The 72,089-nt window shown below is 42.1% G+C and overlaps 2 protein-coding genes across 4 annotated transcripts; both read left to right on the forward strand.

Annotated features, from left to right (window-relative positions):
- The first annotated feature begins 8,894 nt into the window (after positions 1–8,894).
- On the forward strand, positions 8,895–48,789 carry LOC148033235 (kinesin-like protein KIN-7K, chloroplastic). 2 transcript variants are annotated; one of them, XM_087681135.1, is made up of 27 exons: positions 8,895–10,164; positions 10,672–10,769; positions 11,022–11,111; positions 11,280–11,332; positions 11,490–11,555; positions 11,643–11,696; positions 11,816–11,875; positions 11,975–12,053; positions 12,225–12,292; positions 12,391–12,453; positions 12,564–12,668; positions 12,757–12,861; positions 12,961–13,068; positions 13,184–13,330; positions 13,995–14,177; positions 21,613–21,837; positions 22,002–22,142; positions 22,255–22,380; positions 22,525–22,575; positions 22,668–22,715; positions 22,798–22,870; positions 22,948–23,060; positions 23,141–23,932; positions 24,383–24,472; positions 47,989–48,118; positions 48,211–48,302; positions 48,398–48,789. In XM_087681135.1, the coding sequence occupies exons 1-26, from the start codon at positions 9,812–9,814 to the stop codon at positions 48,294–48,296; spliced, it is 3,507 nt and encodes a 1,168-aa protein (XP_087537261.1). In that variant the 5' UTR covers positions 8,895–9,811; the 3' UTR covers positions 48,297–48,302; positions 48,398–48,789. The 2 variants fall into 2 exon arrangements, with proteins under 2 accessions (XP_087537261.1, XP_087537260.1); XM_087681134.1 differs by having other exon boundaries at positions 8,896–10,164; positions 48,411–48,789.
- A 3,506-nt stretch (positions 48,790–52,295) lies between these two features.
- On the forward strand, positions 52,296–56,250 carry LOC148033236 (uncharacterized). Of its 2 annotated transcripts, none has more exons than XM_087682244.1 (4): positions 52,296–55,016; positions 55,111–55,283; positions 55,377–55,572; positions 55,655–56,250. In XM_087682244.1, the coding sequence occupies exons 2-4, from the start codon at positions 55,132–55,134 to the stop codon at positions 55,673–55,675; spliced, it is 369 nt and encodes a 122-aa protein (XP_087538370.1). In that variant the 5' UTR covers positions 52,296–55,016; positions 55,111–55,131; the 3' UTR covers positions 55,676–56,250. The 2 variants fall into 2 exon arrangements, with proteins under 2 accessions (XP_087538370.1, XP_087538371.1); XM_087682245.1 differs by having other exon boundaries at positions 52,296–55,006.
- Positions 56,251–72,089: the final 15,839 nt, after the last annotated feature.

A 72,089-nucleotide genomic window follows, 5' to 3' on the forward strand; every position in this document is an offset into this window, starting at 1 on the left:
TAGACAAAAAAGGGAAGAAGGTGTATAGAAAGGGGCTGCACCCTGTCTACACCATTAGTGTTGTTGGTCAAGGCTTCCTATGGTGGTAATGTGGATTGCATGCCCTTCACTTGGAGGTGGGGATGGTCACACGGCTTTTAAATGTGTGATGAGAGGAGGACTTGAGGAGCTTAGCGTGTCAGACCCAACTCTTCTCCCTGCACTTGACTATTATTACTTGTGTGTGTTGACATTGTTTATACCCGGTGACACAAAAATCAGTGTTTATTTATATACATATTTATGAATCCCTGTCACTTCACGAGGATAAGAACCAAGTGTAGAACTTGGGGTTGTACTGGAGCATGGCACACGCATCTAGTATTCGTGGCAGCTTACTCAATACTGATAGATATTTTTCCACATCGAGTAGCATGGAACCTTGTCCGAGTCTACTGGCTATGTGTAACTCCTCTTCAGTGAGAACCTTATCAAACAGAGAGTTTTCTTGGCTAGGTTCAGCCAAGTCCCTACCCCGAATGGCAGTCAGCACTCGTAGGGAAGTTGGTGCCATATAGGTTGGGTCCCTTTGGGATCGCCATTTGGCCAATCGCTCCTCAGAGACTGTCATGATCTGAGCCTCTAGTTCAGCCATTGCAACGCGGCGTTCACACCAACGCTGTTCAAATTGACTTCGGCCCTCTGTTAGTCGCTTTAGTTGCTCTATGTCTATGAGATTTGGTCGGTAGAGCACTTCATTGAACATGACGATTAAGCGTAGTTTGTTAGCCTCCTCGTCAGGGATGAGTTGCATGCGTTCATGTAAGAGCTGGTTATAGTGCTCGTCAAGATGTTCTTGCTCTTCCCAAGATAAGGGGAATGGCAAGTATTCTTCAAGCTGCTCCTTAGGGCATGCACCCATGTCCGCAAGGACGTAGATACGTGCGAACACTTTGAGCTTAGCATCCAACTCAGTTAAGCATTCCGCGACACTTCTATGTTCAGCGAGGGCTTGCTCGGTTGCCATCTCATGCAAGGTTCTAGGAGTTTGCCTGGGCTTTAGCATAGCTGGGGGCCCAGGCCTCGATGAGCAAGATTGGTCAACGTTGGAATTGCTCATGCCCCTAGGGTTTATGCATTTTTCCTGAGGTTTTGTCATGGTTCTCCTTGGATGTGGCTGGTATAGGTTTGTCACCCTGTTGTGACAGCGTTGTATCCACTCTTGATTGGTCGATGCGAGTTCTATTGTCGGTGGATTGAGTTTTGAAAGCAACTGTTGATGGCAACGACTGCTTTGATTTTTTAGAGCACACGGATGTGTCTGAGGTTTCACCGCTATCAAGAGAGACGTCAATGGGTTCATTGGTGGATGGACTTGATGCTTTATTCCCCCACTCTCCCTCGCTCTTGGTCTCAATGCTCTTGGGGTCCACAACCACCTGTAACTGCTGTTGTTGTCGATGTTTTCTCCTCTTTTTCTTGGTCAATACAGGTGCATCTAACGTCTCAGGACCCTGGGCTACATCGACCGTTGATGTGCTTGGTCGGGCCTCAGTATTTTCCTTCTCTAGAGGGTCCTTATGGGACCTAGTCGTGGCCTGCGGAGTGGCCTTGCTAGGTTGAGTGGTCAGATGTGCCATCTCCTTGGCCACATCTTTGGGAGGTCTCTCCTCAAGCCTAGGCTCTAGGCACTTTGGAAGTGCTGGAGTTGTCAAGGACACTGGTTGCGGCACCTCCTTCACAGGTGTACTACTAAGGACACGCTCCGCCAGGGGCGTAGTCATGGCCAAGGGCTGTGACTGCTGTGATCCCTGATTGGAAGTAGTAGCGGCTAGTCCAGTGGATTGGCTACCCTTGGTGGATTGCAGTGTCAAGTCCCTAGGGTGATCGGAAGTGGTCGTGTCTTTTGTTGCCCTTTGAGCACTCATCTGTGTAGATCGAGCATGAGTTGATCTAGTCACATTAGGTTGCACAGGCATATCCTTGGGCCGAGAGCTACAGATGCCGTCATGTCCCACCTCTTGGACATTTGGAAGCTTAGATGGAGATGGAGATTGGGATTGAGCAGCCGCCCTTGACGACTGCTGTTGTGCTTCCTGTGTCCGTTTGGCAAAAGAGGGTGTAGGAGATCTAGGACTCTTAGGTAGACTTGGCACTGGCTGAATGATTTGCTCAAGGCTATTAGACGATTGTGCCATTTGCTTTGTTGAGCGATCAGCCTTGCCTTGAGCAATGTTGTGCCTATGATGCTTGTTCTCCCCTTGGGAAATCAAAGGCTCTTTGGGCACTAATGATTTTTGTGCATTCTCAATGGCTACATATGACATCTGTCTATTTAGCATGCTAGGCTGAGGCTCTTTCCGTAACAATAATGTCTGGTTTCTTGCCTCGAGACCTAGATTTTCTCTTAGATTTCCTCCTGTGCTTCATTGCTTTTGATGCACTCTGGCCTTCAGCTGATAGAGGCAGTTTAGCAAGGGATTTTGGTACCCAAATCCATCGGTTACCTGCGTAGTACCCTTGAGCACGTAGCAACGCTTTGGATATCCATCATGGCGTTGTGCTGACCCTCCATCGATGCCTGCGTCTATAAGGCTTGGGCTTCTTTTGGGGTCTTCTACGATATTTGTAAGTCCAAAGCCCATCCTTGGCATTGTCTCTTGACCTTCTTTTTTCAGGCTTGGCCTCACTCACTAGTTCTTGTTGTTCGACCTGTGCTTGTATCAGTTTTTCCAACAAGTCCTTGCTCTCGTTAGTTGGCTTGACTATTACGTCAGCACCTTCCTTGCCTTTCCCTTGAGGTTTGATGAGGTCACCCTTGCTAAAGGTTGTGACTATCCTCACACTCAATAGTGTCAGTCGTATCCTCTGTGCCACATAGTCAGCCTCACACTTGGTCGCCCTTTTGAAGGGTCTTTCTAGGAGGGTTTCTTTCCCGTAGCTAGCACTATTTGGAGGAACATGAAATAAGATAGGCAAGCTTTCCGTTTCAATTGTCACAAGGATTTTGCACTTCCCTATGAGTGCTTGTGGGTGTCCCCCATAAAGGCTAAGAGTTGCACTAGTCACAGTGAGCTCTGGTTGGCCTAGTAGGGTCCATGATTCATAGGTCAAGATGTTAAAATCTGCTCCTTCATCAATCAGAGCATCAATAGTATGTTCTCTTTTCGCGGTGAGTTTGACCCTAAGATAAGCAAGTGGTACTATGTCTTCATCTTCCGGGTCTTGGCTCGTAAACTTAAGCCTTCTGACAGATGCCCTTGAGTCCCCACTTGCATGACCAGACATGGATTCTCCACCAATGTCTTGGGTTTTCTGTGCAGTGTTGCTCAAGGTACATCTCTCATCAAGAGTGTCATGTCTAGTCATCTTGACATTTGTAGCTTGCTGATGTTGCATTTCGCCCTGACTAGACGTGGTCTGAACACAATGTCTTTGTGTTTTCGTGGTGTGGCCTTTTTGCCCTTGATGGCTAGATTGGCCCATTGATGTTCTAGGGTCTCTGTTTCTCTCTGTTTGGGTATGGTCTTTTGGTTGCTCTTTTGCAAGGGAGAATCCATGCTCGTATACACTAGGGTCCAATTTGGAGGACTTGTCACGGCGCACGTTTTCTCTCCAACCTACTTAGGGGAGGTGCAGAGGGGGCAGAGCCCCCTCTGTGGGGGTCCGGGGGGGGCAGTCCCCCCCGGCCCGCAGGGCCGTTACGGTAGACGCCATATGCAATTTGGATGACCGTTTATAGCCAAATTTTGAACTACGTGTTCTAAATTTTAGCCTAGTGAGGATCTGTGATGTGCCTTTAGCTCTATGCGGCCTTTGGGGTCAATCTTGGGGTTTAGATGCGTCAGAATTCATGTTCTAGATACCTGTCTGATTTTGACAGTTTTCTGTCCGATTCTCAGATGTTCGATTTTCAGGAGTTTGATTATCAGAGTCGGACGTCCGATTTTGGGTTGGTCCGATCGGACTAGTGGTCCGATTCTGGCTGGTCCGATTTCGGACTGGTCCAAGTGCCCGAGTGTCCGAGTCGGACGGGTTGGTCCGAATCTGAGTGGTCCGAGTGCCACGTGGCACGTCCGATCGGGCTGGTCCGATTCTGGGAATCGAACCAGACTGGTCCGACTGCATCGGCGGTGGGCGCGATTCCCGCGCGTTTGAGCCGCGATTCCGGCGCGTTTGACCCCTCCTTACTGTCTGCTGCACACAATCACCACATACTTCCTAGATTTGATTGGAGCACTTATTGGAAAACACCAGACTCACCTGGAGTAGCACGAATCACTGGCGCCTAGAAATCGGGGTAGCGCTTCCTCGTCGTGTGAACCAGAAGCTCTCTCTCTCTCTCTCACACACACACACAAGGCCAACCAAGGAAATGAGGTCTGTCTTGCCCTCCCAGGCCTCTTAAGGTCATTTTCCAGCGCTGCAAAACCTTACAGCTAGTTTCCTGTCCCTGTCTCACCCAGAAACTTGAATCTGGTCCCCTGTTTCCCTGTTTTAGCCTGCTATATAGCAACAGAAAACCCTACTGTTTGCTTGTTTTTTCTTTGTTTTTTCCTATCCTAAATGCATCCAAATAACAAAATAAATACCTACACTACTCCATTCCACAACATAAATCTCAAGAAAGCAAAAAATCTACTTGCCAAGGAGATTGAATACCCTCTTCAACCCCCTCACTTCCTACCTATCTACCTCACCGGTTCGGGGAAAATCCTACTCCAATGCTCGATTCGAAGCGCGCAAGCGCTCAAGGCTTGAATCCGTTGGTCCCGGCAAAACCAAAATGTGGGTGCTTTTACTCAACCGCGGAGACCCTCGGACCGCTTATTGTTTCAAGCGTTCCAAGTCGAGCACTAATGGCTACCTCTCACATAGCCGATGCGGAATGCCTACCTTATGGGTGTAGTGAGCTTACCTTGATGCCGTTCGAGTTACCTCCTCTCCCACGCACTCCGGTAGCTCCACGATCCAAGTGCAAGCTTCAAGCAAGCTCCATCCTCAAGCTCCAAGCTCCACTGCCGCGAGCAAGACAAGAGAAGAGAAGAGAAGAGAAGAAGAGAGGAGAAGATTGAGAGCTTCTCCTCCTCGGTCCCTCACCCTCACACACTCACTCCCTCACACTCTCACACTCCCTCTCTCAAGCACAAGCTCAAGCAAGCAAGAAGAAGAAGAAGAAGAAGAATAAGAGGAGAGCTACTTTCGGCCACACACAAGAATGAGCTTCTCATTCACTTTTCAACTTTATATACAAAACCCTAAATCCCTTTTGGGTGGTCATCCCCTTTTCCCCTTTTTACATGGCCGGCCGTAGCCTAGGCCCTTTTTCCCATTGTCCTTCTATCTTCCTAGATTCCTTTCCACCGCCTGTTTACATTTACAAATTGCACGTGTGAGAACCCGGTGCTCTTTTACAAGATTTCAGGGTGCGCCTTTTCCATTTTAAAATGCGTATTTCCCCTTCGACATTTACCTTGGACTTTTGAGGTTGCCCTTGCGCTTTTGGTCTTTTTTCCTCTTCTTTCTTCAGTCGGGCTACCTTTTTTCCGCCTTTGCCCTGCATCTTTTCCGCTTTCTTTTGCCTTCTTCGTGTTGGGGTTAACAGATCTCACCAAAATACTAGGCAATGTGGGACCAGCAACAATAAATGTGAAAGGCATACAAAACCCTCAAACTCCAAGAAATGTGTCATAGCCATTGATGTGGAAGACGAGCCATGCATGGTGATAGAGGCAAGCACGTCGTGCCTACAAACCTTTCTATGGTAGCCTCTTTCCTGATCAAGCCATTAATGATGATAATACATGCTTTATCTTCAAAATTTCAACAATAAGGCTAGTATTAATCTAGTGAATTGTATAGAAATGGCACTAAAGTCCAATACAATAGTTGGATATACTTTGACCACATGCATAATACTAATGAGTGGACCACCATGGTAGCACATGTACCAAAGTATTACTCTTATTTTCTTCATATCACCATATGAATATAAAGATTATACTAATGATTAGAGTTCAATTTGTGGTTATCTCTTGCGATGCACAAGAGTTGATGACCATGGCTATATGTGAGATGAAGGAAGAAGATAGAGATGCATGAGTCTTGTGAAGTGATAAAGAAGTGTGGCCACCCCAAAGTAGATTGTCGAGGGTTCATGGCAGATGAGGTAGGTGCTGATTGACGGGCAATCTACATATTTTTCAATAATGGATTAGAGAATGGCATGCAAGGAAGGGAGAGATATTGTTTATTTCATTGGGAACAATACCTTCAAATACACAGTCCCAATGTGTGCATGGGTATTTTCGATATGAACATAAGCATTTGTGTCACATGTGGAGACACACATCAAAAGAAGACGATGAACGACCAACTCTAGTTTATTCAGGCCTAGTGATCTATAGAAAAGTTGCAGATTATAATATTCCTCTAATGGGTTATTGGCTTAGTTGATGGCATGTTCAATATCTACTAGAGAATACACTTTGCTAGGTTGAGTTCTATCCTTGAGACTAGGTAGTAATATGTGTTATACTCTTCTCACACCTTGTTATACATTTGTACTATTTTTGTATAGGTGGTATAAGACATTACTCATATGCCAACTTCAAACTTGGTAGAGCCAGTGCAAACAAGCTAGTTAGTGGGTGAGGGCTTCAAAGGACTATTAGATTGTATAATGCATGTATCAATGCTCTAGAAAATTCTTTATTACAAAGCACAAAATGACATCTATTCATCGGAGGGAAATCCCATGGTGCAGGGTGAAGTGTAGAGAAGCTTATAAGGCGATTGCAATAGGAGAGTAGCTTTGCACCAATGATGGTGAAGAAGGTGCACCGAGAATGGTATTAGGGATGGTGGTGAAGGTGATAGTTGGAACTAAAATGCATCAACAACCTAAATTTAGAGGTGAAAACATAATTTTGGGAGGAATGAAAGAGTGATGGGTAAGTGAGATAAGAGGAAATGAATGCCACTTATAGGCTACAGTGATATACTCAACATTATATTATAAGGAAATCAAATTTTGAGGGCCCACCACTGCCAATTCAACCAAGGCCAGTGTCTCCAAATTCATTAGAGAAAGTGGTGGTAGACATTAGCATGAATGACACCATACGGGACATAATAAGGGATTCTGGCTTGTAATCGTGTCCAATGCCAAGGTTGGTTGGGGACTTGGCACAAGGAAAGTGCAAGAAACCAATTAGAAATGTGGCACATGGGGCACCCACACACCATCATTTTAGAGGATGATTATTAAGTGCTCCAACTTATGAGGAGATACTAGGAGGAGATGTGGTGGAGGCGATCTCCAAATCAACCCACTCCTTCATCCCCTTTGTCTAGAACTACGTTGTAGGTAGTTCCAAAGTACCTTCTTTGCAATCCAAGTACTTTCCTTCTATATGAGTAAGTAGAATTTATATATGCTATATGAAAATAACTTTAATCTAATGTCCTAAACAAATCTCATTCAATGCAATATTTTAAATCAAGAAGAGCATTTGTCTTCACATGGCTTCGATGCAGATGATGTGTGTTGGGCAGGGAATGTTGCCCGTCCAAATTGATTTGCGGCCCTTAAAATTCAACCCTTAAAATGTAGCACTTGTATGCTACATGGGGGATGTTCCCCGTCCAAATATTTTAAATCAAGAAGAGCATTTGCCTTCACATGGCTTCAATGCAGATGATGCGTGTCGCGTAGGGAATGTTGCATGCCCAAATTGATTTGCGGCCCTTAAATTCAACCCTTAAAATATTCAGTGCAATATTTTAAATCAAGAAGAGCATTTGTCTTCACATGGCTTCGATTCAAATGATGCGTGTCGGTAGGGAATGTTGCCCGTCCAAATTGATTTGTGGCCCTTAAAATTCAACCCTTAAAATGTAGCACTTGTATGCTGCATGGGGGATGTTGCCCATCCAAATCATTTTGTAGCCCTTAAAACGCAACACCTATATACTTTTGGCACATGGCATTACATCTCTTTATTTTTTTAGGCAAGAAGGGGTTTCCTTTTGATATGTAACCCCCCTTTAGTCGGTTACACATTGCTTCGTACGATTGGGGCAATGTGCAATCTGTTAGGATATACCTTTACATGCCAAATTGTGTCGAGACTTAATAAAAGGCAATGGATGGCCCAATGGTTTAAAGTCTTTGATTTGTTGTTATTGGTAGAGGTTCTATTCCTGTTATGTGTTTAAATCTTTTTTTAGTGCAAACATGCTATCTTTTAGTAGGTTGGGCACGGATAGATTTTAGGACTAGGGAGATCCCTTGCCCAAAAATGTCCGATGGGCATGAAATGCACAACCTATACAAATGTGACAAATGGTTGTCAGACACCTTTCCTCCTCCTCCCGCCCTCCCCCTTAAAATTGTCTGTCCATGATGGTGTGTAACCAACCTTAATATGGCGTTCTTCTTTTGGTCTAACGATCGCTGCCCACCACAAGCCTGGTGTGTAACCAACCTTAATATGGCGTTCTTTTGGTGTAACGATTGCTGCTCACCACAAGCCCAATATTTTTGCACGGTGGGCTGGGGCCTGTCCAATATGAAAGCACCCTCTTCTCCAACCAACTTTAGTAGCCCAATATCAGCTTTATCACCTGCAAACTTGAGTGTAGTCTTGGGTCAAAGAAGCAAGCGTGGCCTCTAGACTATAGTCATAGTGGACACTGAATACTTTTCTGCAAAAAGAACATGCTTTGAACTGCTATCAGCAGTTCTTACAGCTCTTTCGTCCTCTCTCTCTAAGAAGCAAATTTAAAAACCAATCTCTCTCCTCCCCTCCCCCTCCTCCTCTACCCATGCACAAGCATAGCTTTTATCAATGCACACAAAGACAACACACACTCATCACACACTGTTTCTCATACATTTGATAGAACATCTACTATCTAGCCCATATACACACACACGCACACACTGTTTCTCCACACTTACAGACAGAGACAGCGCTCTCTCTTTCTCTCTTTCTGTGGCTGTCCACAAAAAACACACACACACACACACACTCTCTCTCTCTTTCTCTCTCTCTCTCTCTCTCTCTCTGTTACACACAGACAGCGCTGTCTCTCCATACAGACACAGACAGTGCGTCCTATCTCGGCTCGTCACACTCCCATGTTGAACTGAGCTTTCGCAGTAGTTGCCTCTCTTTTTGGCCTCCATTGCTCAGGGCTTTATTCATGCTACATTGCCTCCCAGAGAGCCTTTTCCTCTTTCCCCCCCGCCAATCAAGCTCCTGTGTGCAGACATTGATTGTCCCGCTTCATGTCCATTATCCCCCCCTTTTAGTACATTGGGTTAGTTGGGGGTGCTGTCTACTGACTGACCAGCTTTTAGGAGCTGTCAGCTGAGCTATACCTCTCTCCTAATCAAGAGATTCATATGATAGGTCGATCAGGCTCAGGGGCATGACAATGATAATGATGGCTTAAGCAACAGGGGATTCAATCAAAAGAATGTGATTAAGAAGCTCAATCAAAACAGAGGAGGAGGATGATGCTGATTGCAGGCAAGGCTTGCTAGTGCGGGGATCGACAAGGAGCAGGCAGTGTAAGCAAGCATTAGACAAAAGAGTGACAGTGATTAATAAGCCAATGTTGATGAAGAGTCATTAAGATGCTAATGATGGTGATGGAGATTCATTGAGATGCCAATGATAGTAGATGTGAGCTTCTGAAGCATATCATTAAGATGCTAATGATAGTGATGGGGATTCATTAAGATGCTAATGAGAGTAGACGTGAGCTACTGAAGCATATGCCAAAGGAATCCATCCAGTCATATTAAAAGGGCCTGCAGGACATGGCATACAGGCAGAGATCTTCTTCTCCATTCAGGGGCTTCCACAAGCCTGCATCCGTGGATGGGCAGCTGAACCATTATTTAGGGCAGGGGCCCAATTACACAGGGTCAGGGGCCTCCTTCTTCAACAACAACAACCACACAACAGCCGCCCCCAGGGGCAGATCCCTCACCCCAACCAGAGTGAGGGCCATGCCGCCTTCCACCTTCAAGTTCAAATTCGGGTCCCCCCCTATTCCTTCATCAGCTCGCCCCCCCAGCAGCATTGGCTTCTCCTCACCTGGCCTGCTTTCTTCATCCACAGAGGGGGAGAGAGAGAACGTTCTTGTGACTGTCCGATTCAGGCCTTTGAGGTATTGCCCTGACTTAGAGAGAGAGAGAGAGAGAGAGAGAGAGAGAGAGAGAGAGAGAGAGAGAGAGAGAGAGAGAGAGAGAGAGAGAGAGAGAGAGAGAGAGAGAGAGAGAGAGAGAGAGAGAGAGAGAGAGAGAGAGAGAGAGAGAGAGAGAGAGAGAGAGAGAGAGCTTAAGCTAGCTGCATTGCCCTGATAAGATGTACATAAGAACCCCCTCACTGCAACAAACTAGGTATTGGATGGCTCCTTTGTAACAGCTGTGAAGATCTATCTACACTCAAACAAGCTCTTCTCGGCTCATCTCTCTCTCTCTCTCTCTCTCTCTCTCTCTCTCTCTCTCTCTCTCCCCCTCTTCCCCATCCCCCCTCTGTCTGTCTGTGTTGTCACTGGAGCTTGAGAATCCAAGGACTGTGAGGAATTGATTGCTTTCTTTACGGGCGTGAAACTGAGAGAGAATCTTTTGTTTCCCTCTGTTCTCTCCCTCTTTTTGACTGTTTGTTTCATCAGTCTAAGAGAGGTTCATCGAGGCGATGAAGTGGCTTGGTATGCCGATGGGGATACAACAGTACGAAGCGAGTACAATCCTTCTACTGCATATGCATTCGGTAAGTTGGATCGGCCATTTCAGCTGGACAGCTTGTTATCTGTTCATTGATAGCTGTGCCTCTGTTGGGTTCTCTGCATGGTTTCTTCTTTTTTAGTACATTAAACTAGTCCTTTCCTAGTGTATTCAATTGAGCTGTATCAATATTATGGGACACGAACATTCATGTTGTATCCACTGCTGTACTCTGAAGATCAGGCTTCTCGTGTTCAACACAATTTTCTGCTGCTTAGCTTGTTTTCCACTCTTCCAGATCGAGTATTTGGACCAGCCACAACTACGAGAGCAGTATATGATGCAGCTGCTCGGTTGGTTGTCCGCGGTGCTATGGAAGGGGTTAATGGTATTCCCCATTTTACCATGCTTGTGCTGTATCCATTTCCAGAGAATGGAAGATCTGAGCGTTCTTTGCCAGAGCATGTTTGAAGCTGGACGCAAAACAATGTGGAGGGTATATGCTGGATCAGACGATTCTGGCCTAATCTTACAGATTTCTTACTGATCTTTGCAGGCACAGTTTTTGCATATGGAGTCACAAGCAGTGGGAAGACGCACACCATGCATGTGAGCAAAGTTTTTCCTCGAAGCTTTTTACAGCTTCCTTTTTTTTTTTTGGGTGTTTTTTGGAGGGAGGGGCGGGGGTCCATTTTGCCTTTGATGGCCCAGCTGTGCATGCTAAAATTTTTCTCAAGCAGAAGAAAATGTGCAATTTTGATGGCAGGGTGACCAGAAATCGCCAGGCATTATACCATTGGCAGTAAAAGATGTTTTCAACATAATTCAAGATGTAAACATAATCACTGCTCTCTGTTCTTACCCATATGATCCTATAACTTTCAAATTCAGGGCTCTAATAAACTTGCATTTTCTGCAGACACCAGGCCGAGAGTATCTTCTTAGAGTTTCTTATCTGGAGATATACAATGAGGTGGGTTATCTGCTGTGCAATTGGGTTACCTATGTCTCTCAGACTTGGGTGTCTTTTCAAGAAGAGAAAATATAGTTGCCTTATGTTCTCAGGCTATTAGCCGGGCTGGCCTCATGCAGGTTATTAATGACTTGTTAGATCCGACTGGTCAAAATTTACGAATAAGGGAAGATTCTCAGGTGATAAAGACAAAAAGTATGTAATATTGACATGATTTGGCTGATGGTTTTAGCCTTGCCGGAGAGAGAGTTGGCAACTTATTCGTCATCTGGCTGTAGGGAACATATGTTGAAGGTGTCAAGGAGGAAGTTGTGCTCTCTCCTGCCCATGCCTTGTCCTTGATTGCAGCAGGAGAAGGTACTGGTGGCCATGAAGACCATGTGTCATGGAGTTTGCTTGCATCACTAGATGCTCAAATGTCATATTTATTGTGGTCAAAGTGTTGTAAGCCCATTTGAGTGAATACCTTGTTAATTTCTTTGAATATACGTCTCTCACCTTAGACATTTCAAACAAAAAAATTTACAGAGCATCGCCATGTGGGTTCAAACAATTTTAACTTACTCAGCAGCCGAAGTCATACGATATTCACACTAGTAAGTGTGGCAGTGTTAGGTTTACGTCATGTTTTGTAGCTTACAGTTGTTTCTGTATGAGCTGATCTGTGAGACAAGGCGTATACACTTTTGTACAGACTATTGAGAGCAGCTCGAGAACAGGGGACTATTATGACGATGAGGTCATAGTATCCCAGCTGGTATACTTTGTCCAAGACCTCTCAGTTGGAAAGGATGTGAATCTTAGTTGGTATAGACAGGGGGATATGTGGTTTCTCTTTGGGCTGATATACCTTTTGCTTTTTTGCAGAATCTTATTGATCTTGCTGGGTCTGAGAGCTCTAAAACAGAAACCACTGGATTGAGGAGAAAAGAAGGTTCATACATAAATAAAAGCTTGCTGACCCTTGGCACAGTAAGCCGGTCCTCTGGATATTACACTTCTCATAACCAAAGCTGATCCATGCACTTCATAGTTAGTCATTCACTTACATAATACACAGGTGATAGGAAAGCTCAGTGATGGGAAAGCTTCACATGTGCCTTACCGTGACTCCAAGCTGACCCGCTTGCTGCAATCTTCTCTGAATGGCTTTGGACGTGTCTCGGTAATCCCATACAAGGGTTGTTAGTGTCTTTCTCAGCTTTGGTATCCTCCATGTTCGGTTGGGTTTGCATGGGAATCATACTGATACTCGTTTGAACAGCTGATTTGCACCCTTACTCCAGCTTCAAGCAACATTGAGGAGACACACAACACATTGAAATTTGCTCATAGAGCCAAACGTGTGGCCTTACATGCTACTCCTAATCGGGTTTGTAGAACTCTGTCCTTCAATCTTTGAATTTATGTCAGAAAGATCCATGTTTATGTGTGCATAAAGAGATCCATGTCTATGTATTTCTTATATCTTGTTTTCATTCTCAAAGATGATTGATGAAAAGTCTCTCATAAAGAAGTACCAGAAAGAGATATCCAGCTTGAGACAAGAGCTAGAGCACCTGAAGAGGGGCATATTTGACAAATCCTCAGTCTTTGGTTCCAACCAAGAAGATTTACTTACTCTTCGACAACAGGTGATTTATGAAAGCATCTTCTGTATTGATTATTTAATAGAGATGATATTCTGCCATTACTAAGTTGCTGTAGTTAAAGATCTTTTCATGACAACGGTGTTATTGCATTCTCATGGTGTTGTGCACATGAAAAGGTTGGAGCTTAGGAGCCCAAAAACCCTTCCAATCTTGCAAAAGAGGAGAATAAAAACCTTTAACTATGAGACGAGCTGTTAAAGAATGTGGACACTCAAGGTTAAAACAGGAGTATCAAGTGGACACGGATGTAATCTCCAGGCACTCAAGTCAATCAATTGTTGAAATCTTAACCGCTTCCTAAACCTCTCATGCTCTTAGGTAACTTGAAAAAGAAAAGTCAAATCTACATGCTGCGACACCCAGTTTCATTTGTGTGAGTACTTGGGAATGTCCACTGTGAAAGTGCGACACTACTAGGACTGATGAAGTTGAGGGCAATTTGACTGGCAAGTTGAACAGTCATGTAGAAATATATCAACCGTTAAATTGTGTTCCCTATTGATAATGTGTGTTTCAATAGTGAAAACCACAAATTTCATGTGTCAATATCTCTTTAGTTCTACAAGATCTTTCTTTGTTACTTGCATGCTTATGTTGAGTAGTGTTGCCCAAAACCTAACTTGAGAAATGCTTTTTCCGTATGCAGTTGGAAGCAGGACAAGTGAAGCTTCAGTCTAGGTTGGAAGAAGAAGAACAAGCAAAGGCTGCTCTTCTGGGTAGGATTCAAAGACTCACAAAACTTATCTTGGTCTCCACAAAAACCAGCACAACTTCACAAGAGCAAGGGGTTCAAGGTCATAGAAGGCGACACTCCTTTGGAGAAGAGAATGTAAGTGCCTTACTTCTGTTGAAGTGTGATGTTGTTGATTAAAATTCTGGATCAAATTTGTACCATCACTTTTTGAAATTATCAGATTAAATTTAGGACCTGCCTATGAGCTAAGGCTAGGTTTACTGATAAAAAGTGGTCTACAAGAGGATTCTGTTCAAACCATTCCCTTGAAAGGAGTAGTGGACGAGAAAAATATCTTTGAAAATTTTGACTCAAGCTGGAGCTTGTGGAATTATATGAGATTTACGAAAGAAAGGAAGATCATGTCCTAAAAAAGAGGTTAGCATCTACTTCTAAAGGTAAGGAGACACTGATATTTGCTAATGTGAATCCTAAAATGCTTCATTCTTGGGGATCACCTGCATGTCATGCATGGAGAGTGGCAATGTCACTGTGATAGAAACATGAAGTTAAAACCAGCTGTTGGTTTTAGAGCTTTACAAGTTAACAAACTCTGAAGTCAGTCTTTGAAATCAAGGATTGTGTAGTAGTGGAAGATGAAGTAAGAGAGTAAGTGTAGTAGAAGAAGAAAAAGGAAAGTCCTAAAGGTACTTAGCTCATTGTAAAGTAGCCTATGGGCCCAACTTGATTAGCCTAAAGACTCAAGAGCTATGAAAAAGACGCTAGACTAGCCTACTTGCCTAAGAAATCACTAGTCCAACATACCTTAAAGGACCTAGAGAGCTCTTGCCTAAGGGTAGCTATCATGCACATCCTTCGGCAAGTCTCTCTACCAAGGGGAATTATGATGAGAGGAAGAAGTTGTCCGGATGGTAGACACATCATGAGTTTTGAAGGGACGGCTAGAAAGCACCATGGGCTAAAGCTCAACGTGGATGGGCTGCATAGCCATACCTTCAATTGTCTTGAAAGGGGCTGACTAGGGGGGGTGTCATTAGCCACATTACTAGAAAGGGGCTGACTAGGAGGGCTGTCCATTAGCCACAATACTAGCAAGTTACCGTTGGGTCATTTGAGCATTAGGAGTAGGAAGAACAGGAGCAAGTGCTGGAGTAGGACCTCCTCTTGGCCATTTAGGGGGAGTATTGCTTGTGGGTGTGCTTGAGATCTGATGGACACAGGGGAAAGGTCTAGAAGGGTTACCTTGGGCCTTGGAATGACACGCATCCACATGACTTGGACACTGACAATGAGTGCAACATTTGTTCCTTTTGTGAATGTTTTGCCATATTGGTCTCCTATCTTTGGTCTTGTTTGAAGAAGGGATGTCATTGATTTTAGGACTTGCATTCTTGTCTTGAGAGTTCTTGCTGTCTTTAGATTTTCCCCTTCATAGAAGACGGGTAACGGAACACAAAAGCTGGCATTCAAACTCATAGAAGGTCAACAATTGAGGCAAGAATATAATTTGCTACCTACAATGATAGTACTCAAGTGGCTGCTTGTTTAGAAATAATGTGATTGATTGTCGTCTAACTTACGTGAGCGAGTTTTGGCAAACTAAGTGAGTGCATGCCTATATTTAATGACTTTCAGTCATCTTGACTTTACTTCAATGATCAAATGCTAGAGGTGAAGTGTTGTGATTGTGTGTGAAACTTAGCTAGTAACCCTTGCATTAACTCAACATTTGTCATGACATTACAAGCCTTCTGTTGAAGAGGGTGGGCAAGTCTAGGGTCAAGCATAGCCTCTAAACGAACAATTAGGTCCCAAAGACCTTGAGACTCATGCACTTGTTGCATAAGGTTGGGCCAAGTTGCAAGTTTGACTTGTTAAAAGGAGTCTTACTATTAAAAGCATTCTTGGTTGTAGCAATTGGAGTTTTAGTGCTTAGTGATGGGTAGGGGATAGGGACGAGGAATGGAGTATACTTAGCAACACAGTTGGTAATATACGTTTCATACTTTCACATGTATACGGAAGTATGATTTAGACCCCTAGGTTGAATCATATGTTGCCCTAAATATTTTCAAACAAAAACTTGACAAATATAAGAATGGTAAGTTGAACCTTGACATGAATCGTAAACATATCAAGAGAGCTTACACTTTGAAAAACAAGCTTAAAAGACATTGATATTTGACAAGGAGACTAGTGCTATGGGATGATAACCTATAGAGTGTAGACAAGTGTCATGAGACATGAGTCATAAATTATAATTGGCCCACTAACTAAGATCACAAAATGCCATGACTCAATACATCAGATAAAGACGAATCATCAAATTGCATATACTCTAGAGTCTAGCTCTAGACAACTCAAAAGACTCATGAGTCAAGGGTCAAAATCGTAGCGTTGTACTATGATTCATTTTCATCTTCGGGCTGAAGCTCATCATCCTCTTGTTCCTCTTTCTCATCCTCATCCTCCACCTCATCTTGCCCAGTAGAGGTACCAACAGTTGATGCACCTACTATATTCCATGAAAAAGTCAAGGGACAACAACCAATACCCATAACATATGTTCGATTTCAGGCATCTACAAATGTCTAGGATGGGGAATCATACATCTATGAATCCAACTATGCTTGGGGATTTCCCTGACGTGCTCATCATGTATCAATGGATCCAAGAATGGTAATGGGATGACTAGGCATAGGCATGGTTAGTGATTGAGTAGCCCAAGGATGATGGAGGGTAAGTGCACTATAAGTATGGGATGGATATCCTTGCATCAAAGTGGCATGGGGAGTGTGGGTAGGTGCACCATAAGCAGGAGATGAATATCCCTTTGTTTGAGCAGCCTGAGGTAAAGGTCCAAGGGGCGAGAGGGGGATACCAAATGCAACCTCACTAGGACTAACAAAGTGTGCTCACTTGTGGCTAGATGGGAGGTATGGTGTATGTGAGTGGCGTTCTCGGCAACAGAGCAACAGGGTGTAGAGCGATAGTCACCTACTACAGAATGCCTAATACCTAGAGAAGATGGATTTGAGGTAGCTTGGGGGAATGAAAAAGAATCTTGATGTGATCCTAAACCTACAGTGCTAGACAAAGAGGAAATATGACCTAAAGTGGAAGATGCAAGAGTAGAGTCTAATCCTAAGCTTCTGAAAGTATGAGAAAGAGAACCTAAATGCACATTTGATGAGGGTAGATAGGGAGATTTGAGAATGAGTAGCACCAAGAATAGCAATCCTCTCGATACAAAAAATAGTGTATCCATATAGCTTGATCAGGGTGATGAAACCATCCTTTGAGAGTGAAAGGAATTAGCTTTGATAGTGTGCCATTCTTGTGACATGTGGGAAAAGTGGTCTAATCCGAATCCTCTCTGTATTTAGTCTTAGTATGTTTGCTTTGATCACATGGCTGAGCTCTACTTTGATCACAATCACATGGTTGAGCTCTGACCAGCTAAGCTCGAGTGTAGGGCAATCCAAGCTGTAATCATAGGGGGGTCACCCTCCCATCTTTTCTTTGGTCCTTCTACCACATCTGCCCATGTATGCACATCCTTTTTCAATCCCTCCGTCTCTATTTTTAGCTCCGGCATGATTGCGATTTCCCTTGTGCTTTCATTCTTGTTTCTTGTGTACACTTAGTGCTTTTTTTAATTGGAAGGTTTTTGTCCTGCAAGCTCTATGGTCTTTTGCATTTCGGTTCTCATTCTGACCAATTTTGATGTTGCTTGCATTTGTATTTCCTTTTCCATTTCATTAATTTGTTCATGCATTGTTTTCCTCTCTTCTCATTTCTTGTTTCTTGTGTGCATTTAGCGCTTCTTTTAATTGGAAGGTTTTTGTCCTGCAAGCATCTATGGTCTTTTGCATTTCGGTTGTCATTTTGACCAATTTCGATGTTGCTTGCATTTGTATTTCCTTTTCCATAATTGCATTTATTTGTTCATGCATTGTTTTCATCTCTTCTTGCAATTTATCCTGGACCTTTTCACAAAATTCTTTCTCCATTTCTTGTTGTATGATTCGCAACTCCACACGAATCATGATTTATATCTCTATGTACATGGATTCATTAATGGTCATTGGGGTCTTCCCAAGCCTCCAAAGGAGATTCTTGGGCTTTGTGGCTGTAGGTTTTATACTGTGTGGCTTTGGGTGGAGTATGGAATACAGCCTCCATTGCTGGCTGTTTTATCTCATCCTCAGAGGCATCCCCCAGCCATAATTGGAGTGGTTACATCCTTTGGATCATTTGGCATGTTTGGAGTCTGCATTCACAGTACCCAGGTTCACAGTTGCATTAGTGTCAGAGCTTTGACTGTATTGTTGTCAAATAATTCAGCATTCACTGCATTACTGTTAGAGCATTCAATGCATTAATGTTCTCTGCAGTTTAGTGCAGACAGTATTTTGCCGATTACTGAGTCCTCAGATGACAGCATTTCTATTGAGCAGAAAATGCATGGTTTAATTTCAAGTGTGGAAGTATCACAACTGTATTATTAGAGGACAGAGCATCCAATCTGCAGAGTATCATGCCGTTTGGATTTAGAAGCAGCCTCCATTAAAGTCATGCCTGTGTTAGTGTGAAACCAGACAATTCACAACAGCTTGTGCAAGCAGAGCATCACTACCACTAAATTTCCAAGATTAAATGTGTGATTACTGCATTTACTGTGATCATGCTTTTTAATGGTTGTATCATGACAGCAGTAGCAGGTGTGCATTTAGTGCAAGGTCTCCTGCAGGTGTCCAGGTCTGGCATTCACGCGCAGTATCCAGCATTAACACTGCAGTCCTGCTTTCCAGCTCAGCAGTCATCTGCCATGGAAAAGGTTTGCAACAGCATTCATGGCAGTGGCATTCACAGTAGCATCTGTGACACCACTGTACGCAGCATTCACAGCGCCATTCATGACAGCATTCTGGGTAGTGACATTTGGAGTAGTGTCCATGATACCATTCTATGACTGTGTACAATGTCCATGTAGGGATACATAAAAAGGGGGGTGGGTGGGTAGATGGAGAACTAAATGACTAGCTATGTGATTTAGTGATGGATGTGAAGGATACATTGATACTACCATGTGGCGCAATGTTGAACTCCATCCAGTAAAGATTGGTGGGTATAATATGTCATACATCCCTATTGAGATGTTGTGCTAATAACATTTGGACTGGTCTCTCAGCTTTGCACACCACAGACTTGTGGGTATAGTATGTCATACATCCTTGGTGTAGAGATAACATCTCTCTCGTGTAGTCTTTGTGTTTGGAATCCTGGTGCCCTCTATTAGCGTGCAGCTTCGATCTCGGCTCTTTAGACTATCACTCCTCTTTGTGTAGGTGCAGTGTGTGGGGTCATTATTTGGAAAAAAATGGTGCCCGATTGGAGTACTGATATGCGGAGCATATGGATCTCAAGTAGGAACTAGCCCATATGTTACTGATTTGGTGATTCCATGACTGGTTTGAGGGAGGCATGCCCTTATCTCTCTCGGATTGTACTATAGGCCTTGCATCTGCATGTGAGGTGATGAATGAATCCATAATGTTGAACAAAGGTTAACACGTTTTTTAATGTAGGGCTTTTTTTGAAAGTTTTAGATAGGTGTTTCATATGTTTATGAAATGCTCTGGTATGAAACACATTTGCTAACCTTATGCAATGTGTTTCTTAGCAACCATGCACCTCACTCTCCACTTCCTCCTGGCTATAAAGAAACGGTAGGGTTTGGAGGGAGAAACACTGAGTGTATGACAAACAGTATGACAAAGAAACATAGAAACATTGAAAAAGAAGAAGAAGAGTGAAGAATGATGAAACATTGAATAATGCTGATACAATGGAGCAAAGCTCTAAGATGATTGCATTGTCCTAGTTGATCAAGTGACCACCTGTAGGGAATTTGCACTGTGAAGGGAGCGAAACACAATCCTTCAGGTAGTAGGATATCAAAGTACATGTTGTGGAAGGAAGGATAGCTAGGTGTAAAGGGAGTGAAATGCATTCCTCAAGGGCTGTTAAAGTTGAGAAGATGGGATGGATCAACATGATGCCATTCAAATGTAAGGTATTCATTTGGAGAATGTTGGTGGATGGTCTTCCCCATGCATTGGTTCTTCACTATAGGGGTATTTCCAATAGGAATTGTTTCTTTTGTACTACTACAATTGAGTCTTCCTGTCACAAATTCATCGTGTCCTTTTGCTCAGAAAATTTGGGCCCTCCTTTTTGACATTTGGCACATTGTGGTGGGGACTAGGATGCACCCTTTTGATTGGGTCTTTGGCAAGGCTAAATATTATGGTCTGCGCAAGCTCATACGAAGATTCTATTTCACTTTCTCAGATTCTTGAGTTGTTGTTATATTTGGGTCACTCGCAATGTGTTCGTTTTCGATGTTGCCTCAGGCATCCAGCGTCATGTTGCGAAGCTTAAGGGACTTCTTAAGTGGCAGCTTGATCTTATTCAGCATGCTGATATCTTGACCAAAGATGATTTAGTTTCTTGATATTAAGCAGTCTCTTCAGTGATCCTGCCCTGACTTTTGTACTTTTGTTCTGATTAATATACATACTCTTTACGAAAAAAAGAGAGAGAGATAGAGAGAGTGTGTGTTGTTTAGGGTTTTGCGAGGAACCTAGGGGCCGGGGATTTGGGTGGAAGGGAAGTGACTAGTGGCTCCAAATTGTTTTCTTGCATTACCTTGATGTCTTGGACGGCCACTATACATTTAATGGCCTAGTTATTTACATCCAAGGGTAACAATTATGATTGGTAACTATTATCTAATTACTTGGATGATGTGAGGCACTACCTCAGTCAGCTTGGTTTTTTGTATGTAGAAGCTTGGGGTTTTAAGTAGACTGTTTGAGATACACTCCATTTTAGGCTTGTACAGATAGTGAACTGAGGGTACTATGAACTGTCTAACCTTGTAAGCCTCAAGTCTGAACAGAGGGAACTTTGCCACTGTTGTGCAGTAACAGACTTCCTGACATAAAAATGTACTGTGCCAAACTGTAGCAAAAAGGTTTCTGAACAGGTGGTGATTCGAAATTCTGCAGAACTTTATACTGCCTAAACTGCTGATAGGTGTTCTGACCGGATGTTAACTGCTTGACCAATGCTTCCAATTTGTGTCTGTTCAGTCTGTTTGAATACTCGTTACAATGGAGATAGTAAGATGAGGATATTGTTTTTACTGGATGATATAAAAGACATCTGTTCTTTACCAGCTGTGGTCCTGTCTGTTTATATTACATCTCTCAGTATTTGCTTTATATCTGTCAATGCAGATCTTGCATGTTTGAGGTCAGCTCTGGTCCTCTATGTCTGTTTAGATTGTATCTCTCTCAACTTTTGCTTAATAGTTGTCATCACAGATTTTGAGAGTTTGATGTACTACTATGTTGCAGATGCAAGTTTCAAGCGTCTCAATGGGGATATAATAAGACCATTGAAAGAAAAATACAGAATTTGAAAATCATTGTATCAATGTGTAGTGTCACAACTTGTGATCAAGGAGGATTTTAAAACTTTGAATCTATGTGTGGTGCAGAACAATGGCAGCTTGGTTCCCTCATTGCGTCTAGATATAGAATCTTCTCCAAGTGCCTCTCCTGCTTCTGCTCTTTCTGATGTGCCAGTGACTGACCGAAGCATGCGTCGTAGGTCTTTAAGTCAGAGTAATGATGAAATGACACCTGTGGTTGAATCTTTCAAGCAATCCACCCAGGCTGGTGAACTGTTCAGCATTGCAATAAATGGCCGCAAGCCTCCACCTGTATGTTCAATATGCTTTGACTCAGATTGTACCATGCATGGTTTTCGTTTGAAAGTCAGTTGGGTGCATGAAAGTGATAACTTCATGTGCTTTATTCTAGGCATGGTCTACATTTTTGGAAAACTTCACATTTATTGATAACCTGACAACTCCACAATTTACAGACTGGAGAGACAATGACTGACCAAATGGATCTTCTTAGGGAGCAAGTAAAGATGCTTGCTGGAGAGGTGGCATTTTCTTCCAGCTCTTTAAAGAGAATGTCTGAACAGGCTGTCAACAGTCCTGATGATACTCAAATTCAAGTAGGAATTGGACATTGACAATTCGAATCTGCATAAAAATTAATCACTTGGCTTGGGCCATTGCATAAGCTACACTGTGAAACATCTGATTTGCAATTTTCCTTATATGAAGGCACACATGAAGAAAATCAAGGATGAGATTCAGGAAAAGAAGCGACAAATACGTATCCTTGAACAGCGGATTGTTGAAGCCGGACAAGCTGCATTGAATAAGGCTTCTCCTGTGGAAATGTCTGAGGTAAAACTAGTCAGAGAAGCAACCTTGCAAGGTTTGAAATGTCTCAATTTCAGTGACATAATTCCTGATTTTTGAAATGTGCTTATCATGTTGTGTGAAGAATGTATGTTTGGACTCAGTATTTTCTGTGGGGCATCATTCCAGACAATATCAAAGCTTATGGGACAATTGAATGAAAAGGACTTTGAACTGGAGGTAATTGAGGAGATTTATTGGCTTTCTTTGAAATAGTGACGCGATAACCTTGACTATCAGAGAGTCCCTGATGGTGAAATTGTTTTCTATAGATAAGAACTGCTGACAACAGAATTCTTCAAGAGCAATTGCAAACAAAGGTAGAGTTAGATTCACATTCAGTCTGGAAGCTTTAACTCTTTGAAGTTGCCATATGTTTGTAAAGTGTTTTGGTGGCTGTAGATATCTGAAGTAAAAAAGCTGCAAGAGGTAATTGCCTCAACGCAACAGAAACCAATGGAACAACACAGCAATGGTATGGAACTTGAGGTCTTTATCTGTCTGCAGTTCCTTGGCACAGTATTAACTGATTTAAGTCCAATAAATTGTCAGGTGAAGCACAGTTTCAGAAATCTGACAGCAGGGAGTTGTCTCTAGAAGATCTAGAAGAAAACCGTCAGACTGTTGTATCCATTAGCACCCTGCAAAATCAGTTGTTCATACAGGTCTCAGCTTATCCCTTGAGACTTTCTTTTTGAACTGAACAGATATCAGGATTGCTAATCATGGAATGGAAAATGGGCAGGCAGCAGAGGTAGAGAAGCTCAAGCAGGAGAAAGTTTATCTGACGGAAGAAAATGGAGGACTGAAAATACAATGCCAGAAGCTAGCAGAGGAGGCTTCCTATGCACAAGAATTAGCCTCAGCTGCTGCTGTTGAGTTAAAAAATCTAGCTGATGAGGTCACCAAGCTCTCACTTCAAAATTCAAAGCTCACAAGTGATCTAATCAAGGCACAAGAGGCTGCTCTGTATAGAATGTCTAGTAAACCCTCTCTTGACAATTCTTACTTTGATGATCATAAAAAATTAAGTGATCAAATGTTCACGATAGATCAAAAGGATGTTTCCCTGAGCAGTAGAAGCTTCAGCAGTGAAACTGAGGTATATGATGACATTGACTTGTGGAAGCTGGACCCTGAAGATGTGAAAAGGGAACTTCATGCGAGGAAGGAGAGAGAAGCAAGTCTGGAGGCTGCTCTTGCTGACAAGGAGCAGGTAGAAACAGATTTACGAAAGAAGCTGGAGGAAGCCAAACAGAGAGAAGCTGATTTGGAAAATGACTTAGCTGGGATGTGGGTTCTTGTGGCTAAGTTGAAAAACGAGAGGAGAGCATCAGATGGGTTGGATGACTTTAACAGCATTAGCAAGGGAGATGAGTGCTTCGAAAATGATAAGAAAACTTCTAAGGTAGATAAAAACAGCATTAACTGGGATGAGTCAGACAAAGGGCAACTGTCCTTGCAAGAATTGCAAAGCAGTCTTAAAGAAGAGAAACGCAAGTCTGCTGAGCTGGAAACCATGGTCTCTAGGCTGAAGGTAACTAATCTGGTCTCATGTATGTTTTGTTGAATGTAGACTCGTGTATGTGTTTGTGGAATATATTTTGAAGACCCAAATAGGGAAGTTTTTGGAGAATCTGCAGCAGGCTTCTATCGTGTATGCTTTAAGTTATAATCATGACTTGTGCATGAGTTACAATCATGAGTAATCAGTAGCAACAGTAGCCGTTGTGAATAATGCAAATTGGCAAGTGAATTTGAATGGGCTTGTGCTTGTAGAAAGTAAGTCTTTAAAAAGTTGAGCTTCCATTTTTATGGTGTCAACATCTAGGCTTCCCTTTCTATACTCTGTCAACGTGTTGCCAACTATCACATTCTAAATAGTGCATCAATTCCTTTGGTGCCTTACTAGTTGCAAGCCTAAGAACTGACATCAAAAATATATTTTGGCAATTTCGATGCTTCAAAAAATTTGTGCTTTGTTCAGGGCGAAGAATTGGAGGGTTTGGGCGTTTCTAAACTTGAAGAACTTCAAAATCTACACATGGAAGCTTTGACCAAGATATGCCAAGCAAAGGTAAACCTCTTTGATTCTCTAAGGTTCTTCTCAAGGCCTATATAATTATAATGAAGTTATGATTACGCATGTATGTGCAATAAAAGCAAGTAATTGTGTGACATAATTAACCACATAGGTTATAAAACTCTATAACATGTTAGGCTTCATGTTTGGGAGATATTCTTTTTGTAATTAATTATTGAAAGGCCCATGGTGCTTCACACATGTCAGAATGCTGGTACGTAGTCTATCATGCCGTTTGAAGGCCAGGCCTAATAACCTGAAAGAGAACTCCTCAATAATGATTAGTATTTGTTGGTGTAGTTATTTATCCATGGCCATCTATCCAATGACAATCAATGCCAAAATGTAATGGCACTTGTTCTTGAGGCCTCTAACAGTTTCCCTATAACCAAGAGTGGGATGTCTTCATAGTTTATTTTTGTGGTCCATGTGAAGTCAACCATGCTGCTGTCCTTATGACATCATCTCAGGGTAAGGCCACAGGTGCAACAAGGAAGAGAGTTTGGAGTTTTTGATCCTTAATTGTTATGCATGCGGGAAGTCTTTGTGATGCCAAAAGCTGTTGATAAAGTGATCCTAGAAGAAGCCTCCTATCATCAAGGCATAATTCATACCAAGTAAACTAACATGGTGCTGTGCCTCCTGTTGAACAACTTTGTATTGACCTTTGTAGGCAATTCTTATATGTCATGATGAGGGCTGAACCTCTAACTCATTATGTCCTAAATCAAAATGTGACTGAATGGATGAAATTCCCAATGAGGTGCTTCACTTGGCCAATACATGACTTGGAAAAGGCCCAATAGGGAAGGATGTGCCACATGTCACCAGACGAACCTGATTAGTAATCACCACTCTCGCTATTGGAAGGATTCTGGTGTGTTAGAGTGTAGCGAATGCGGAAGTGTCTGGACAAAGCTGAAAGACAAATAACACAAGAGAAGAGGGAGAGAGAAGAGAGAAAGTAGAACGCAGAAATCTGCAGTAAATGAATGCTGAAATGAAGAAGGCAGATATACAAATGGGCTATTGAAATATCTGCTTGGGCTGTTCTCTCTCCACCTGAAACAAACAAGTGAATGTGTGGAGAGATTGGGGCTGACATAGAAGCTCAAAAATGGCCATCAAAATGACCAGGTTGGCCAGCTAAATCTCACCAATCAGCTGCCAAACTGGCTGATTGGGCCAAAGTGGCCAACTGCATCAGTGATTTGCAACCGACATTCCATGCGGAACTGCTGTTTGTCCACTGCCAACCTGCCCTGAATAAGGGTGATTGCTCTTGGTGACTGCTGAAAATGCCCAAATTGACAGGAAATGCGTAATTGTGCTTGAGAGAACCTCGTTGTACTATTGTAGCCTGACAATGCCAGTCTAGGGGATGACTAAACTCTAACACCCCCTCTCAGATCCTAGACGGATCATAAGACTCAGGGATCCGGAGTGCTGTCAAAGAAGAACTTAAGGAAGCTCCTTTGTAAACAAATCGATCAAATTGTCCTTTGCCTTGTAGTATGCCACATCAATGGTCTCATCCAAGATCTATGTGCATCGACCTAGCATGAAACACAGGCTTCCACGCCAAAGCAACACAACTCCTTGTTGCCGTGAATTGTCGTAGGAGTTGTCTGTGGGCAGCCAAGCTCTCCAAGTAAGCTCCGAAGCCACACCGTTTCACATGTGGTAGCAGAGGTGGTGTGATACTCTACCTCTGTAGGAGAAAGGACAACTATGAGCTTCTTCTTGTTACTACATAAGATAACACTTGCACCCAAAGTAAAGCAATATCTTGTCATTGATCTCTGTTGGTCAACATTTTTGGCCCAATATAAATCCGTCCAACTGCTAAGAACCAAAGCCGAATCTCCGGTCTTGGTGACTTGCACCCAAAGTAAAGCAATATCTTGTCATTGACCTTTGTTGGTCAACATCTCTAGCTCAATACAAATTCGTCCAATCGCTAAGAACCAAAGCTGAATCTCCAGTACCTGGTGGATAATGAATACAAAGATCGGGGGTCCCCCTTAGGGGAGCTATATCAATGATCCAATCAACTGCTTGTAGCGGGTAACATTTGCTGTCGGTGAATTTGCATGGGCTGTAGGCTTTTCTTTTAGTTCGGATCCATAGGAGTAGAAATAGCATTACATCTCTCCATCTCAAATGCAGTAAAAAACTCTTGCATGTATTAATGAGAAGAGAAATGCAGATATCCTAGCTTCCCTTGGAGTAATGAGTTTATCTTCTTGTTCCAAGTATGTGGAGCTTGTTTGAGACCATAAAGGGCCTTCATCGTCCTATACACCTTGCCATTGGATGAGGAAAAGCCAGGAGGTTGCTCAACATAGATTTCCTCCTTTAAATCTTCATTAAGGAAAGAAAACTTCACATCAAGTTGATAAACGAGCCATCTCCTATGCTTGGCTAAGGCAAGAATGGTCCTAATGGTATGGTATCCATGAGTCTGTAAGAACTTGTCCATTCTGTGGTACCAAGGCCTCGGTGCTTGCTTCAGCCCATAAAGAGCTTTTTGCAAGCAAAATACCTTATTAGTTCGGTCAGCGAAAGAAAAGCTGGGAGGCTGCTCTATAGACTTTCTCCTGTAAATAACTGTTCAGAAAGGCACTTTTGGCATCCATTTGATAGGTCGGTCAACTGTGGTGAGTGGCGAGTGCAAACAACATATGAAAAGATATCAACCGAGCAGTAGGTGCGAAGGTTTCTTCATAGTCAATGCTGTGCTTTTGCTTGAAACCTTGTACTACAAGGTGAGCCTTGTATTTGTCTAAAGTACCATTAGTCTTTCACTTGGTCCTAAAAATCCACTTCGTCTTGATGACCGGCTTGTGACGACAATCCACTAATGTCCAAGTCTCATTTTGATGAAAACTTCTAGTTTCTTCTCCATGGCCTCATGCCACAGTGGAGAGCCTCTTGCCAACTATCCTTCTCCTAATGTTCAACATAATTGGTTGTAAACAGTGATCCATAGAAAGCTTGAGGAGCGAGCCAAGCAGACACTTTTGGAGCCCTCCAGAGAGGAATTTAGGGATCCTCCAAAGAGGATTTTGGTGGAAGGATCCCCGAATCTTGCACGATTTGTTGGTACTAGCAAGGTAACGGGGCTTGTGGAGGACGCTTAGAAGTTGAAGTATATATAGGAAGGTCAAGAGTAGACAGTAAACCCGGCTCAATAGGCATGATCTCAAATGTTGTGAGTAGAGGTGAGGATGAAGAGTCTAGCGCAGAGGATTGCATGATGTCCCTCTCATCAAAGATGACATCCCTCCGAATGATCACCTTGTTTGTTTCAGGATTGAACAAACGATAGGCTTTCGTTTTGGAAGAATAGTCCACGAAGATCAAGAGATTTGCTTGGGGAGTGAACTTTCCTATCTTATCATCAAGAGCGTGCGTATAAGCATGACTACTGAAAACTTTGTAGTGAGAAAGAACATGTCGAGAGCCAAAGAATTCCTTGTACGGAGTCCCTTTACGGAGCGTCGCAATTGGATATCGGTTAAGGATATACACTAAAGTGTTAATAGCCTCAACCCAAAGACACTCAAGGAGCTTTGATAGCATAGAGCGCGCCATATTTATGACTGTTGGCTCCTACTCTCTACGACTCCGTTCTGTGCAAGGGGGTTGATAGAGGCGAGTTGGCATGCAATGCCGTGCTCCTGTAAAAGCTCAAAAAACTCATGGAAGGTAAACTCGCCACTAGAATCACTTCTCATAGCACCTACACAATGACTAGTCTTTATGGACCAGCAACACCTAAGCACTAAAGTAAGTGAAGATATTGGACTTGTGCTTTAGGTAGTACATCCATATGTATATGGAGAAATCATCCACTATTAAAAAGAAGTATAGTGCGCCATTCAAGGCAGCAGTGGATGTGGAACCACAAAGATCTATATGAATGAGCAGAAGGGGTTCAGTAGTGCGAGTGATAGACTGTTGAGAAAAAGTGTGTACGATGCTGCTTACCTAGTTGATTGATTCGCGTTTTGTTTGCCCTTGCCTTGTTGCTCCCTTTGAGAAGATGCAACAAGAGCCCTCTCTATCAAGGACGTGTTATAAAATTGATTGAGCAACCGTGTGTAACGCAACAATTGATACTCAAACTTATAAAATGTGGGCATCCAAGGTTGTGAAATCACTTGTTGCACAAAGTGGAAATATTTTCTTGGCAATTTATTAAGGAACGGGGTAACCTGATTGTTAGGGGAGTTAGGAGCCCTAGTGGTTGAGAACTCTATGAGGAGACACCGATATTTAGCCAACTTGACTTTCAAGTCGTCCTTGTTTGTGATTTTAAAGTTTGGAGCTCACGACCCAAATTGACGCGATGGATCCTATCTCGAGTCGCATAGCGGTGAGTCAAGTGTGCCCAATGCTCAGATGCTAAGTCGAAATACTGAAGTTGAGAGTGAAACTCAAGAAATAAGCCTTGCATAAACTCAACAATAGTGTAGGCGTTATGAGCTTTCCATGAGCGGATGACCTCATATGGAACAAGTGCGGGATCAGGTTGGGGTTTCAACCCTTGCACTAAATTCCATAGGTTTTAAGAGTTTAAGACATGCCGTATCAAATTTGACTAAGTGGTGTAGAACCATGAGGTGTTTGTGAAGATGGATAAGTAGGATAAGGTGGAGGATAAGTTGGCGGTGGTGGTGGTGGATAAAAAGGAGGGGGATAAAGGTCTATAGGCAAAAATAGGCTTGTGATGTCCAATGAATACCGATTGCTGCGGAGGTACAGAAACGGACCATAGTTGCCAAGGGTTTCTGAAATGACAAGTTTGAAACATGTTTCACAGGTTTCATACAAGTTTCATGAAATGTTAGAAAGGGATTTCATTTGAAATATAAAAAAGTATGAAAGTTTTATATACTAATATTACATGACTTGTGTAACATTGAAAATACAAATCAACATTATTCGTTATTCTATACAATACAAATGCACATTCAACATAGCATAAATATTTGCATGCGTCATGGTTCACTATTCATGCCCGATATCAAATTTAGTTGTAAAAGGAGCCATCAATATATACAATCATCATGGATAACAACTCAAAATAAATCTTTGGTAATTAATGCTAATATCCATGTCAACGTGTTAAATAAATCCATGGTAAATGATGATTACAAAAGTCCCAAGACATGTAGGGTATGGCATTTATGAAAGTTTAAAATAGGTGGTTCCTATATTTATGAAACGCGTAAGCATGAAATGAGTTTCCTAACCTCATGAAGGAGGTTTCTTGGTGACTATGAAATGGACATAGGTCCATATGATTCCGTAGGTGGAGGTGGAGGCACTGGGACACAATAGCCCTGTCCCAATGTCGATTGGGACATAACATAGTGACCAGATGATCCATTAGGTAATGCCATAGAGGCAAATTGCAGTACCAAATGATCCACACTCGAGTATGTTTGGGATGCATTCCTAGAGGGATAACTCCAAAGTCTGTGTGGGAGGTGGATCCTTCATCATAAGTACACCACACGGAAACGGGTGCAGAGCCCCCCATTGTAGTGTGTGGTGGATAACAGGGTGCATTTAATGGAAGTGAAAAGGAAGGTGCAACGAAAGATGAGGGAGGGATGGGTAAGAGCCCAAATGGATTTGTAATGGACGTTGCGGGAAACATAGTTGGTTCCTTTTGTCCATTAAATGCATTAGATAAAGGTGCATCTACTCCAAATTGACCATGAGAAATAAAATCATTTGAAGCTGAAGGAAGGAAAGGAATACTTAATAAGTTATTCTTTTAAATGTTTACCTAGTTTTGAGTTCGTAAAGAAATACCTGTCTCCTCATTACTCAGAAACCAAAGGTTGTTTTGAAGAGTTGCTTCTTGATGCGAGTATTGCTTGACCGAATAGAAAATGCAAAATCAGTTGGCATAGAATTTGAAATAATAGGGTTTGTACCTAGCGTTGGAGAAAAGATGTACTGTGGAAGTGATGTATAATCTGAGCTAGGTTTCACTTGTAGATGACCAATCCGTAGTGGAGATTCTGAAGGTCCTGCAAGATCATTAGTTTTGTGCTTGAATCAAAAGGAGAAAACTCAGGCTTACCTTCAACTTCCTACTGAGCCCTTTGCATAAGCATGAGATTGCACTCAACGGTAGAAATTTGAGTAGGAGCAAGTTGCGAGGCCCACTCTTGATTGTTTTTGTCCATGTTTTGCTGTGGAGATTGGAGCGGTATTGTGAATGTGTTCGAAGCTACTTGACTCTTATGTTGTTCCTGCTTTTGTGAATGAGCTTTCCGATCAAAGGCCAAGGTTTCTCATAGTATACCTAGCTCTGATACCATGTGAAGAAATGTTCTAAACACAAAAAACACAAAATCAATTGTACGACAAAGCACAGATTGATAAACGGAGAACACAATTAGGGTTAGGGTAACTCAGAGACAGTGAACACAATGAATAATGAAGTAAATGACTATTGAATATACAGTGCTCATGGAGCAAACATACTATGTAGTGAATATTGATTCTCGGACTCTCTTGTCTCTAGGATCAAGATAGAGGTTATGAGTTGGAGAGTGCATCATACTTTAAAGGAATCTTGAAACACAACAAGGCAGTCCCCATGTGTGAAACACTAGCAAACACAGCCAGGAAAGGTTGGATTTGATGTAGATGGTAGTGCAAGGGAGAGAAAGACTAAAAACGCAGGTAATTGAGGAGATAGAAAATTGGCGACTATGCAGAACAGGTAAACACAAGTTGACTGTGTTAGGCAACAAGTGAAAATTGATGGTGACAGTGCATATGCTGATGGCGATAGTTGGAGGAGAGAGATTGATTGCAAACATAGGCCGGATGATGATGGTGGTAGCTTCTATTGATGGTGACTAGTTGCAGATGATGGTGACTAACCCTAGCAGCAACAAACATAAGTTTCTTAATGACTGCGACAATTCTAGGAGTTAGGTGACAGGTATAGAGGCTAGAAACAAGTGGTAGGTGATAGCAGACTGCGGTGAAAGGCTCTAATCATGATGTCCTTCACGAACAGGGTGTGGGCAGCAGAGATACGGCTCTTGAGACTTGTAAAAACGAGATTAAGGGAGAGTGGTGGGCTGCATGCCTATTTATGGATAGTTTTGGGCATCCAAATTAGGGTTTTGCAAGCAGGACATAGTAACTCTCTAGGATCACGTTTCTTTTTAAAATAAGATGGTTTCTTCATTAGTTAAGCGTTTTTTGGGGCTGTTTAATGCATTTTTGGCTCAACAACACTGACATAAATAGCACAAAAATGACCACCAAAATGACTAGGTTGGCTAGCTAAAATCTGGGTGACCAACTACCAAACTAGCCGATTGCATCAATGAACTAATTGGCATGATGTGTGGCATTGCCACTTGTCCATTGCCTGTCCGACTTCCCCAGAATAAGGTGCATGCTCATGGTGGCTACTGAAATGCGCAAACTCATAGGAAATGCGTAACTGTACGCAAGAGAACTAATTGTACCATTGTAGCCTAACAATGCTAGTCCAGGGGATGACTAAACCTCTAACATGGTGGTGCTCCAAGGAGCTTTGGCTGATGCTCAAAAGAAAAGGTATAACTGCTCTTATGTGATGTCTATCTCCATATACCATCCAAGATCTCTAATTGAGGTTTTATTGAGGGAGCAACTGAATGCCTCATGGGTTCTCCAATCCAGCTATCTAGTGTCACACAACCAAAATAGCATTTTTGCCAATTAATGGGATTGCCTAAAGCTCTATTGAAGATCTCCATTGCTATTATAAAGGCCTTGAAGTTGCCCTCATTGCCATCTAAGTAGATTGCTGTGTCATCTGTGAATTCCATATCAGGAGGCTTATCAAACTTTGGGATGGGTAATGCAGCCCCTTTAATACTTGTGGAGCTGTAGGAGCTCATGGCCTTTGCTAATAAAAAAGAGAGAAAAAATCCTGAGGACAGCCTTGGCTCATTGATTTTTGAGCGTTGAACCTCTCTCTTATAGCCCTACTGATAAGAACTTGGTTGTGTCTATCCCATTCTTCTTAGTAAGCGCTTTGTAAGATGAATGCAATGTAAGAATATAGAGCTACAACTCCTTTGCCCCATGGCTTTGGGAAACCGCGTTCTTAGCATGGTGTCCTCTAAGAACTTCCAATCTACTATGTTGTGGGCCCTCTTGAGTCTAAGAAGAAGCATATGCCACAATGAGGTATTGATTCTTGGAGTGAGCAAGAGTTGTGGACTCCCAAAAGGTGGAAATGTTGTCCAAGATATTGTGATTTCTTAGCAAATTCTGGTTTGAGTGGGATATAAAGCATCAATGGGAATGATATGAGGCTGATTGCCATATCAAGATTTGTGAGTGCATGTAGAAGCAAATGTTGTGAGAGTGCGCAGCGGAAGAAGAACACGAACACAGAGGAGAGGAGAGAGAAAGCAGAGAATGAAAGAAGAAAGTCTGCACTGACTGAGATGAATGCTGAATACACTGGAATGGACAGAACAGTCCCTGCACGCAGCCCGGAGCGTCAGTGAGGGAACCAGGACAGACTGGAAGCAGTGGCAGCACCAATGCCGGAGACGGAGACGGAGGGAGCAGTGCTGTACCTGCAAAAAGCAATGCTGTACCTGCAAAAAGCAATGCTGGACTGACTGGGGGGGCTGCTATAAATAGCCCCCAGGCCAGGAAACTGGCCGACCAGCCAAACTGGCCGACCTGGCCAGATTTGGCCGACCAGCCAGATCTGGCCGACTATGGCCAGATCTGGCCGACTGCCCAGAAAAATGGGCAGTCAGGGCAAAAACAGCCCAGTTTGGGCTGGAACAAACCCAGGACTGCATGCTGCCTAGAGCAGCCACAAAAATGTCCTAACAGAGCTCCTCTGTCTCTTGTCAGACTCTGACAGGAGCTCACAACCAGGAGATGACAGACTGAGACTGAAGAAGAGCAGGCTAACACCCCCTCTCAACTCCTGGGAGAGTCTGAAGACCCAAGAACCGCATGTGATGAAGCAAAGAAGCCTGAGGCAATGGCTTCGTAAAGAGATCAGCTGCATTGGCCGTCGTAGGACAATAGACCACCACCAGCTCCGAATCCACGATCTGCTCATGAACATAGTGATACTGAACCTCAATGTGCTTCGTACGAGCATGAAACACCGGGTTTTTGGCCAGAGCAAGAGCACTCTGGTTATCCACGCGCAGCTCCGTAGGTCCGGTCTGGGAAAAGCCAATCTCCGCGAGTAAGTGACGGAGCCAAACTGCCTCCATAGCGGTCGAACATAGGGCCCGATACTCAGCCTCTGTAGAAGAAAGTGCCACAGTAGGCTGCTTCTTGCTGCTCCAAGAGACAGCACCAGATCCAATGGTGAAAGCATAACCTGTAGTGGATCGTCGCGAATCCACATCACCTGCCCAATCAGAATCACTCCATCCAGAAAGGGTAATCCCATCTCCATACATGATCCCAAAGGATCGAGTCCCCTGTAAATAGCGAAGAACCCGCAAGGCTGCCTGCCAGTGATCCCGGGTAGGAGTCTGCATAAAGGAAGACAATAAAGCCACCACAAAAGAGATATCCGGCCGAGTGTGAAGCAGCCAGATAAGAGAGCCGACAAGGCACTTGTAACGGGTGGGATTGGTAAGAGGAACTCCAGCTGTCAAAAGCTTGGACTCAGGGTCCATGGGGCATGAGATAGGCCGACACTCAGCCATATCAAACTCCGAAAGAAGCTCGGAGATGTACCTGTGCTGCGAGATAAAAATGCCCTGTGGCATCTGATAGATCTCCAGACCTAGAAAGAAGTGAAGGATCCCTAGATCCGTCATGTCAAACTCCTGCTGTAGAATGGACCGTGTATGCTCCACCTGCTGAGTGTCGCTCCCTGTAATGATAAGATCATCCACATACAAGATAAGGAACACCGAAAGAGAATCCACAATCCGTAAGTAGAGGTTGGGATCAGAAGCGGAGCGCGCAAAGCCACTCTGTAGAAAGAAGCGGTCAATCCGCTGGTACCAAGCACGAGGAGCCTGCTTTAGGCCATAAAGAGCCTTCCGCAGCCTGTAGACATGATCCTCCTTCCCGTGCACAAGAAAACCAGGAGGCTGTGAAACATAAATCTCCTCCTCAAGAACGCCATTCAGAAAAGCAGACTTGACGTCCATCTGATAGACAGGCCAACGGTGGTGAGCAGCAAGAGCCAAAAGAACTCGGATGGTGGACATCCTAGCTGTAGGAGCAAAAGTCTCAAAGTAGTCCAACCCTGCACGCTGTGCAAAACCCTTGGCAACAAGCCTAGCTTTATGCTTGTCCAAGGAGCCATCTGCAAGATATTTGGTCTTAAAGACCCATTTCACACCAATCACCTTCCGTTTCGCGGGACGCGGTACAAGCTCCCACGTATGGTTTCGCTCGATGGAATCGAGCTCGGTTTGCATAGCCTGTCTCCAAATATCCTGTGCAAGAGCCTCCTCCACAGTGGAAGGCTCGGTATCCTGAAGAATCTGTGACATAAGAGCATAGTTCACACAGAGTGAACTGTCCCGCTGGGCCTGTAAACGTGCTGATCGACGGGGACCGGTAGAAGAAGCAGGAAAGTGAGTAACACCTGAATCCTGCATGAGCCGGCGATACCTTAAAGGAATCCTGAGAGACTCCTGCGGCTGTGAGGGAGACCGGGGGGTCTCCGGAACCTGTAAAGCACCCAAATCGGAGAGGGACTCCCCCTCACCGAGTGAAGGTAGATCCTCCGCATCTGAAGAAGGCTGTACATCCCGTGAAGATCCCGAAGTGGCGGTAGAAGAGCTCGTAGTAGACGAAGGCACATCCACCAAAGGAAAAAGGGAAGCCGAAGGAGGAGGAATAGGGGGGGTGCTAAGGGGCATCCTGGAAGGAAGTGAAGGGAGAGAAGGTGGGGGGGGGGTCCGTTGATGATGAAGAAACATCTGTAAGAGAACCATCAATCGGATCCTCAGAGGCCGAAGCCTCATCAAAGATCACATCCCTGCTCACCTCAACCGTCCGCGTCGACGGGTCATAGAGCCGATATCCCTTCGTGGTCGTACTATAACCAACGAAGATAAGCTTTCTCGACTTAGAGTCGAACTTCGTCTTCCTCTTCTTCTTGTCCACATGGACAAAAGCATCGCACCCAAAGATGCGAAAATGGGACACGGAAGGCTTCTTCCCAAAGAAAGCCTCATACGGAGTCATGTCCTGTAACGTCGAAGTCGGAGAGCGGTTGCGAATATGCACCGCTGTAGCCACCGCCTCACCCCAAAGGAAATGAGGAAGACTCCTATGCTCCAGCATAGATCGGGCCATCTCAATCATGGTCCGATTCGCACGCTCCACCACACCATTCTGTGATGGTGTGTTCGGATGGGAATACTCCACCCGAATACCATGATCCCTGCAAAACTGAGAGAAAAGGTGAGAAGTGAACTCTCCACCGTGATCAGCTCGAACACCACGAACCTTGGAAGTTGTTTGGGTCTCCACAAACACCTGCCACTCACAGAAACGGGAGTACGCCTCGCTCTTGTACTCCAAGAAATAAGGCCACACATAACGACTAAAGTCGTCCACAATCAGCATCAAATACTTGGCCTTCCCAAGGGAGGCCGTGCCCATAGGTCCGCAAAGGTCAGTATGAACCAACTCAAGCGGAGAAGAAGCCCGCCTAGAAGCAACCTGCGGGTGAGGCTGCCGGTGCTGCTTGCCCCTCAAGCAGCTAGGGCACAAAGTGTGAAGAGGAGGGAAATCAGGAAGTCCCTCCACTATCTTCCTCCTAGAAGCCTGGTGAAGTGAATCGAGGTTCAAATGACCATACCGAGCATGCCAAAGCAGCCCAAGCTCACGGGAAGTCCGCGCAGCCAAGGCTGTGAGCGTATAAAGCCCACCCTCCTGTGTACCTGTCCAAAGAGCATCACCTGTAGAAGCATCCTCCACTGTGACTGCATCCTGAGTAAAAATGACTCGGGTACCCAACTGAGTAAGACCATGCACAGATAATAGGTTAAAACCCAAATCAGGAACATAGAGAACTTTGGCGGAGGAAGACCGCCTGTTAGAAAACATAGGTAAAGTCCCCACTCCACGAACAGGAACTGTAGAATTGTCACCAATGGTGACTGTACCCCCTCTGGAACAAAGATCCTGAAGCCAATCCTGACGGAAGGTCATATGTGAAGATGCTCCACTATCGACGAGCCAAGGCTTCTCCTGTGTGGTAGAAGCTAGGGCAGTGTCTTTCTCAACAAAGAGATGCACAAACGCAGATTCTGTTGTGGCTGGGGCCGCCTTCGAGTCCTTCTCCTTAGGCTTCAAATGGGGATACTTCTGCCAACACTTCTCCTCGGGATGAGTGCCCTTCCCACAATGGGGACACTTGGGCTTCTTCTCCTTCGCATCCTTCTTGTCCTCCTCCTTCTTGTCCTTTGCCTTCTCCTTCTTTTGTTTCGTCTTCTTGCCGCCACCTGTGCCGGCCGTAAATGCCTTGGTGGAGCCACTGGCTCCCACCTCTTTGAGTCGCTCGTCATGCTCCAAGACAAGCGGGGAAAGCTCCTCCCATAGGAGTGTCTCACGGGTCCTCGAAATGATGAGGCTGGTGTAGAAGACATCATAACGGGGTGATGGCAGCTGAGTCAACAGAATCATCGCCATATCCTCAGACGATATCAGACGACCAAGAGAGGCTAGCTCGCCTCACATATCCTCCATCTTCGTGATGTGCTCCTTCATGGAAGAAGAACCATCAAGACTGAGCATCCGCAACTTCTTCTCCAGGGAAATCTTGTGGGCAAATGTCTTGTGCTGATACAAAGACGCAAGCTTTGTCCATACTTCCGCTGCGGTCTTTAACCTGTGAACATGTACAAGAACAGAATCATGGAGACTCATAAAAAGAAAGGAACGGGCTCGAGAGTTGAGCCTATGCCATAAGGCTGCACGGTCCATAGAGGTGCCATCGGACGAATCCACGGGGGGTCGGTCGATGGGCGAAGAAACAAGCTCCCAAAGGTCAAATGTATCGAGGATGCAAGCCACCTTGCATGACCATAGGGAGTAGTTGGAACCATCCAACTTATCTTCCTTCGGAAAGGAAGGGAGAATCGGCACCTGGATAGAGGGAATCAAGGAAGGCATCCGCACAGCTGAGGCAGTCTTCACTGAAGAAACCTTCGCAGTAGATGGAACCCTCTGAGATGCATGGACTGAAGAAGGACGAGTGCGAGGAGGTTCTTCCCGATGTCGAACTTCATGATAATCCCGCCTCCGCTCAGAGGAATGATGAGAGAGAAGCTCATCCTCTGAGTCTTCAAAGCCTGAAAACTGGTAAGACATCTTCCAATCTGCAAAATACCAAAGAAAGTTGTGCCGCTGTCGAAATAGGACCAGCAATGTGGTCACCAACCACCAAGACGCAGGCAGAGAGTGCCTACAAACACCTGGATCTGCAAAACGCAAAGAGATCTGATGTCGGACACCAGAAAAGAGACCACCAGCACCAGGAAACAGCCCGGACAGAGGTCGCCAGCAGGAAAGGAGCAGCCTGGGGTGGAAGCGACCTGCAGAGCAGCAAAACGCAGCCTGTAGGGAGGTCGCCCAGCAGCAGGAAAGGCCGCCTGGCTGCAAACGCAGGGTTGCTGCGTCGCTGGATGACGTGGCAGCCTCTGCAGTCAGCGTGGACAGCAAACGCAGGCTGAACAGCCTCCTGATGCAGTCGCCTGGGTGTGATGGATCTGTTGGCAGCCTCCTGAAGCAGTCGCCTGGTTGTTGTGGATCTGTTGGCAGTATGTCCTCCGTGCTCTCAATCAGGCGATGATATCATGTGAGAGTGCGCAGCGGAAGAAGAACACGAACACAGAGGAGAGGAGAGAGAAAGCAGAGAATGAAAGAAGAAAGTCTGCACTGACTGAGATGAATGCTGAATACACTGGAATGGACAGAACAGTCCCTGCACGCAGCCCGGAGTGTCAGTGAGGGAACCAGGACAGACTGGAAGCAGTGGCAGCACCAATGCCGGAGACGGAGACGGAGGGAGCAGTGCTGTACCTGCAAAAAGCAATGCTGGACTGACTGGGGGGGCTGCTATAAATAGCCCCCAGGCCAGGAAACTGGCCGACCAGCCAAACTGGCCGACCTGGCCAGATTTGGCCGACCAGCCAGATCTGGCCGACTGCCCAGAAAAATGGGCAGTCAGGGCAAAAACAGCCCAGTTTGGGCTGGAACAAACCCAGGACTGCATGCTGCCTAGAGCAGCCACAAAAATGTCCTGACAGAGCTCCTCTGTCTCCTGTCAGACTCTTACAGGAGCTCACAACCAGGAGATGACAGACTGAGATTGAAGAAGAGCAGGCTAACAAATGTATGCATGCGTGTGCACTTGTGTGCATGAAATGAAATAATTTATTAATGTCTACTAAAGGCCAAAATGATTGATGAGATCATCATAACAACTATTTGCAATATGATATAACCGTTTGGAAAAGAACCACTAAACAAAAGCTAAAAGCTAAAAGAAAACCCTAGTTAATAATGAAAATACATATCACCTTAAGAGAACACCCATCGATTGCTATTGCATAGCGTCAATCTTGCCCCATATGGAGAAGAATTTGGGGGGGATTGGCTCTAGCATAAGCAATAATCTCACGTTTCCTTCTATGCATGTCTTGCTAGTGCAAGGTTGGAATCTTGGACATTTGGATCGGCCAAGTTGAATTGCGCAACTAAGCAATACTCCTCGTGTAGATATGGATTGGGTTTGTGCTTAGGTCTTCTCAGTACTCCTCCAATATGCAAACTAAGATCGCTCTAAAGTGGCATATGTACTTGTGAAAAAAGTTGCGAGCTTCCTTTGGATAGGCCCTTGGTGTACACCATGGTGTTCGACACTAGCACATCATGAACATCACCGAGTTTGCAAAACTCACAAACATAACAATCAAAGAACACAAGCATGTTAGAGCTCAACCCAACAACATAAGCTAAACTCTTTCAAGAAACTGAAACACAATGCAGTTGGCCGTCCAAATGATCGAGTGCCGTTGGAGCAGAGGACCTTATTCTCAAGCCTCGCAATGGGTCGGAAGTTGTCACCCGCCAATCTTTTTATGTACTTCATCAATCTAGCTTCTAGATCCTAGAGTAGATTGTTAGGTATTCTCCTATCAATGTGAACATATCTTAATGTATGTGTTAATGTGAATGGGGACACTCTACACCTCTTGCATTAGTCAAAGGTCAAAGAGGTAGATGTGGACATTTAAGTTTTTAAAAGAAGGTCCAAGCCTCTGTACGTAGAAGTTATTCTCTTTTTCTTAAATAACCTTTCCATTTGAACTTGTATACAATCATCTCTCCCATTATAGTGGCATCAAAGTAGACACAATGTTATTCACGTTTTCCTTCACTTATTGCATTCTTTAACCCTAAAAGTTTGAAGGCTTTGGGTCTATTGCAATTCGTGCTGTTTGCTATAGCTCATTGTCTTTCTCAAGTACCAACAATGATCATATGGCCTTTCTTTTAGATCTAGTGCCCATCTCCCCTAAAAGTTGTAGCTTGATTGGTCCAAATTATCCCATGAAATCAAAGGCCAACAATTTGGACACTAGTAGGTGTCTTTCGCATCAAGTGCCTCATATTCACTTTTTTATGATAGATGGAAGTGACATGGTCCCAGGAGCCATATATGTGCACTTGCTTTTCATGTTTAGTATTGTCTCAACTTTACTTTTTCAGAAAACCATGCATAAAGTATGTGATAATTCGTTGAAAATTGTTGCAAAGATGAAAGATTAAGTGAGAAGGTCCAAAATGGAAATTTTGAAGTCGTATACATTTGAAGCAACCCATAGAGTCATAGACACACGAGTTGCAAACTTCCTCCACAACAATATGCACACTCTCCATCAACACCAACCTTTGTTGCTAGTAGAAGATTACTGGCAGCAATCATGAGCACTTGTGCAATGAGCAATTATCAGATCTAGAGCATAATTCTTCTTGAATAGGGTGAAAAATACAGCAATGTATGTAGAAATTACACGGTGCAGTGGATAGAATCTGAGCAAGGAGTAAAGAACACCAAAATAGGGATCCTTGATAACTTCCACATCCCGCAACTTGATGAATTGTGCCTCGAGTTGCTACCAATATAACTACTCTATCTAACCCAAGGACTAGATTCACAAAAGTCACATTTTTGCCATTTGGTCACATAGACCTCATCTGATATACAAGCTAGGACCCAACCAATGTGTGTGCTCACACATGGCTTCTCCTCATGATGGGGGCCTTATTACTTAGAGCACCATAGATCATTGGTGGCATTTTACGAGGTTGGGGCATTGAGCATATTTAACACTCCCCCTCAATGTCCATTTGCAAGTGAACTACATTCTTGGCCCAACGTAGAGTCTTTGAAGATGAACTCGAAGTAGATCCTTTATAAGAGCTTTGGTGAAGATATCTACTCCATTCTCCTCCATTGGACAGTAAACAAGCTCTACTGTCCCATCCTCAATCAAGTCACACATATAGTGATACTGGATCTCAATGTGTTTGATGTGTGTATGAAAAACTGGATTTTTGGCAATGGCGATGCAACTCTAATTGTCATATCTTAGCACTATTGGATCTTCATCTTGTACTCCCATATGCCATAGGATTCTTCTTAACCTTATTGCTTCACATGCAATAAAAAAAATTTTACCTTGTACTTTACTTCGGTAGAAGACAATGCCATAGTTGGTTGCTTCTTATTGATTCATGAGAATATTCTTGAACCTAAAGACAAACAATGTTCAAAAATCAAATTCCTGGAATGACTATCACCTGCCCAATCTAAGTCACAGTTTCCCATGAGCACTTCCGGAATCGTATGTGCTACCATAGTCAAGAGTTCCCTTCAAGTATCTGAGCACTTGTATCCCGGCTTTCCAATGATTTTATCGTGGTTTGTTTGAGGATCTTGTTAAAACACCATCAACAAAATTGATTTTTGGGTCGGTGTTGCATAAGTAGATGAGATTGCCAACCAATCTCCTATACCTCCCAATGTTTGCTAGTGCTGATGTATCCTCAATATATAACTTCACATTGACCTATAGATGAGCTATCTCCTTGCACTTGGTCATGCCAAATGCCTTTAAGATCTCCCATGCATACTTCTTTTGAGAGATGAAGATTTTGCTAGGCTCTTGCTAGACTTCAATCCCTAAAAAATAATGCAATATATCCAAGTTTGTTATTTCAAACCCAAAGATCAAAGCCTTTTTGAGTTTGATGGATCATATCTTCATAGTCACGTGTAATAAGAAGATCATCCACATATAGGACAATCACAAAAAACTTTTCACTATCCTTGTAAACATATAAGTTAGTATCTGAGGCATATCTTTTAAAGTTTAAGCCTAAAAAGGGTTTATCTCTCTGTTGGTACCATGCTCTAAGGGCTTGTTTCAGCCCATACAATGCCTTCTTTAGCTTAGAAACTTTGTTTTCAAAATGGGGGGTCTCAAACCTTGGTGCTTGAGCCATGTACACCTTCTCCTTGAGGTCACCATTCAAGAATGTTGATTTAACATTCATTTGGTAAACTTGCCACTTGTTATGAGTGGCCGTTGCAAGTATTGTGCCAATAGTGGTCATTTTAGCAGTTGGAGCAAATGATTCTTGTTAATCAAATCCTTCAACCCGTGAAAAACCCTGTGCAAGTAATCTAGCTTTGTATTTTTTAAAGCTTCTATCAGCCTTATACTTTACCTTTCAAATCCACTTGGTGTCAGTAATCTTTTTCTTTTTTGGTTGATCCACTAGTTTTGAAGTATCATCATTTTTCATTATGCTATTATACTCGGCTTGCATAAGATGATGCTTTCTTCTCCTTGAGAGGAGGGACAGGGGGATAGGTTCATAGTGGACTACTTCACTAGATGATAAAGTGGAAGAACTTATATTCTCCTCTTTCATTGTATGTGATTGCTCCTTGAATACCACATCACAGCTCACTATGATCTTCTGTGCCTATTGGTCATACAGTTTGTAAGCGTTTTGCTCATTACTATAACCCAAGAAGATACATTTTATGCCTTTTGGGTTAAACTTGTTTCTCTTATCCTTTGGAACATGTGCATAATGTTCTCATTCAAAAGTTCTAAAGTGTGAGACAGACGGTTTATTACTAGAATAGGCCTCATGAGGAGTTTTGCTCTTAATACCCTTTAGGTAACTTCGATTGAGAATGTAGACTAAGAAGGAGCGGACTGTAGAACCGCGGGCCATGGTAGCCACTGTACCCGAAAATAGGTGGGAGAAGACTGCTGCTGGCATTGCGACGATCTCCAGGAGGTCTTAGCACCAATCAATCCTCCGTGTGCTCGAAAGGACTTAGTGCGCATCAGATGGGCCTTATTGCCTTGAGCATAGTACTCTAATAGCCGATGTAGAACGATCTCTGTGGCCTAGAAAGGAGAGGTGGCACAAGGAGTGCCTGGTGGCAGACACATATACTCTGGGGGGTGGGGAGTAAAGGTCGAAGTCTGCAAGTATCTGTGGTGTGTCCGGTGATGCCATAGTAGGAGCACCCAATAGTCTGGTCATCTGTTGGTAAATAAGCCATTGGTACCAGTGTGCCTTCCTGAAGAAGGAAGAGGTGAGCCACAAACCATAAATTGCAATGTCCGCGCCTCAAGGGCTAGGAGGGTAGTGGAATGGCTGGAAATAGTAAGAGCTGCCAGTGGGAGGAGGATGTGACCAGTAGTAAGAGGTTGCAACCAATAGAAAAACGCAGGTGAGGAGAGAGAAAGACTAAAAACGTAGGAAAAACCAGCAGTAGCAGTCAACATGCTAAAATCAGCTCCAAATAGTGTATGATAGGCTGGAAACAGGCGCCAGACTGTCGTAGATAGCAATGGCCAGCTTGGACTGTGATGTCCTTCGCATCCGGGGTGTGGGCAGCAAGTTGAAATACTTGAAATCTTCAAAAACAAGATTGTTTTCTAAATGGACAGTGATCAGTAACAGTTGCTCTGTTGTAAACAATTGCAAACTACGTGTGGAAGACTGGAAATAGGCGCTAGATTGTAGATGACAGCAAGGGACAGTTGAGACTGCGATGTCCTCCGCGAAAGGGGTGTGGGCAGCAAGTTGAAAACACCTGAAACCTGCAAAAACGAGATTTTGATGCAGAAGAAGAAGAAGAGAAGTGGACGTTGAACCCACCACCGGTTCTTTGCCGTCATTGGAGTGGAGGAGCTTTGCCGCTGTTTGAGCAGATCGAGCTTTAATACCATGTCAAAAGATGACGTACCAATGAGACAGTAGGGTTTGCGAGGAGGAACACGGAGTGAACTTGACAAACATGGAGAAGAGAATAGAAGAGATAGGAAACTCTGATAAATGGAATGATGAAGATCTGAATCATGGAGTGAATGTGATACAAGGGAACAAGGGTGCTGTAGCACAAGGAAGATGATGAAGACAGCCATGAACCACGAACCACAATGTCCTCCTGAAGGGGTGTGAGGGCAGCAGTGGAGAGGCTAGAGAGAAGAGGTGACAGACTGAATGAATCAGTCGTAAAGAATGAATGAGAGTGGCCTATAAATAGGCACAGTCAGTCTAGGATGGCACCCTTTTTTGGGGCTACAAACCCTAAACGCAAAACGCAGAAACACAAAAATGCAAACTGCGGGTGAAGGGTTTCTCAACATCTACATGTGCGCTTCCACTATGAAGCTTAGATGGCGATCTAGACAGATGATAGGCGAAGAGCTTAAGGGTAATTGGAAGAACTCTGATTGGGTGAAAGATAGATTGATGATGGATTTGGAGAGCTTTTTCTTTTGTAGCTCGGGAAGGTAGCCTAGTCGATGATCCCTATTAGGGGGCCATTGAGACCCCCCCAAGCTAGGAGCCACTTCCAGGGCCTCGAGACCCCAAAATAGGGATCCTTGATAACTCCCACACTGTGCAACTTGATGCATTCTGCCTTGAGTTGCTACCAGCATAACTACTCTATCTAACCCAAAGGTTGCCTTTTTACCATCGGGTTACATAGACCTTATTTGCATACAAGTCAAGACCCAACCAGTGTCCGTACTCACACATGGCTTCTCCTCAGAATTGGGGCCTTACAACTTAAAGCACCACACCTTACAAGGGTGGGACATTGAGCATATCTAATAGTGTAGCAATATCAATCTTTGGGGCTGAACATGAACAGCGTTGTAGTAGAAAATGTGGCCTGCAGCCACAAAATATGATTACATAGGTCGTAAGAGTTTAAAGAGGCTGTTGTAATATCATATGGCATACTCTGAATCTCCTTGTTATCACTTTGTAGAGCAAGAAAAGGATAAACACATGAGTTTGAGCATAAAGATGATTAAAATGAATCCAAAACTCTGTGTATTGACAAGAAGATACAAGATAGTAATAGGATGAAAAATTACTTTGTTTACAAGCCAAGGGTTGCCTTGTGAGTGGGTCTTCAACAAAAGTTTGTTGGACGAGTGACCAACCTGGTCCAGATCAGGTCGACCATGTGACTATCAGCAGTTTGCTTCTGCATGCTGCCGGAAAATGGGATCAGGTGCCATTTGGCACTGTTCCAGACAGTGACCAACAGCTGTTTGCCGGGTAAAGCTTCCAAATGCTCTAGCTGGCATCTCATAAAATGTCAAATTATTTGTGTATAATGTAAATTCCTTCGGTTGGGCCTAGTTGATTGTACTTGCTTGAAAGATCCAATTACTTGTGTATCTAGGTAGGCTAGATGGGCTCAAGGCCCACACATCCCTCTAAAGCTGGTGGTGAAGACCACATTGAAACATAACAATACCCCTTGTTTGTCTTGCACAATTGCCTAGTCATGTTGAGAAGCTTATTGCAGACACCAAACGATTGGATGCAAATTTTTGCTTCAAGAGCTCAAACTCAAACTCCAACCAAGCTAAATACTAGTAGATCACACTCTTTGCAAATGTGTTAAAAATGACTGGAGTCACACCAGTTGTATGACCAGTTAAGCAGTAGTGGCACCGTTCAGGTACTGCACATGCAATTAATGGCATCCATAAAAGTGTTTGCAAGAAGAGAAGTTTGGAATTGTTCTAAAATGGAATTTACAAAAAATGGAGCTATTTTTATTGCTGTACTTATTGAATAAAGCATCAGGTTGATTGCTGCTAATGGCAGGTTGAAGTAGATAATTTTGTGCTTGCTTTCACCCCCACTGCAGTAGTCGCACTTCTTCTTGCATGTTCTTACTTCTCAACTTTCTCCTAGTCATACCTGTCCTAAGTCAACACTTTCATGCTGAGACTCCTTTGCGCTGGCTCTAGTCTTAGGCTTAGTGCCAATCTGTTCAACTGTAGTGGTAAAAGTTTAAGGGGCCAGGATGACGACCTTCATAGTTTGGCATGTTCTCTCTCTTCTTCAGTCATTAATGAATGATTCCTGGTTGTAAACACTCTGTGATGGTCCAAGGCATACCACAAATAACCTCGATATTTACTTAAGTTACCAAAAGACATAGTTTATTGCTGTTGATACTCTCTTCCAATTTCTCATAGGATTTGATTTCCAGCTCTGAGGGCTTCTTCCTTAAGCCAGCTACCTTATCCAAAAGGGCTTCTTCCTTAATCCTAGTACCTTATCCAACTAGAAAACTTTGCATACTAAGAGAATTGGCTTTTGGAGTGCAACGTGGGAAGGTAAGTTGGTGAGTTCACTACAGCTCGAAGCTAGACTTGTGTTCTTACTTTCTCGGGATAGAGAGAAGGATGCTCATTTAGTTAGAGTGGAGTGTTGAGAAGACAAGGTAAGAGCTTGTGGCCAAAGTGAGTTGTATCTTCTAAAAGAATAGAAGTTTGTCCAAAGTTTCGAGATTGTTGTGTGTTTCCCTACATCATCTTCTTACTTTTCTTCTTCTTCTTCTTCTTCTTCTTCTTCTTCTTCTTCTTCTCAGTAAGAGGCTTGAGTTAGAGTTGTGAGATTGCGAAAGAGTGAGGAATTTGGTAAGGTGAAGCTTTTCTCTATCTTCTTTCTCTTCTTCTTTTTCTCTATCTTCTTCTCTCATCGTTGGTGTACTTGGTGATGGATGCAAAGGAGTGACAATATCAGATCATGTTGCTTGTGTCATGGAACCATCTTCAAGCCTATCAAGGAGTGAGAAATGTCTACAAGATGGATGTCTAGGGCGGTGACTTGCCCACAAGTTCATGGATGATTATCAAGAAGAGCATGGATGGCAAAGGAATGCTCTCGTAAATGTAGAATATCTCTCTACCCAAATATCTGAAATATCGAGTTGTGGTGAATCTTGCATTTAGCTAGAGTAGTTCCAACTAGGAAGCAGACAATCGAAGCATCTCCAAAGGAAGACTCTTTTATCAGAGTCAATTTACTTTCCTTTCCAGTTATTGTTTGATCATATTTAACAATTTTGCCAAATTTTCCATAGTAGGAAAAACACGCAACAAAAGGACAGGATAAGTGGCATGAAGTTCCCAACTTGCATCTATCTCAATAATTCAGCAAGTCTTGACTCAAGTGAACATACTTGCTGATGAAATCTTTGGGATCCATTTGTGAAAGTAAAGTTCTACATCTGAAATATTTCCATCATGTATGCTTAAGATAAGTAATAGGTTAAAAGGGCCTGAATAGAACTCTTACTTTGTTCTGATTTGGCTGGTGAGACATCCCTTGCCCTTTATGACTGTGCAAAGGAGAGCATAAATATATCACCAATGAATAAATCCAACTCTTTTCTAGTCCCTAGTGAATAGTGTAAACATGGATGACCAAGTACCTGAAAGGTGCCCCAGACAACTTACCAATCAGGGGATCCATTGGCTAAGGCTGATTTGAGCAAAGAAAACAGCAGGTTAAGTGGCAATGGATGATGCCACAACTTGTTATGCACTGCAGCATCTAAATCTTTTCATACGGTGCAAACATCCTGGTTGTTTGATAATTCACCGTTACTTTTTTGAGTTCCAACTTTCCATGCAATATCGTGTACATTGCTTCTTGTGTTTGCGTCTGCAGCAGTCGTTTTGGCATTCCATAATAGGAAGTAGGAGATGGTCTTTCAATGGAACAATTTCTTCCTTTTAATGGTGTCTTCGTGGCTTTCAAGGAGTGTCATGTACACCCACTGATGCTTGATGGCTGTGGGTTTTCTTGACGGTGTGAAGCCTCAATGTTTTCAGATGACCGTATATGCGGAACCCATGGAGATGTGCAGGTGTAGATTTCATGCACTTTTCAGGAAGTACTCTATAGCGTGACTGTTAAGCAAAGCTAGTACTTCGCTGTGGCTAAGCCAGCTTTTAAGTACTCTTTATTTGGTCTGATTTTTTATTTGTCTTGTCCTTTGAAGTTCATGAGTTAGGGTTCTAGTCGCAAATATTCACCTGTATGCTTTATTGCTTTTAATTTCCTGTTGATCTTTTGAGTACATACTGAAATTACAGGCGAAAAACCAACAATCAGACAAGGAAAGGGAATTTGATCAACACGGTGAAGAAAGAAGTGGTCACATTTGCAAAGTCTGTTTTGAAGCGCCGACAGCTGCAGTTCTGCTTCCCTGCAGGCATTTTTGCTGTAAGTACATCCTTGGTATTTGCTCTTGAGCCCTTGTGGATCATAAATTGTTTGGTGTTTCTACAGTATGCTAACTGATGCATGTGAACCAGTGTGCAAACCATGTGCAGTAGCATGTTCAGAATGCCCCCTTTGCAGAAGTGGCATTGCAGATAGGATCATAACTTTCACATCTTGAGTGCAGGTGAGCTATCATTAACTTGCTTTCAAGTCAGATGCGTACATGTTTGCAAGTCAATTATTTCAACCAATGTCTACTGATTTGAGTGCTAAATAAAGGCAAATTTTACAGGGACAGGAAAGACAGATGCATGTGGATTTAGATTATGAACATTTCTTTCCAGCATTTTCTGTGTACAGCTATAATATTCTATCTCAAAGAGGTTTTCTCTGTCAAACTATAATTCTTTGGCAGCTTCACAAAAGCTGTTGTGTAATACATCTATATTATTTGCCGCCCCATGCCATTAGCATGTAGTGGTGGCATTTTTCCATGATAGTGATAATTATGAGAAAAATGGGTATAGGTTCTGCTGTAAAGAGAGGAATAGTGAGCGATTACATGAGTACATTATCTACAGTAAGAGATCATCATCTTTGGATCTCAGCCTTGTTTGTTGAGAACTAATTAAGCCCAAAAGCATTCATTTGTCGGTAAATTCTATATTTTGAAGAAAATAGTGTTGAAAGTCTAATAAATGCAGAGTTGTGACTGTGTGGCTAAAACTGTGACTCCAGCATCTTCACAAGCAGGAGCTAATTATCTTTAGAATTACTGCCCACCTCTAATGCCTGCTTCTTTTTATCATTGGCTTTCTAATCAAGCAATCTCTTCCCTTGAGCAGATTGGTGCTACTGAATGTTCTGGGGTAGTAGCATATCCAACTCACCATGTGATAGTGTCTTGGGAGATTGGAAGCCTGAGGCCTAGAGGAGTTGAACAGTCCTCTCAGCTTGCAAACCTTGGCCACCCTTCGAATTTTTTTGGGAATGTAAGCACACAATGTCTTCCTTATGGCCTCTCTAGCAGACACAAGAGTCCACATCTCATAGTAATAATCAATTATAACACCATTCAAGGAGCCATAGTGGGTGGCGGCTCAAGCATGAACATGATAGTGCTAGTACCGAAGAAGGCTGGGCTTATTGCTATCTCAACTAACATCATTTGCCATTGGAGTAGCTGATCAATCCATTGGCGTAGTTTGAATGTCGTTAGTTGTTAACCAGTAAGTGTGTTCCTATGAATTATGTGGTAATAGATCTACTTGAGACCCGAGGGTTTTAGCCCTTTTCTCATGAGTAGTTCTTCTGGGTCCTTGAAGAAGAGCAAGATATAAGTATAGTTTTTCTAGATGAGCCCCATGGAGATTGGCATAAGGATAAAGTGGTTGGTCATGCATGTATGGTATTATGGATGGTATCGAATCTCAATGGTAACCACCAAATCTCTATCCACTCAAAATGTAGACCAAAGGCTCTGCCTTTTCCACTCATTGAGGCAAGCTTCATATACAAGCAAGAATTGACCTTTGGCCTTGCTACTATACGGTTGGCTTTCAAAGGACACATCAACGTAATGCCTGAGCATCAGTTCTTAGTGTTCTTAAGCCTTGGTTGCGACCCTTAGAGAAGAAGTCCTCAAGGAACTTTTGGATTGATTGTGATGGCCCTTTGCCTAGTGCATGGAAACATTACTAGACCTCAATCCATTTAGATGTTCCTTTTTGGGGGGTCTAAGGCTCTCTCTTAGGCTGCATAGCATCATTGCAAGTGTTGCTCTAGATTTAGAGAAGTTTATTGCGACCTTTCTCCTATGGCCTCAACCACACCAAAAAGTAGTTCATTGTGTTGGTCTCAAGCATAGCAAAAGGGGTTCAACATTTTCTTTATCACATCGAATTTGTAGGCCGATATGTAGATGTTCTTTTTCTACCCCCAAGGCTTCGTAATCCGTTGAACATTTTCCACCATGGACCTATAGTGTTGATGAGGTTTTTCTTTGGTTGAAGTTTAGAATTACAAGGGTCCTTATCTTCATGGCCCTAAATTAGTCCAAAATTTTGTATGTGCACATACATGCATGTATCATCGCTATCTAGCTACAATGTTAACACATCCCATCAAAAACCTCAACATAGATTAGGCCATTTGTGCTTGAGAAATCGACTTCATTCAACAAAGCATAATACCCAAAGTGTATAAATTGTATATGCATGTCAAAATTTCAGCAATACCATTTAGATGCACGTTCTATTATCCTTTTGATCACCCCAAGTCTTGTTGAAAAAGCACATGTGGTTGGGAATGTGATGTCATAGTTGATTTAGAGATTTAAACTAATCTTGGCAAACAATGTGATGGTTGAACATTAGTCACAAGTGGAAAGTGAATGAATTGCACATGATGAGCTTCCTTTAATTACCTTGTGTGGAAAGTGAATAAGCATCACATATATAAATGAAACACTTTTTGATGGAATTGTATTAATTGTATCTTTTTGCTATTACTACAAGGAAGCAATAGTACCCTAGTATTATTAATATTTTCACCTTATTGATTGAAGGGAAATTTAGAAAGTATGTCTCTTGAGGCCTAAATTAAAAGTTGTTGGAAACTTGTAGTGGGTGCGTTGTAATGAGGTGTTCCTTGTTAGTGTGCCTTGTCATGTGACTTGAGATGCATCTTTGATGTTTTTAATGCTCCCTAATGGATAGAACATTAGGAATGAGACATTGCTTGGCAAGTCTTTTATGTGAATGATTAAATGCAACATCGATTTCAATACCAAAAGAATTCACCTTAGCTTAACATGTGTCAAAATCATTGTGATTTTCAGTAAGGGGAACCTAGTCCATGACTACTGCTGAGAAATGAGAAAGGAAGATTGTCTCAAGACCTACCACACCTGTTAGTAAGGGGGTAAACACGTGCTAAATGGCCTCATCAAATCATGATGAGAGAAACATAAACTAGCAAGCCAAGTTCTCTCTTTAAGTAAAGGAGACACTAAGGTGGTGCCCAAGGCTGTCTACAAAAACCTTCATCTTTGCCTACGGACAACAAAAGGCTTTCCTGACCAAACAACTAAGACCCTGTTATTGCAAGTTAGTGCATGAAATTCAACATCTTCTACAATGGGTACCTAAAGCCATGCTACATGCCCAACTTTACTATGCTAGAAATTAGTTGGATTTGATTATTGAGGCTTTGGCAACAAACTTGTCTTTCGTCACAACCATTTCCATTATCTTGAATGTTGGAGGAAAGTGTCCGAGTCAAAGGAAAGATAGAAGCAATACCAAATCAATATTTGTAGCTGCGCCTTCCATTCAAGCCTTGCTCCTAAAACACAAATGTTAGTAGACAAAGAATAATGTAATCAACAAACACAATAGCGACTTCTTGTTGCTGCTAATTTGACACCCTCAGATTGAGAAGGGAAGACAATTCAAATGCAAAAAGACCAAGACCATCTATAGTAATCCAAAACCATCTATCTCTTTCCAATGATTTGATTAGAGATTGAAATTGCCACCTAGCCCAAGTCATTACATAAACTTCTGTCAAAGATGATTAGACTAATCATGTCAATATCGATGGGATTTAGATAGTCGTAGACATCAATTGCTACTCTCTTGATAAAGAAGAATTGGATAATATAACTAAGGTTGAGAAATGCAAACCACCAAATGAGAAAACCAAAGATAACCGATGACCATTGAGACTAGGCATGCTCTCCAAAAACTCATCTCCTTTTTGGTCTAAAATCAAAGTTAAGAAGAAGATCTATCTTGGAGATGGTAAAAGTCATTGAGTGAACTAAAAAACCCATGATTGCATGCATTACACATTGGCATGATGATGAATTTACTTGCATGTGGTTATGACATGAGACAAACACTACTACATGATCAAGGTGTTGCTACACACAAGCATGTACAAAAACAATTAATATATAGAGTTAAAGAGTGTACATGCCATTATCTCCTACTTGTAGGTTATATGAACAAACAATAGTATCCAAGAGTCCAACACTTGTTCATAGTTGTGCTCCTGAGGATACACCAATCCTATTGTGATAGTATTATTTTATGTGCCCAAGAGGATGGAGGATTGTTGCCACATTGTATGTATTTGATACAATTAAATAGTAGATTATGTTTTTGGTCATATGATTTTATGGCAAAATCATGGGTGTCACGAAAGAGTTCCATAGTAAGGAACTTTGTCGCTTGATATATGAAATGTATAATGCTAAAATAGAAGAATAAGTTTTCTTTTTAGGTCCAACTCCTTGGAACCATTTTCATATATGGAGGATATAAATGCCTAAATATATGAGAGAAAAATAAAGGGGTTAGGGACATTAACCATAAGCAGATCATTATAGTGTCTAAAGGTATACACAGAAAGCCCATAGGTATTGAAGCATTGCCATTTTTCAACTCGTGCTAGCATTAGGATAATATTATTTATGATCCAAGGGGTACATGCAATGCATTTCTTAAGGGTTACATGCAATGCATCCTCAAGGGTTAGGTTGATAGAGTTCTTCTTGACAATGTTGGTCTACGTAATGCCAGATAGAGAGAGTACAAAGGAGATATATTTACTTCTTTTAAAGCTGAAGGCCCAAGAAATCATTCATTTTGTAATACTGATTAGCCAATATATGCCATGATGGGGAATGAATTCACAACATTTGATGATATTGGTAGCACATACATTGAATATGGAGTTTGGGAGGTTGATAAAAACCTATTGGGACGGATTAACTATTCAAAGGAATTATAAGTGGATGTTGGAAATAAGTGCAACTTTGTCATTAAGTTCAACATTAAAATCATGAGATTTTAGCATGCATGAAGGATTGTGGTGAATATCTATAGTCTTAATCCAGCCTTCGATGTCTGTCTCAACTTTTGATCCCTTCCCCATTGAGCTCTAGGGGCTTGACCTTCTTGAGAAGGAACTTTCTTTCCTATATAGGTTAGATAAGGCATTTGTAAGTGGAGATACTTGGACATTCATTTCATTAGAGATATAAACTTGCAAATTTGTAAGTGGAGATACTTGGACATTCATTTGTAAGTGGAGATACTTGGACATTCATTTGTAAGTGGAGATACTTGGACATCCATTTCATTAGAGATATAAACTTGCAAAATTTTTGAATAAGAGTTAAACTTGATTGTCAATATTTAAGAGGTATTTAAGAATAAAACTCGATTGCTATTATTTTAAAGGTATCTAGAAGGCAGCTCGTAGAGCTAAAAAGTAATTCATATTGGTGATGAAATTTGGAAATGCTACAGATAGAAGGCCTTTGCAAGATGTTGTTGAGGATTCTATATTGGCTAGGTAATTCGAGGAGTTCGTGTAGGGCATAACTATCCATCTACACCTCCCAAGTGTAGTTATCCTATTGGGACATCTAACCTCTATAACACATTCATACACATAATGGTGATCGATTGGCCATGGATAAGTCAAAATGGAATTGAGCCTAGCTTCTTTGAAAGGGAACATACCAACCAAGTTGATGCCTTCCATCCAATGGATATGCTACAAGTTGATATCTAGATATACTAGTTTGTTGGAGTCAATGAAACAATAAACCCTACTTCAACTCCATCACTGCTCAATGACAAGTCTCGATAAGCTGATAGAGCCCTTCAAAGATCTTCATGAAGGTGTCTCACAAGATATAATTCCATCAAATGAAGTGCTAATATAAACATAAAAGGAAAGATGAGGAAGCATTGCCATGGACGAATTAACATGGATCTAGATATAAACTTTTCATTAATCAAATAGGTCTTTATTCATAAATTGACATATGTAACTATACTTTATTCCAAGGATTTATACAAAGTAAGGATAATGGAGGAATAAAACATGGTTAAGCATGAAATTGGGATAATGATATGGTATCTGAAGATTTGTCATCTTCTTAATCCTATGCATATATTTAAGAACGTAGGACACTCTTTATGGAAACATCTCATTGTTTTGAAGGACACAGAGCAAGTCAAAAATGACTTAAAGGAGCAAATGTGCAAGTGTGCTTTATGGCCTTGAGTTGATGAAGAGATGGGAAGAAAATAGTATTCACATGCACCATGTGTGTTAACCCCCACGGAGATTTCAATGATCAATTTGTGGATACGATCTATTCAAACACCCATAGGATATGGTGCATCATTGCAAAACATATTTACTGTGGATGGTGCGAGTCTTTCCAACTTGAAAACACATGATTGGCATAATTTCATCAAGCTAACTCTTACCTTTTTTGATCCACAGCTCATTGTTGTCCTAATAAGCCATCTGATTGTATTGTAAAACGGACGTACGCAGCATGTCCTCCCTCTTGTCATTGATGGTTGTCTGACGAGTGGTGTTTGCAATGTTATCTACCACTTGGGGAAGCTTACAAGGTATGTCTACAGTTTGCACATGCCTATATCTATGCTTGGAATGGGATTTCACTTAATGTTCATCTATTGCTTTAGATGGATCACATCTAAGGAGATAGATGTGTTGTCAATAGTGCAAAAGAAAAAGGAATGCATTGAGCTCCTTTGCCTGATGGAGAAGGAGCTACCAACTTCTTGTTTTGACATTCAAGTCCACATACTAATTCATTTGGTGGATGAGATAGAGATTGTAGGTGTTGTTAGCACTCGTTGGATGTTTTGGGTAGAGAGGTTCATGGGAGTCATGAAGGGGCTTGTTCACCAAAGAGCCCGACTAGAGGGCTCAATGTTGGAGGGATGGTTGCTTGGGGAGTGCATGTACTACCTTGGCGAGTACCTTGAGCATGTTGATGAGGACGCTCCTTGCAAATGGAAAATGGATGAGCCAAGTACACTATCAGATGAGGTATTATGTGGTAAGGGCATTCCTTTAGGTCTCATATGAGGAACATACAAACTTGTCCACATTTGTTATTCACAACTCACAGTGTATGGAAAAATTTGTTGAAGAGTACTATGAAGTAGTTTGCAATGCACAAAGAAGACGAGGAGGTCAAAAATCTAGCAAGACAGAACCTCTCTCAATTCTTTCGTGGTTATCCCACCATATTAGAGATGGAATCATGGAAGGGGAAGACACCAATGATGAGCAAAGAAAGATTGGATTGGATTGTGATAGAGAGGTAACATTTCTTTCTTTCATGTACCTATGTTGAGCTGTATGTAATCTTAGTGATGTAACTTAAAGTTCACATATTTCATTCTTGCACCTTTAGGTACACGGGTACAACAATATGTAGACATATGGTCAAGATCTTTGAGTCAACAAAATTGATCGACTACATCAGACCCAAGATTCTTGCATTATCTCTTCTTTTAGCCAACAATAACACAAATCTTATTGAAGAGGAGCTTGGCTATGTGGAAGCCATAGTCAGTATTTATGAGCTTGGCTACCATATTTGCAAGAGGGTAATTTCTGACAACAATAGTATATTGACAATCTTTGCTTTAGAATTCTTTCTAAAATGTTGCAAATCTTGTATGTTAACAGGTTGTGTTGAAGGTTGACTAGTTCTTTGTTGAGTACAAAGGGGCTGGATCCACAATGAGACAAGAGCCCTCTAGGTTTTGGTCAGTTGACTCTTCAAAGCCATTACAGACAACATGGGAACAATACATATTATCAGCACAGTGTGAGCAAGCTTTCTTCTATGTTGCCCTAGATTCTTGCAGTCCATGGAGGCAACTTGTGCCTATCAATCCTCGAGGGACGATGAGGTGTTTGACACTACCTGCGAGGAGGTGGACCAAGAGAGTCTACAAGAGGATGACTCAACTTCTACAGAGCCCCATTCACTTACAACATTAGCACAAGAAGAGCACCAGGAAGAGGAAGTGAGTGACAATGATGCAACAAATGATGAGACAGAGGATCTTGCCTTGGAGTTGGACTTTGAGCCTCCTGTAGAGCCTCAACCATCAATAGCTTTTCCACCCATTCTCGCTCTTGATGTACAACTCACAAACAAGGATCTTTAAGAGACAATGCAAGACAATGAAGAGATTGACTTGATCATTGTGCTCTTTCCAAACCACGCTTGAATTGTAAAAGCAAAGGTATTATATCAAGTGTTTTGTCTTGATCATTCCAACCACTTTCTTAATCATTGTAGGAAAATCAAATTGGTATCAGCAGAACCTATTGGTAAGACCTAACACATTTTTCCATTGATCATATTCATTCTTTCATTGCTTTCTTCGAATCTTACTAACAATGGGTGGGTTTGGTGGGGAGTCTTGTGAATGATAGCCATCTATGGCCAGAGTTGGGGTTTGATTTCCCACATACTCAATCTTGTTTGTTTGAACATGTTTTGAAGATGCATCAGTACCGTAGCACCAAGCAGAATGTCCTAGCCTCTCTCTCTTGCCCAACATGTTTTCTCATAACATTTCATTTCATCTCTCTCTCTCTCTCTCTCTCTCTCTCTCTCTCTCTCTCTCTCTCTCTCTCTCTCTCTCTCTCTCTCTCTCTCTCTCTCTCTCTCTCTCTCTCTCTCTCTCTCTCTCTTGTTGGAGGTACTAACTATGCATTGTCTCATCGATGTCTCAGCAAAATCAAGCCACGTCGTGCAGCACCCTCTTATGGCTCCATCTAGTACCGAACTTACACTTTAGGTGATTGAGACAAACTTTTTGTCGAGCTCTAACTAATCCGTGCATTGTAAAAAAAAAGAATTAAACTAATCTCGTGATATTTTGAATCATTAAAGCAAGTCAAAGATACATATGCCCATAGAACTGTACTCTAGGCATGTAGGTCTCCAGCAGTGATCCGATGCGTCGATGGAAAAGATGTCCACCTTCTACGAGTACCACCTGTCCCTTGACGTCAATGTTGCAAGTGACCCCTAACTCTCTGGTGCATGTCGTGAACAATGGTTGATGTGCTATAGGGCTCTTTGGCAGGGTGGCAGACACCTGGGAGCCCGAGTGCTCCCTAGAATCCATTGTAGATCTAGGTGTCGATGAAAATGTAGATGGGGTGGCAAAGGTCTGCGGCATCACTATCATGGAGGCTCACTACAAGTAAGAAAAAACACAAGATAATTAGTCATATGTTCATAGGACCTCACGCTAACCTAAAATAGAGAGGCAAGTTATCTAACCATGTCTCAATCTCCTGTGCTCAATCACAACCCCATCACCCAGTGGGTGGGTAGTGTCTAGAAGGGGAGTCCGTGTAGTGTCTGGAAGGGGAGTCCTAATGGCATCAACAAGTTAGAATTTGGCCCCTAAACTTACTATATAAAATATAAAACACTTTATTCTCTACATAAGAGGTGATCAACACCTACATGCTCCTCCTGCACCTCTTCCTGCATGAGGCTCTCGAGAAGAGCCCTCATCAAGGAGAACTAGCCTCAAAATCTGTTGGAAGTGAATTATTGTGGCCTCCAGCTCTGCATCAGGGAGGCGCACATAATCTGGTGAATCCTCTTCGTGGATGCCGCTCGCCCGCAAGATAGTCCTCAAAGTGATCAACAAACCACTCGTGGAAGAAGTCATATATGTAGACAACTTGTTTTCAAAAAAAAGAAGAAGTAACACATCAATATAAGCAAAAAAACAATCACACTTCATGTAGCAATGAGGACACGATCCTTTTCCAGATATTCATGTTCACTTTTACGTGGATATGAAAATAATTTGTCAACTCAAATCCAATCTTAGAACCATGAGATGGATTAGAAGTGAGTGGAAAAAGCCTACTATGTTGTAGCCCTCTTCTCAAGTAGAATGGAAAGAAATTTACATAACTCCCTCTTTTTGAGTCCTCAAAAGGTCCATCGTAAATGATGGGGAGCCCATCTTGGGGTCCTCATCACAAGCAAGAAAATTAATCACTTGTAGGTGGCAAGAAAATGCCTATTAAATTGGACTCACCCACATCAAAAATTGGCTAACAAAAAACAACCAATGGCCCATCTAATAGGGTTGTAAGAGGTCCATCCATTTTGCATTATTCTCCTTTTGCCTTTTCACATTGTTGGTTGAACCTAAAACCTCATTATGATTAGTGTTTCCACTGAATTGCTAGGTCAAAGCTTACTAGAATGTAGAACCTTCATTTATAATACTTCTCAAAATTTGGTGCTATCACACTAGGACAATAACGTTTGTCTCATATTTCACTTCAGTCTATTGGAGACATCAATATTTCATTTTATCTTGACCCCCTCTTTCTCTCTCTCCCCTTAGATCTCTCTCTCTCTCTTTCTCTCTCTCATCATTACAAAAGATAGACAAAAGCCACTAACAATGGAGGAGGTGCATAATATTCTTCAATAATCTATGCAAAAGTTCATGGGGTGATCTAATTTTCTCCTTATGAGCAAGCTTCACTCTTTACCTCTCACCTTGTACCCATGTATCCTACTTATTGAAGATGTTGATATGACATTTTCTTACTACTTACTATTTTGAGGTTGCTTGTTGATAGTTGGCTATCATTTATTATGAGACAATGTATGTATGTATGTATGTATGTGTGTGTGTGTGTGTGTGTGTGTGTGTGTGTGTGTGTGTGTGTGTGTGTGTGTGTGTGTGTGTGTGTGTGTGTGTGTACATATACATATACATATACATATACATATACATACACACACACACACACACACACACACACACACACACACACAGACACACACACACACACACACACACACACACACACACACATGTATGTATAAATGTATGTAGAATATATATAAGTTGTAGGCATACGTTGTCCACCGTCGTGGAAACGAGCGGCAATTGGCGTATAGAATTCTATACGGAATGCCATACAGAATGGTTGTAGTGCTCATCGATTTTTTTTTAATTTTTAAAATATTTTTTTGGCTGCAAAATCAATACAACTATAGGACGTTGTAGATGTTAGGAACTCGTATGAGATCCTGATAGGAAAGTTTAAAGGAGTCATGGACCACGAAACCGATTCTTTTAGAGAGTTTCCTACTTAGATAGAAGATTGTCTTGTGAAGGAAAATGATGCTTCTCATGCGGCTGATGGAGACTTAGTACTCTTCCATAAGCTCCCTCAAAAAGTGGCTATGAAGTATTGTACTAGTGGAATCAGATGTGAGAAAGTTACCAACCTTTTGATTAGCAAAGGCTTTACAGAGGTATGCTCCAGACTCTTGTTTTTGTCATTTGGTTTATGAAATTGATATGAAAGCTGAGTTCGGGCCTAGCAAGTCAACCTTGGCCATATATGCAACTTGAATGAATCCTTAGGCAAATATATGACTTGATGGAACACTGGCATATGTGAAGGATGTCCTAGCTTGCTTTAAGGATTATCATATGGATTTTACTGGGAAAGAATGAAACCGTTGAGAATACCAAAATATTAGATATTGGCAATAGCAAGAGTGTACGAGTAAGCGAGTTATCATTAGAAGAGTTGGACTAAAGTGTCTAGTTCAAAGAGACGGACTTGGTGTCTGATTGTACTGGGAAAGGATGGAGCTCTTGAGAATATCATAATATTATAGAGTGGCGATAACAAGATTGTATGAAGAAGTGAGTTATCATTTAATGAGAGGGACTCAAGTGTATGATTCTTTCACTAGGGGTTAAGCAAGGATGTTCCTTGTTATGTAATTTCTAGTCTTTGCATAGTGATATTGGCAGAATTTATAAAATCAGTAGCATAGGAATATAGTATTTTTTATCCGTAATTGAGAAACCAAATGATCTACTTTTGCTATATGCAGATGCTATGGTCCTTTTTGTGCATGATTGTTCCACCATGTAGCATCTCCTGCATTATCTCGATTTTTTTTGTGAGGAGAGTGGCCTTTTGTCAATGCAACCAGGAATAAAATGATGCTGGCAAGGACCATCCAATTAACCAAACTAGCCATACTATATACATGGAACAAAATTTGGAGGTAGCACAACTTAAAATATCTTAATATACATGTACCTGTAAACCATAGGTGGGGAAAATGCATCAAAGCCAAACTTAAGGCAGGTAAGCTAGTTACTATGTGCTTTAGAATCAGTGCAACTTAAGTGACATCCATCAGTGACAAGGCTACTATGCTTGTGTAGGGATCTTTTGTTAAAGCATTTGTGCCATTCAGTTATGATTTCTGAGATGGAGAGATCTAGAAATACTTGCATCTGAAAGAGTATAAGCATAGAGTGCCCAAAGCTAGCATGGTAGAAAGGAACTTGAGTGAGAAATACACTTAAAGGAGAAGTCCTAACATCTGGATGAATATTCGATATCAAAGGAATGTCAAGGCTAGGTATTAAACTTCTGAATGCTTCTTTACACGGGAGACATTAGGTGTTCTCATAACTAGGCAGGGGAGGCTAGATGCGCCCGTGGGGTTGTTGCCGTGGAGTCGCCGAAAGCAGAGACGGGAGAGAACGCCGAGGGCTGGCCGCGTCGAGCGCATGATATCGATGATGAAGCGTGATCGACGGCGGTCGCCGTTGCAGCAGCGCCGGCGCCGAGCAAGCCGCTGCTCGCCGCCTGCAACACTTCCTTTTGCACGCGTTTTCCTTTTCACCCGGGATGCAGTACCTTGCCATTATCACCCGGCAACGGCGCGTAAGGCACTATTGCCTCTAAGACTCTTTTTCTAAATAAACTGCAATGCGCAAAATAATAAAGACATTTGAGTTAAAGGTTACTATGCACTCCATGCAAGCAGCACGAGTTTTAAGGGTGTACACTTTGGTGCATAAGGCTCCAAGTCCAAATTGACCAAAGATTTAGCTTTGATAAAAGCGCATGCATGCTCCCTATAGCTCCCATTTGAAAGTTGCCTCTAAGACTCTCTTTTTTTTAAATAAACTAACACGTGCAAAATAAAGAAATTAAGTTAAAGGTTATTGTACACTCCATGCCTACGACTTGCGCAAGCACGAGTTTTAAGGGTATCTATCAAAGAATGGTCTTAAAACAACCCCCCCCCCCCACTCTCTCTCTATTTAGTAAATAAGTTTGTGCATCTATGTATAAATTTATGTGTAAGCAAATGTGTTTGTGTATATTGTATACATGTGGGTGACCTTGTGTTGGATAGTGAAGTGTGCATGTATGTTTATTCAAGATGGGCTCATTTGGTAGAATATATGGTAGTGCATAGGCAATTTACCACCCAAAATTCACTCAATTGCATGCTATTACCATAAATTAATCAACAATTAACAATCTACACAAGAAGATTTAGTGACAATTTATGTATGCATACATAATCCACCATTTAAGTCTTGAACCATGTCTTGAAGTATAATCCATGGCAAATGCATTTTAGACCTCGCAATGCACTTCGTCTTATAAATGATACTACTACGATTAATGCCTTAAGAATTGGCTTGCAAAACGATGTTAAAGGGCACTATCTAATGAGCTATCTAATCTAAATCCTCAAGTGCTTTGCTCAGTCAAAGATCCTCTCTCAAAAAAACTATGCTTAGATTAGACTGTATGAACTTCTTTTTGCATGAAACTGAGAGAACAATATACGTTTACTCAATTGCATACAATTACCATATTATTTCAAGGGAGTATTGAGAATTCACTTATTAAATATCATTGTTTTAGTATACTTAAAAACACTTGTGTTTGTGGCTCGGTTATATTTGCAATAAAATCAACACCTCATCAATACCTAAATATAGTTTGTTTATATTGTGAAACAATTAAACATTATCTTCATCTTTTGGAGTTTTTAGCTCCATTGTGACAGATTTTTCAATACTTTCTATAGAAATTAGCTCATTGTTTGTAACTCAAAATTGCTTTATCCTTTAGTGGAGAGAATTTCTACCACACCTTCTTTCATATAAGTGATCATAATAAGGCATTTGACCATTTTATCATTTATTTGCATAATCCATTATCTAGTTACTTCCATGATGATAAGCAATCGTAACTTTACAAGGGTAACTCCCTTGCCATCACATTTCAAGGGCATCTTGATATTCCATTTATGGATGTGTGCATAAAAGATCTCTCTTCACATAATGCATGTGTATTCCTTGTGAAGACATGTGCTTCCCTTATTAAATATGCACATTGGGCTTTGGGGGAATCGAACCCCGAGCATAACCAAAGTTGTATGCCCACCAAGGAAACCCCCCACCCTCTCCAACCAACCAAAATGCCACAATGATAGTTGGTTGGTTGAAGATGTGAATATGCAACAAAGTTAAATATGTATACATTATTTGACAACGGGCATTGGCCAATGAAGTTAGTTATATATGTAATATACAATAGCATCAACAATGCCAACAAAGTTGGGTGTCGAAAAAGCCTTTTTGTTGCAACAATGTTTCTTTCCTTGCATGTTTGACACTTTGTCACTATAACTCTGTGTGACCTAAAGATCAAAGTCAACATTACTTTTTCCATTCAAGTTCCTCATGGCTCCAGACTTGAGTGGAAGCTGTGACTTTGAGAAAGGGCATAATTGAAATTATATTGCAAAGATCTTCTATATATAAACAACTTTTGAAATTAGAAAATATGCAAAGGATTTCTTGTACTAACATGAAACCAATAATGAGAGGCATGGGATGCTAATGTTGCCAATGAAAAAAGAGCATCTACACATAACATATGCATATAAATCACTTTCAAATGCTCCTTCACTTCCACAATTCCTTGGCCTTCTATCTTCACTACAATTATATGTAGCATCATCATCCTTTATAATGTGTTTCACCATTAATAATAGCGAAATCGGCATCATCAGCTTGCTTTACTCCTCTTGTATACTGTTAGCTTTAAAAGACCTAAATAGAGAATCACTATCATCGACCTACTTCACTTGTAATATATATTATCTCATTAATATTATCTTAATAGAGATGTGGTTTTTCCTTGGATTAATCTATGCCTTCCTCAAAATCATGCTCATGCAATTGCTATGTGTCCAGTGTGCAATCGATCCCATGTTTCACCACCAGAAACTTGAAAAATATATCTACAATGACCATGAATGTGATAAGTTAACATGCCCCACCAAAATTGAAGGACCCTGGTTGTTGGGATAAAACCAAGTTTATCCTCATAAAGAGCTATTGATTTTTACATCGATGAGAAAATAGAAGGAAATTTATTGATGAAAGAGATAGAAAGCCATTCAAAGTTATTCATACATGTAGCTTGAACTTGCAATGATGAATTCAACTTGTAATCTTGTTTGCGTTTGCATTGGTTACCCTGGGAAAAGTTGTGGATTGGGGCAAGACTATGCAATAGAAGAAGAGATCATTTATGTTTTAGTTTCCTAGCTTGTTTGATGAGAAGGAAGCTCATAACATAGTGCATCACAAAGTGCACAATGACCTATATGCATATGTCTAATCCAATAATGAAGAAACCTATTCTTTTCATGATCAATATCAACCATGGTCCAATAGAATCTATTTCATGTCCAAAAGGGCTTATGAAATGAATCATGGCAATAACATTGCACAATGTCACCCATCTCTCTATGTTCTAGGTGATATGAACACAATTCATGTTGTTTGTAGTTAATAAGCATGGATTCAGATTCACATTGATGTAAAAGGAAAAGCTCAAAGAGAGAGAGAGAGAGAGATCCACTCTTACTCCTGCTATGATACAAGCAGAGTTATGGCATGCTAGGATGGGGCATGTGAACTTTGGCAGCTTGACGCTCTTACAACATACGCAAATGCTAGATGGATTATCTCTATTGGAGAGACCTCCTGAGCACTTGTGCGAAGGATGTATTTGGGGAAAAATGCATTGCTTTTCATTTCCTCGTGATGTTGCTTTTAGAGCAATAGCCAGGTCGCAGTTAGTGCATTCATATGTATGTGGGCCTATGCAAACAAGGTCATTGGGAGGATGTTACTATTTTGTGACTTTTATTAATGACTTTACTTGATTTTGCTGGGTCTACTCTTTGGTCAAAAAGTCAGAAGTGTATGATGCATTCTTGGCTTTTATTGCACTTGTTGAAAACTGGTTTGGTTGTAAAATTAAGACTCTCCGTTTGGACCGAGGGAGGGAATACATGTCCTCTATGCTGAATTCTTTTTTGAAGCAGAAGGGCAGCAAAACCAAATGAATAGTATTTTCATACCCAAACAACCTTGAGCCGACACTCGGCACCACAAAGTGCAAATTCTGCATCTTCCAAATTAGCACGTCAAAAGTATTCTCTCGCATGCGACCCTCCTCTCACCTCTCTGACAAGGTACAATTGGAATAGAGGGGGAAGGCCCCTTGCTCTTCTATTCCTCTCCTTATATAGTTTTCAAAATTTCTCTCATATACATTAGGCTTTTTGCTTTCGACTTTTGGCTTTTGCTTTTCTATTTCTTTTCATTATTTTCATTTTTTCTGCCCTATGCTTTTTTGCAACTTTTTTGGATCATAACTTTGTAAAATGAACTCCAAACATAGTCGTTCGGGTACTCAAAACGATCAGAATGCATCTAATTAATAAGCCTATGCAAGCAGAATTGCAAAAATCTATCATAAAATGGAAAATTTTATTTATTTTTGTAAATTGCATCATTTTTCTCCATCTTTTATTTTGGATGACTTATTCCCTTCCTTGTCCTATTGTTCTTGTAATTACACACACTTTCAACACACATTCTCTTTTTCTTCAAGAAATATTCACTGACGATGTAAAACTTACGACATTTTCCTTTGATCCTTGAGTCTTCAAAATAAAAATTCTATGGATATGAATGTGTTTTTTATGTAGTGTGCCCTAGCAGGAATATGGTTTTCTGGATTGAACTCTGTGCCCAATCGTTCATGATTTGAAAAAATACGCAGTGTTGAATCGTGATATGCAACCAATCAATCGATGCTACACATAAAAATAATGTATGCATTGAAGAAAATGTGCCTAGCCTATCTAGATGTGATCATGCATCATGCATAATGCAAACAAAGTTCCTTGATTGACTTTAAGTTTCCTTATACTCACCTCTCAACGCTCATAAAAAAGATGTCATACTCCGCTCCACCCATCCAAAATCTCACAATCTCTCTGAAAATGATGGTCCTCAAGATGTTGACCAAATAAGAACAACCCATCTCACAATTGGCGGCGTCCTTCACAACCCTCTGACTCTCCCAACCACCTTACACACTCAACCAGAGGTTCCTAACTTTGTGATGAATATCCCAAATATCGTGTATGCAAGAAATGTGTGTGCTCAATGATAGGTGCTCTCTCAAGTGCACGTGCAACTAGGATTTATTGTATATAGCTTCAGCGGGCCTCATGTTGTGCTAGTGCTCAATGATGGTGCAAAACGTGCATAAACCCAACCCATGGCATGGAGGTATTTGATAAGAACAGGAGACGACCCCGAGTGCAGTGCATCAACAAGTGCAAGGTGAAGTGCTCATGAGCCCATAATCCCTATGATGTGCAAGAGTCTCAATAAGAAATCAAACCTTGTTCCACAATGTTCGGTAGCTACTAGCAAACTCCAGCTTCAACCTGTCCAAAAAAATACCAAGCTCGACCAAGGCTATCAATTTTCACACTCAACAAACCAAACAAAATGACAGAAACAAACCCTAATCTAGACAAACACACAAAATCCAATTACAAACCGTCACACAAACAACTAAGCTAACAAAAACCTAACCTAACTACAATTTGACTGGGTTTTTCAGTTTTCAAAAAAACGCTTGACAGCGCCATCACCAGCATTGGCCAATAGTCCATGAGGATGGGATTTCCCTCTTCCTCATACAAGATGTAAGGGTTCACGTATGCGTCCTCATCAATTGGTTCCTCTACATAATGGACTGGAGCATTGCTCGGTGGGTGGGTTATTAAAGGTCCAGGTGGCCTAGGGATGCCTATGGGATTAATCTCCACTCTAGGGATGACTGGTTTCATGTTGTTAGGTGCTAGAAGAGCCAGTGGGGATCCCCTTGTGAAGATGTTTGGTAGCTTATTCCTTAGGTATGACTGGGTTGTACGATTGTGAGTATGGAAGCCACCTTGGTAGCTTGTAATGCATGGCATCATGGCTAAATCTACCATAATTGGCACCGAGACCTAGGATCCTGACATTCTGCTGGGAGGTGATTTACACCACAATGCATGCACTAGATATGTGGGCATGTAGGTCTTCTAACTATCTCTTGCAACCTTGCTAGCTCCACTTCACTCTTGGATTTGGTCAATGATTTTCCCTTTGTCTTGGATGCCTGGAATTGACTGTTCACTAGATGTCGTGGTTCTCTCTTGGGATCTAGAGTTAGTATCATCTCAGTTCGAGTTCCCAGAGCTTCCCTCTTTGTGCTAGTCGTCCACTCATATGGCCTCTTCAAAGACCCTAGCTAGCGTATCTCTTGGCAAGCTTGAGTTGCTTGCCAAGGCCTTGTAGAGTTCCTCGCTGCAAATTCTGCTTACAAAGACTATGGAGACTACTCTCTCAGTGGGTCATTCATTAGTCAAGATTCTCGTAAAGAGATTGTGCACGTAGGTAACGTAATCCCTAATGTACTCTTTATCCCTCTACTTGACATTCATCAACATAACTATGAGATTGTTGGAATACCTAGCCTTAGAGAACCTCTTAATGAAGAGATTCTTGAGGTTGTTGAAGTTATTGCACTCCGCCACATTTAAGCTAGTGTGCCATATCCTACCCTTATCTCCTAGGCAAAGGCCAAAAGTTTGTGAGCATTGGGCAAGATCTGTGAGGCTCTTAGCCTAGCAGACTTACTTGAACTGCTCTAGGAAGTTGTATAGGTCATTACTCGGCTAGTATTTGTCCAGTTGCTTTGCGATTTCTACAAGGATTTTTTACTAGCTCTTAGAGCCCTGGGTGACTCCTATGCCTGCGAGCAATTAGGTTACTAAGGCTGTTATGCTTTACTCTACATATGTATTATCTATGAGCTACTTTGTGAGAAGCTTGCTCAACATCAAAATTTCTTCAAGTGCTCTCTCCCTTTTTGCATAAGGTCTTGTGTGATTCCTCGACGTATGCTATGATGTCTTTTGATGGCCTACCATGGTGGTCCATCTTGGTTTGTAAGCCGTACTTGTTCACTATCTATTGGATGTCAATTGGGAAATCTCCCAAGTCGAGCTTGTCATTCTCACAGTTGGAGCTAGATCTTGATATGTCTATGGATTCTTGCTCCACCAAGCTATCGATGAGGTTAATTAAGCTAGACAGTGTTGCACCTCCAATGGTGTCAATCTATCGATGTCTCTAGCATTCCATATTGGTTCTCTCTTGGGATCTACCGAGGTTCTTGATCATTTGTCTAGGTCTACGGGTCATCTTCTATTAGTGGACTCCTTTTTCTTATTATGTGTGAGTGTGTTCCTTATCATTACAACCATCCCTCAACTTACCTCCGCTCAATGTGTGCATGATGATCTTTTTGTGCATGGTGGAAAATCAAACTTTTAGCGTTCAAGTGCACTTTCAATAATGAACAATGTTTGGTGGGAATGCAAGATGATGAATGTAACCCTCGCTCTCCCCCCGTTCCGTTTTCGGTCAAATATAGCTCTAAGCCAATTGTTGGTTGCTCTTGTGGGCTCTCTAGGGCCTCTATTACATCTCTTAGCTTGGTTAGGGAGTAATTGGGGTTAGTCTAAATGGACGGATAGCTAATGGGTTTGCTAGCTGCCACTTTTAGATCATCAAGCCACACTTTCCATAGTCACGATGCTCTATGAGCCGTCAAATGCATCTGGAAGGCTGTCGAAAGGTTTCCCTATCGCGAGGAGGTGCTCTACCTAGCCTAGGATGTGTTGGATCTGGAAAATTTTTCTATCAACTTTTGGTCTAATTTATAGTGTCTGATTTGCAGGCATCCAATTATTGGAATTCGACTGTCCGATTTCGGTTGGTTTGATTGTCCGATTCTAATGTGTTCAATTTTGAGAGGTCCGAGTGTCCAATTTGCAATCGTCCAATTGTTGATGGTTCGATTATCCAATGTTTGATTGTTCAAATTGGACAAGCCACGTATCTAATCAAACACGTTGGATGGTGTCCGAGTGGTCTGATTTTCAAAATCAAACCATCCGATTACCCAAAATTGGATGTCCGAGTCCGATTCAAGGACCCTATTAGGCGCACTCGATTCTAACGGCCTAGTTCTAGACAAGGTGAAAATCAATTTGACGGCAACAATTCCAGGCACGCCAAGCCACAAAAACTTCCAGAATGCAAGAATAGACAAGAGGAAAGGTTTGTATATACCTGATGCAGCTGGAAAACACCCGTATGCGATGCTTTGCCCTAGAACTCTCTCTTCTCTCTTAAGCTCTCTCTCTCTCTCTCATTGCTGAGACTGAAACTGAGGCTTGTTTGCAACTTTTTTGGATCATAACTTTGTAAAATGAACTCCAAACATAGTCGTTCGGGTACTCAAAATGATTAGAATGCATCTAGTTAATAAGCCTACGCAAGCAAAATTGCAAAAATCTATCATAAAATGGAAAATTTTATTTATTTTCGTAAATTGCATCAGTTTTCTCCATCTTTTAACTTCGATGACTTATTCCCTTCCTTGTCCTATTGTTCTTGTAATTGCACACACTTTCAACACACGTCCTCTTTTTCTTCAAGAAATACTCACTAACGATGTAAAACTTACGACATTTTCCTTTGATCCTTGAGTCTTCAAAATAAACATTCTATGGACATGAATGTATTTTTTATGTAGTGTGCCCTAGCAGGAATATGGTCTTTTGGATTGAACTCTGTGTCCAATCATTCATGATTTGAAAAAATATGCATTGTTGGATCGTGATATGCAACCAATCAATCGATGCTACACACAAAAATAATGTATGCATTGAAGAAAATGTGCCTAGCCTATCTAGATGTGATCATGCATCATGCATAATGCAAACAAAGTTCCTTAATTGACTTTAAGTTTCCTTATACTCACCTCTCAACGCTCATAAAAAAGATATCATACTCCATTCCACCCATCCAAAATCTCACAATCTCTCTGAAAATGATGGTCCTCAAGATGTTGACCAAATAAGAACAACCCATCTCACAATTGGCGGCGTCTTTCACGACCCTCTGACTCTCCCAACCACCTTACACACTCAACCAGAGGTTCCTAACTTTGTGATGAATATCCCAAATATCGTGCATGCAAGAAATGTGTGTGCTCAATGACAGGTGCTCTCTCAAGTGCACGTGCAACTAGGATTTACTGTATATAGCTTCAGCGGGCCTCATGTTGTGCTAGTGCTCAATGATGGTGCAAAACGTGCATAAACCCAACCCATGGCATGGAAGTATTTGATAAGAACAGGAGACGACCCCGAGTGCAGTGCATCAACAGGTGCAAGGTAAAGTGCTCGTGAGCCCATAATCCCTATGATGTGCAAGAGTCTCAATAAGAAATCAAACCTTGTTCCACAATGTTCGGTAGCTACTAGCAAACTCCAGCTTCAACCTATCCAAAAAAATACCAAGCTCGACCAAGGCTAACAAGTTTCACACTCAACAAACCAAACAAAATGACAGAAATAAACCCTAAGCTAGACAAACACACGAAATCCAATTACAAAATGTCAAAACAAACCGTCACACAAACAACTAAGCTAACAAAAACCAAACCTAACTACAATTTGACTGGGTTTTTCAGTTTTCAAAAAAACGCTTTACAATGCCATCACCAGCATTGGCCAATAGTCCATGAGGATGGGATTTCCCTCTTCCTCATACAAGATGTAAGGGTTCACGTATGCGTCCTCATCAATTGGTCCTCTACATAATGGAGTGGAGCATTGTTCGGTGGGTGGGTTATTAAAGGTCCAGGTGGCCTAGGGATGCCTATGAGATTAATCTCCATTCTAGGGATGACTGGTTTCATGTTGTTAGGTGCTAGAAGAGCCAATGGGGATCCCCTTGTGAAGATGTTTGGTAGCTTATTCCCTAGGTATGACTGGGTTGTATGATTGTGAGTATGGAAGCCACCTTGGTAGCTTGTAATGCATGGCATCATGGCTAAATCTACCATAATTGATGCCGAGACCTAGGATCCTGAAATTTTGCTAGGAGGTGATTTACACCACAATGCATGCACTAGATATGTGGGCATGTAGGTCTTCTAACTATCTCTTGCAACCTTGCTAGCTCCACTTCACTCTTGGATTTGGTCAATGCTTTTCCCTTTGTCTTGGATGCCTGGAATTGACTGTTCACTAGATGTCATGGTTCTCTCTTGGGATCTAGAGTTAGTATCATCTCAGTTCGAGTTCCCAGAGCCTCCCTCTTTGTGCTAGTCGTCCACTCATATGGCCTCTTCAAAAACCCTAGCTAGCGTATCTCTTGGCAAGCTTGAGTTGCTTGCCAAGGCCTTGTAGAGTTCATTGCTGCAAATTCCGCTTACAAAGACTATGGAGACTACTCTCTCAGTGGGTCATTCATTAGTCAAGATTCTCTTAAAGAGATTGTGCACGTGGGTAACGTAATCCCTAATGTACTCTTTATCCCTCTACTTGGCATTCATCAACATAACTATGATATGGTTGGAATACCTAGCCTTAGAGAACCTCTTAATGAAGAGATTCTTGAGGTTGTTGAAGTTATTGCACTCCGCCACATTTAAGCTGGTGTGCCATGTCCTACCCTTATCTCCTAGGCAAAGGCCGAAAGTTTGTGAGCATTGGGCAAGGTCTGTGAGGCTGTTAGCCTAGCAGACTTACTTGAACTGCTCTAGGAAGTTGTATAGGTCATTACTTGGCTAGTATTTGTCCAGTTGCTTTGCGATTGCTACAAAGATTTTTTACTAGCTCTTAGAGCCCTGGGTGACTCCTATGCCTGCGAGCAATTAGGTTACTAAGGCTGTTATGCTTTACTCTACATATGTATTATCTATGAGTTGCTTTGTGAGAAGCTTGCTCAACATCAAAATTTCTTCAAGTGCTCTCTCCCTTTTTGCATCAGGTCTTGTGCGATTCCTCGACGTATGCTATGATGTCTTTTGACGGCCTACCATGGTGGTCCATCTTAGTTTGTAAGCCATACTTGTTCACTATCTATTGGATGTTAATTGGGAAATCTCCCAAGTCGAGCTTGTCATTCTCACGGTTGGAGCTAGATCTTGATATGTCTATGGATTCTTGCTCCACCAAGCTATCGATGAGGTTAATTAAGCTAGATAGTGTTGCACCTCCAATGGTGTCAATCTATCGATGTCTCTAGCATTTCGTATTGGTTCTCTCTTGGGATCTACCGGGTTTCTTGATAATTTGTCTAGGTCTGAGGGTCATCTTCTATTAGTGGATTCCTTTTGCTTATTTTGTGTGACTGTGTTCCTTATCATTACAACCATCCCTCAACTTACCTCCGCTCAATGTGTGCATGGTGATCTTTTTGTGCATGGTGGAAAATCAGACTTTTAGCGTTCAAGTGCACTTTCAGTAATGAACAATGTTTGGTGGGAATGCAAGATGATGAATGTAGCCCTCGCTCTCCCCCCATTTCGTTTTCGGTCAAATAAAGCTCTAAGCCCAATTGTTGGTTGCTCTTATGGGCTCTCTAGGGCCTCTATTACATCTCTTAGCTTGGTTAGGGAGTAATTGGGGTTAGTCTAAATGGACGGATAGCTAATGGGTTTGCTAGCTATCACTTTTAGATCATCAAGCCACACTTTCCATAGTCACGATGCTCTATGAGCCGTCAAATGCATCTGGAAGGCTGTCGAAAGGTTTCCCTATCGCGAGGAGGTGCTCTACCTAGCCTAGGATGTGTTGGATCTGGAAAAATTTTCTATCAGCTTTTGGTCCAATTTATAGTGTCTGATTTGCAGGCATCCAATTATCAGAATTCGACTGTCCGATTTCGGTTGGTTTGATTGTTCGATTCTAATGTGTTCAATTTTGAGAGGTCCGAGTGTCCAATTTGCAATCGTCTAATTGTTGATGGTTCGATTATCCAATGTTTGA

The sequence above is a fragment of the Lygodium microphyllum genome, chromosome 7, assembly GCF_053477565.2.
Source record: "Lygodium microphyllum isolate KBCC chromosome 7, Lygodium_microphyllum_v1.1.10, whole genome shotgun sequence".
Classification (NCBI taxonomy): domain Eukaryota; kingdom Viridiplantae; phylum Streptophyta; class Polypodiopsida; order Schizaeales; family Lygodiaceae; genus Lygodium; species Lygodium microphyllum.

Excerpts from the sequence above, each read along its gene's own strand:
- LOC148033235 (XM_087681135.1), top strand. The coding sequence starts at position 9,812 with ATGGCATACAGGCAGAGATCTTCTTCTCCATTCAGGGGCTTCCACAAG. Across the intron at positions 22,381-22,524 it reads CTCCTGTGGAAATGTCTGAG|ACAATATCAAAGCTTATGGG; the intron begins GTAAAACTAGTC and ends GCATCATTCCAG. Across the intron at positions 23,061-23,140 it reads AAAATCAGTTGTTCATACAG|GCAGCAGAGGTAGAGAAGCT; the intron begins GTCTCAGCTTAT and ends GAAAATGGGCAG.
- LOC148033236 (XM_087682244.1), top strand. The coding sequence starts at position 55,132 with ATGCACAAAGAAGACGAGGAGGTCAAAAATCTAGCAAGACAGAACCTC. Across the intron at positions 55,284-55,376 it reads GATTGGATTGTGATAGAGAG|GTACACGGGTACAACAATAT; the intron begins GTAACATTTCTT and ends TTGCACCTTTAG. Across the intron at positions 55,573-55,654 it reads GCTACCATATTTGCAAGAGG|GTTGTGTTGAAGGTTGACTA; the intron begins GTAATTTCTGAC and ends GTATGTTAACAG.